Here is a 68,173-nt window from a genome sequence, read left to right as displayed (position 1 = left end):
AAATTTGAACCAGCATGGACGCATATATACTAATTAGTCAAGCTTTTGAGATAAGGTTCGGCTATCATTTCAAATTCAAAGTCAGTGCAAGCTAAGAGACGGCAATTTTGCAGAAATCCCTCTTTACCCTTTAGAGGGAGAAGAATCAATTCAAACAATTTGAATGTGAAACCTGTCAAAACAAAAATACAATGGATCCCAATGCCAAATTAAGGATGAAAACATTAATGGCTAGCCTCCTTTGAAGACCACCGGCAATTAACTAATGATATGGATGAACAATGATGATAAAAGATCTGACCAGCTGCTAGCAATGACAGTAAAGTTTGTAATGATTCGAAAGAAAAAAGAGACGGGCTACCAACCTGTAAATTGTAATGAAATCTCAAAACTAAACGACATAGACAGCAGAAAACGACATCAATTTGATCATATAGCCATTTGCGTGCACGTACTGATCATGGAAAGAGACAACAATCTCCATTCGGCCACCCCTTGTTTCACTTCCATTTGGAAATCTTTCACCAAAAAAGACTTTTATATATTTTTGTCAAGTCAATGAACGTAAAAAACTTGAAAACAAGTTATTTGCAGACAAAATTCTTGGCCCCTAGATTCAACCTCTGTTTGACTTTAATCAGCATTTGGTTAACAAACTAGATACAGATAATCGTTTATTTTTTCTTTTTAGAAAAAAATAATTTATTTTTAGTTCCCTACAATCAAAGTTCTTTTCAACTCACAAAGAAACTGCCGATTCTCCTCTTACATATATAATCTTAAAATTAATATTTGTCTGAACAGGTTATATATGAAGTGTTTAATTTTTTTATTCCCTGCATTATCTCTTACGAGTGGCATTTTGAGTTTCTTGCTTCAAAGGAAAGTTCTGAGAATCTATAGCATTCTTTTCCTGACGCAAGCTCTCTTGTTCCTGCACATGTACGACATACTTTTCTCCCCTATATATAATGTCCCAAGTTTATATTCTTTTCTTTAAGCATCCCTATTTTTCCTTTTTGTGTGTTAATTCTTTCTTCTAAATCACTTTGTTAATTTCTGACACCAAGCAGTGTATGGCTGGTTCAAGATTAGGCCAATGGCCGTGTCTTGTTGTTTGCATACTGATATTGTTCAAGGCAGAAGGAGCTAGCATTCCCATTACTATTGTCGAGACTGCTGTTTCAAGAGGAGCTGGTGAGCAGCTCATAAGCTTATTTGTTTTATGCTAATGAATATACAGTACGTGTTTTTAATCTTTTTTTTTTTTTCCCCTAATCTGTTGTCACTGTGATTTACTGTGCAGTTTGCTTAGATGGGAGTCCGCCAGGTTACCACTTTGACAAAGGATCTGGTTCTGGGATTGATAACTGGTTGGTTCACATGGAGGTTAGTTCTTATTGGCCTTATCTTCTTTCTTGCTAGCTATACTATGGAGTAGCCTGATGAATTTGATTAAATATGATAAATGGGATGTTAATAATGATAGTTGTATGAGTTTGATCTACTTGGTTACAACTTTTCTTCTTGTGAAATGGGGATCAACAGGGAGGAGGATGGTGTGAGAGTGTTGAGTCCTGTGTTTCTCGTAGGGACACTTTCAGGGGTTCTTCATCGAAAATGGAGAAGACAATGGGGTTCTCTGGCATACTGGGCAGCAAGCAAGCAGCTAATCCTGGTAGCTAGGATTCAACACTTACTGGTTTAGATCTTGTTATCAATCTGTATAGCAGCTTAATTAAGTAATTGGGTTCTGTTTGAATGTGTAGACTTCTATAACTGGAATAGAATCAAAGTCAGATACTGTGATGGTTCATCATTTACTGGTGATGTTGAAGCTGTGGATCCGGTAATAAGCTAGTTGACTTAGTTGCCATGAAACTTCAAAGATTTCTTCTACAGATGAAAATTCTAAATTATTGTATATGAACTGAAGTAGCATTTGATTTTCTGGACCAGGAAACCAAGCTTTACTTCAGGGGAGAGAGGGTATGGCAGGCTGTAATTGATGAACTATTGGCGAAAGGAATGCAAAATGCTCGAAATGTACGACTCCTTTCAATTACTACTACTGAGCCATATTTACTCGCGTCTCATCCCTTTATTCTCTTGGGATAACCTGTCGGGTCTTGTCAATGACAGGCTATTCTTTCCGGATGTTCTGCTGGTGGATTGGCTGCTATTTTGCATTGTGATAAATTCCAATCCCTCCTGCCTGCAACTGCTAGAGTAAAATGTGTTTCTGATGCTGGTTATTTTATTCACGGGTAATTAAGCTCATATACCAAGAACAGATCCAATCTCCCTTTGTTTAACTGCGAGAATCTTGTACATCAGTTTTTTTTTTTAATATAATTTTCTTGACAGGACGGACATTTCTGGAGGGTCTCGAATTGAATCCTTCTTCGGTCAAGTCGTTAAAACTCATGTAACTCTCTATTCTACCTATGATGATTGTTTCTATCTTATTCTGAGTTTCTGACCTTGCTGTAATGTGCATGTAATTGAATTCTTTCCCTTCTCTTGTTGTTGACTTGTGAATTTGATTTACTAGAGTTACCTTTTCATTCTGTTTCTCTATGTTTTCTGCAGGGATCAGCAAAGAATTTGCCTGCATCATGCACTTCAAAAATGAATCCGGAGTTGGTAATGAAGGCTATTCTAATATTGACCTGGTACCACTCTTCATCATTTCTTCTCCAGTCTCACAATTCCTTTCTTGTTATTGCAGTGTTTCTTCCCACAATATGTGGCGCAGACCATGCGAACACCACTTTTCATCATAAACTCAGCTTACGATTCCTGGCAGGTTAGCAAATTTCTGCTTCTCAGTAAAGATTTTTGTTCAATATCTCTTTTTTTGCAAACATTTTCTTATCGTTCAACTATATATCTTCCTCTTGTTGTTATATGTTTCTTGAAAGACGGCGGAAATGGCAAGGATTGTGGCTTCATGTATGCTAACTTGTTACTCGGTTAATCTGAATCATTGTGCACACCACAACCCACACAATGATTCCCAAAAGATCACACAACTGAGCAATTTTATGGAACACATATCTCTTCGTGTGTTATCTGATCTTCCATCCTTTCGTATTCGTTCAGATAAAAAACATTCTTGCACCAACAGCTGTTGATTCCAAAAAAGAATGGAAGGACTGCAAGCTTGATTTGAAAAAATGCTCAGCTAGTCAACTCCAGACCGTGCAAGGTGATCATTTCCAAAGCTTATGTCCCCTTATTAATCAATAACCAAATTTCAGAGTTTCGTCTTTCGAGAGCATTTCTTGGTTCTTGATGGGAAATTAAGTGAAGTCTATCAGCTTGGTTTTCCTTTGCGCCAACAGAAGTTTTATTTTGGATTTCATTTTCAGATTACAGGGCACAATTCTTAAAAGCAGTGAATACTGGACTTGGCAGTTCTTCAACAAGAGGATTGTGGATAGATTCTTGCTATGCTCACTGCCAATCTGGGTCGGTATCTACCTGGTTAAATGATAAATCTCCCGAAGTGGGCGATACGGTAATAACTGGCATATCTTCCTTTTATTAACCTTTTTTCCACCATTTATAACCTTACATTGATTGCTTCTGCATTCCTACTAATCCTTGTATCGGCTCTTTTTAATGCAGAAAATGGGAAAGGCTGTTGGAGATTGGTTCTACGACCGAAGTGCCATGGAAAAAATCGATTGCCCTTACCCTTGCAACCCTACTTGTGTCAGTGTTGATTCTGAATCGTAAGAGCAGTCAACTAATGCAGATTTATTGATAATAAGAAATATTACCAATCCCATGAGTCATGGTTATAAGCTACAACCAGCTAGAGTAAGAGTATTGCTTGTGATGTTGTTACCAAGCCTTCAAAATAAAGATCATTGCACAGAACATATCTGTGTTCTGTCATTGTTTATGTAGTACTTGTTCGATAATCATTATTATACGTGTAATTTGTTTCAAATGAAATTATATAAGACCTTGGAATCTACGATTAGCGGTCGATAGCTGGACAGTGAGCTTCATCTTTGCAAATTTTACTATTTTATTTTTGAATAAGTTTAACCTATTTAACTATTTAACAATATTAGCTTTACTTTTAAGATAAAGATCTAATTATATCTAAAAAAAACAACTTACTCTTAATAATCTTTTCAAAAATCCTATCTCATTACCTTTATCGTTCCCATCAAAGAAATATATTGTGTATTTGGTATTGTAGTAGTTATTGTGGTTGTGGTTTAAAAAAAATTATTTTATAAAAAATACTTTTAGTTGAGGGTAGTTTGAAAAAATAAGTGTTTGGTTAAAACTGCGGTTGAAATTAAGGTTGGAGAAAAAATAGTTTAACGTGTTTGGTTAATAATACTTTTGAAATTGAAGTTATAAAATAATTTAAAAAAATATATATTAATATTGATGGTTTTAAATTTAAATATTGTAGAATGAATTACTCCTATTACATCATGAAATAAAAAATATTTTATAAAAAATATTTTTATTATTCTATTAAACTATTTATAATTCCATTACGTACAAAATTCATCCGATAAGAACTATAGTTTTCATAAATTTTTTTAGCGTAAATAAAATATTATCAAGTATAAAATTGATATTACAGTGCAAGTGAATTTAATTCACTCTATACTAGTTTTTCAAGAAAAAAATATTGTTCACATTACAATATGAGTGAATTTAATTCACTTTAAACTAGTGTTTTTGAAAAAAACTATTAAAAAATTTAACACATAAAAAAAAAAAACATGAAAATTGCAAGAGAATTGCATTGTTCATGCAAACAGTGTAATTGAAACATTAATGAAAAAAAATGTACTCTGAATGTCCTTGAGAAACAGTAAAGAAAAAAAAAACCGTGAACAGTGTAAGAGAATTGTACGGTTTATGCGAACAGTGCAAACAGTGCCATGAATTGCACTTTTTACTAATGAATAGTGCAATTCAATTACACTGTTCAGTAAACAGTGCAATCAGCGTATGTGAAAAACATAAATTCGTTACTTTTCATTATCTGCATTCCAAACGTAAAAAATATGTGAGACCCATAAACAATTTTTTTTTTCATTACCAAACGGCTGCCAACTACATTTTCAATAAAACGCAACTGTAATTGCATAGTCTATACTAATTTTTCAAAAAAAAAATATTATTCATGTTACAATATGAGTGAATTTAATTCACTTTAAACTAGTGTTTTTGAAAAAAAATATTAAAAAATTTAACACAAAAAAAAAATGAAAATTACAAGAGAATTGCACTGTTCATGCAAACAATGTAATTGAAACATTAATGAAAAAAAATGTACTCTGAATGTCCTTGAGAAACAGTAAAGAAAAAAAAACATGAATAGTGCAAAAGAATTGTTTATGCGAACAGTGCAAACAGTGCCATGAATTGCACTTTTCACCAATGAACAGTGCAATCAGCGTGTGTGAAAAACATAAATTGGTTGCTTTTCATTATCTGCGTTCCAAACATAAAAAATATGTGAGACCCATACACAATATTTTTTTTTTCATTACCAAACGGCTACCAACTGCATTTTCAATAAAACGCAACTGCAATTGCATAATCAAACACCATCTAAAACTATTCTAGATACATATTATTTTTACCAAAAATAATAAGGTTAACGAATCCTATTTTATAAATAAAATGATCTGATTTAGACTATTTGTTAACAACTATACTTAGTTCAGACATGATAAGACTCGACATGCTTCATAAACATGTATAATTAAAGATGATAAAAGATAGTCCACCTCTATATTGTTGGATTTTATTTGGGTTTATTATTAGGGTTAATTTGTGATATTTTATTGGACATTTTATTTGATTTGCTATAAGATTAATTATTGGTTGTGTTTAGAGTTTTATTATTTATATATAGTTTTTCTTATGTTATGATCAGTTTTTGATGAATTAATAAAAATTACAGAGTTGCAACTTCTCATCCTCCTCTCTTTCCCTTATCTTCTTTAGCCCCCAGCTTCTTTTTCCTAACTCTTCTTCGTTCCTTTTTTCCCCTTCTTTACTTCTCTTCAAATTTTCGCATCATAGGAGAGCTAACGTTAATAATTAGCAGTGCAGGGCGTCTTCTTACTATGACAACCATTGTCTGCACCAAAGGGTATTTGAAAAAATATAACAACGGATTTTATGGAGGGAAGAATGCCATATTGGTTATTGTGGGTCGATTCTCAAAATATGCACATTTCTTAGTTATTACATATCTATTTACCGTTTAAGAAATTGCTTATTTACTCTTAGAAAATGTCTATAAATTCCATTAATTACCTTCTTCTATTATGATAGATAGAGATAAGGTTTTTACAAGTTTATTTTAGAAAGAAATGTTTAAACTTCTGAGGTGAGATTGTTGATAGGCACATTTTTCCATCATGATGGTCAAGTAAAAAGAGAAGCACTGTCTAGAAACCTACCTAAGATGTATGTCCATGCATTGCCCTAGTAAATGGCATAATTATTTAGGGTGGTATAACTCAAGTTACCATTCAATTATTGAAACAACACCCTTTCAGGCATTATATGGCTACCCTTCTAATATTGGAGTTGATTCTTTTGCAACAACTTTAGTATCAGCTTTGGAAAAAGCTATCCAACGAAGAGAGAGTATGAATTAATGGCTCAAGTCGCAGTTAGAATGCTCTTAGGAACATAATGAAACAAATGGCAGACAAGGGCAAGACAAAAAGAATCTTTAAGTTGGTGATTTGGTTTATTTGAAGTTGCAGCCGTACAAACATATAAGTTTAGCTTTGAGGAAGAACATGAAGCTTAATTTAAGGCTTTATAGGCCTTGTAAGGTTTTTAGCATTGAGGTTGCAATGGAGGTATAACAAAAGCTTAGCACGTGAAATATCAGTAGGTCAGGCTGTGAAAGTTTGTTAAAGTTATTGGTTAAATATGTTGGTAGTTATTAACTATAAGCAATAATTCAGAAACTTGTATATAAACTAAAATAATGAATGAGGAAGGCATGAATGAAGTAACAATTCTACTTTATTTCTTTCCGAGACTGATCTTGTTAGGCTGTAGCCTAACACAATTTTGTTATTAAAAAACGTTGGAGATTTTGCGTTTATCTAACTAGAGCTTGAACAGAGTGGAAGCGATCAAGACGGAATAAAAGTTGTTTGTCCATCATGGATTTATTTTAAAGACAGCAGCTTGTTCCTCGAGGAAAAAAAAAGCTGATAGCTTTACAGTGAAGCACAATCTGCTAGAAAAGGACAATAGATTGCATGAATGCACATCCCCAACAAGATTAATTTGATAGAGTTGAAACCACAGAAAGTGGAGCCAGTCCTTCCCCTGCAGTGGTTGGGAATAGCTTGTGCTCAGATTCTTATGGTAACAATACAACTGATCCAGATGTTTTTCGACTCTCCAGATCTGCATGTGCCTGTGCTGCCTGAGATAGAGGGTACGTGTGATTAACACGAACCCGCAACACGCCAGATGCAATGTTGGCAAATACCTCCCCTGCAGTTTCTAGCAGCTCATCCCGGGTTGCGGTGTATTGCATGAGGGAAGGCCTTGTCAAGAACAGTGATTTTGGGGCAAGCACTGACAGTGGGAATGGATCTGGCGTCCCAGATGACTGTCCAAAACTAACCATGTAGCCACGAGTCTTTAAGCATGCCAATGAGCCCTGCATATGACAGCCTACCAATAAGGACTCAACCAACAAAAGTCAAGAGTAGGAGTGTGCGCTTGGCCTTATATAAGCTTAAACCTAGCAGCCCAACTACGTAACTTATGCGTGTTCTATAGTTGTTCTGAATAGAACTGAATAAAAAAAATCAGGTTTTTCCAGGTCAGAGCTGTGATAGATCAGAGTTGAGGTCAGGTGCAGTTTTTAGACAGTTTTTAGTTTAGGATCAGGTGCAATCTGTAAGGGAAAAAAATGTCTCTCTATGGGTTCATGACAAGCCAAACCTGCTTATGTAAAGCACATAGAGGATGTAGAATCAACCTACAGCTGAAAGTATCAATTTGGGAAATAAAGGCATTGCCTTCATAGACAGCATAAATGGAAGAATAGAATAAGCATTACCTGAAAGGTATCTTTCCCCACGGAATCGTAGACAACATTGACACCATTTCCTGATGTTATCTCATTGACACGGGCAACAAAATCTTCCTCTTTATAAATTATAACATGGTGGCATCCATCGTCCTTGGCTTGTGCTGCCTTCTCCTTGGTTGAGACAGTACCTATGACAGTGGCACCAAGAGCATTTGCCCACTGACACAACAGAGAACCAACTCCACCAGCTGCAGCCTGAACAAGGATAGTGTGCCCTGGTTCAACCTGGAAGAAAAAATCTAACTCGGTTATTTTGGGTTTTTGAACCCAAAATATTTTACAACCTGATATACATGATAGGACAAGTTCGAAGGCTTGCTTAAGTTAGAAAGCAGCCAGATATACAACCACCTTGAAGCAACGATGGAGTAAGAACTGAGCAGTCATGCCTTTAAGCATCACAGATGCTGCTATTGAAGGACTAATAGAAGGCGGGACAGGCACGACCTTGTTTGCAGGAAGGATCTGCTCTTCAGTATATGAACCCATAGGACCACCAGCATAACCTACAACTTCTCCAACTTTCCTATCTGTAACACCAGGGCCCAGAGCTATCACTTCTCCAACAGCCTCCATACCTTCAATAGAGAAAAATTCTCAAATACATTCAGGAGATAGGACTTGTTATAGGCTTATAGCCCATCATTGGCTGGTATGAAGGAAAATAGATGAAGATGCATGTATACCTTCATACTGTCAAAAACTCTAGCAAAAACTGATGGAGAAAATATCCTAAACAAACCATATACCAAGATTCTAATTTTAAGACATTCCCCGTTTGTGCTCTCCCTCAAAATTAAAAAAGTTTTTTTCTTCACATATTAGCCAATCTACTAGAAATATGCCCACTGTTGTTGAATAATTACAGCCGTCACACGGTGATTCGAGAGAGTTAAAGTCAAACCTGGGGTGAAGGGCATTGTGGAAGCCTTGTAAACTCCTTTGCGGAAGTAGACATCAATGAAATTAAGCCCAATGGCCTTGTTCTTCACACGTATCTCACCCTGACCTGGCTCTCTTATCTCCACATCTTCCCACTTCAGGACCTATATATCATTGCCGTCATGAACATTCAATAAGCAAAAAATGGGTAATTAAAGAATAAGAAATTAGGCACGAAATGGTAGTCAATAAAGATGATTCTAGATATGCAACTCCAAAACACAATCTTATACATTACTCCCACGAAGATTTTTAACAGAAACTATAAAGAACTGAACTTTCAATGATTTCAAGTCCAATCTCACACATGGGCACACTTAAAAGGAAAGCATAGCAATTTGAACAGAACAAACTCAGGGGGCTTCTGTTTTTCCCAAATCATGATGTCTACAAAACCCATCACCAACTTAAAAAGATGAATCATTTCATTGATTCCAAAACAGATAAAATAATGCTTATCGAACCTTATCATCAGGGTCACCATAATTAGATCAATAGAACAAAACTTTATCAACCCATCACCATAATAAAACATTAGCACCCTATAAGATTACCTGTATAAAATACAAACAATAGTACAAGAGATCGAGAAAGAGACCTCAGGTCCACCAAGCTCATGAACCCTGATAGCTTTTACCATTTCGGTTGTCTTTGTTGCAGCTGCTCTTGCAGTGACTGTTACCTGGACAACTGGAGTTATATGGCTTTTTGTTGTTGAAAATGAAGCCAAATGAAAGAAGTGATTGATTTTGTTTTTGCTGCTCAGACGTCGAAGGTGATGACGACGACGACGACGACTACTTAAAGTTGGGTAACTTTGGATGATGTCCAAACTGTGGAAGCAACAAGTCACTGGTCTAAGGCTGAGCTAAGCCTATTTGATTATTCCACTTGCCAGTAGTTATCATTCCTCTCCATTAACCCTATGTTCTATAACATGAGTACGATTATTAAACTTGACTTTACGGCTTTAGATGTGATCCGGTCAATTTAACTAATTTGTTATTTGATTCATTAAGTTTTATTTTTATTTTATTTTATTTTATTTATTTTTATTTAAATTGCTTAACTCATTACTTGAGCTTTGAACTGGATCATGAAATTAGTTTGGATAGTGATACTCGATTTATTTTATTCAATTATTTTTATTGATATATCAGTTTTTTTTTTATAACACCAAATTATTTGAAGTATTTTTAGGTAACCATATGAAAAGAATATATAATCCTCACCACTTTTCAATTCCCTGTTAAATTTTGAATTTGAAGGCTATTTTGGTATCTAATATTATAGAATTTTAATTATAAGATGGAAGCATATTAGAAAGGGCTAAATTAATAACTACAAAAATAAATAGAGTAGAAATAAAATAATGGTCACTCCATGCAATCGACTTGATCTTGATCTTAATAAGTCTTGATTTGTTTTTCCAATTTTAAGAATATTTAATGTTTAACAAAATAAAACAAATACTTTCTAATCTTGAAACTATTTTAGAATATATTGAGTTTTTATTATAATATGTGAAATTTCAGCTAAGCATATCAAACTATAATATTTTAGAATAAATTTTGATTTCGAGGACATAATTGATTAGATTGATAGTTGAAGCCTCAATTTGCCCTAACCTCAATAATGAAGGAGCAAAAACTTCCTTTTAAGATATTTTCCTGCTCCAATAATTGAGGACTGCCACCATCCTTTCTTATCTGTGCACTTTCTTCAAAGTTTGAACAGTCTTGTTAGCATTTCGTATATAGACAGTAGACACTATGCCAACTGATGAAGTAAGCTGGTCATGCAATAGTTACTTCTTTGAGAGGGAAACCATAAAATATTTCTAAGTCAAGGAAGACCGCAGAATTTTGTCCTCCAAAAATCCAGATTGTGAATGATATTGCATTTGCTTTCAATGTTCATGATGCTGATATCTACAAGTCAAAGGAAGGCTATCTGCAAGACTGCAACCGTCCTCCTTCTTGTCTTCTCTCTTACAGACATTTGTGTGTAAACTTGGAAAGATTAAGCCATGGCAGCAGGGTTAGCCACAGCAGGTGAAGGGGGGCAGTACAATGGGAAGATGACTTGGTTCGTTATTTTGTCTTGTATGATGGCTTCCATGGGAGGAGTCATTTTCGGCTAGGACATTGGAATTTCAGGTCTGTCACGCTCTCCGATCAAGTCTTTTGAAATGATTTCTCCATTGCCAATTGCCTGCATATTTTCCTCTTCTGTTTGCTGTTCTAAACTATAAATTTGCTAGATTATGCTTTTTTGTAGACACTGTCATGCCAATTTCTCATGTAGATCATGATAGTGATCATGAAACTAAAGAAAATAAGCAGGCAGATTAAGTAATGTAAGTTCAAGTTTATGTGAAGGTGGAGTGACTTCGCATCCTCACTGTATATTGCTGGCCTTGCTGCTTCCTTCTTTGCATCATCGATCACCAGAGCGTTTGGGCGCAACTCGCAAGCCATCGATTCTTTTAGGTGGTGCTGCCTTCCTTGCACGTGCCGCCCTAGGTGGTGCGGCAATTAATGTGTACATGCTAAAATTCGGCCGAGTCTTGCTTGGAGTTGGTGTTTGTGTTGGTTTTGCTAACCAGGTAATCTACTTGAATCCTTTTCAAATTCTGAGTCTCTAGAGTCATTTGATAAAATTATGATATTAAATCTATTTTACAGTCAGTCCCACTCTATCTGTCTGAAATGGCTCCACCAAGATACAGAGGAGCAATCAACAATGGTTTCTAATTTAGTGTTGGCATCGGCGTACTCTCTGCTAACCTTATAAATTATGGAACTGAAAGGATCAGATAAGGCTGGGGCTGGCGAATCTCCCTATCCATGGCAGCAGTCCCGGCTGCAATTCTTTCTCTAGGTGCACTTTTCCTCCCAGAAACAGCAAACAGCCTCATTCAGCGGACTGATGACACTGAAAGGGCTAAGCTGATGCTACAACGGGTCAGGGGCACTGAAGATGTGGAAGCGGAGCTTAACGATCTCATCCAAGCTAACTCAACCTCAAAAACCAATGAGCACCCATTTAAGAATATCATCAGAAGAAAGTATAGGCCTCAGCTAGTAATGGCAATAGCATACCGTTTTTTCAGCAACAGGAATCAATGTCATTGCATTTTATGCTCCCGTACTTTTCAGGACAATCGGACAAGGCGAAAGCGCGTCCCTAATGTCTGCAGTTGTGATTGGGGTTGTAGGCACAAATGTTTGTGTCAGAAATAATGGTTGGAGGTGTTATTGCAGCCCAGCTTGGCGATCATGGCAGCATAAGCAAAGGGTATGCTTACTTTGTGTTGATTATGATGTGCAGCATATATGTTTCTGGGTTTTCTTGGTCATGGGGTCCATTGGGGTGGTTAGTCCCGAGTGAGAGATATTCCCACTGGAAATTCGTTCAGCAAGGCAAAGTATTGTGGTTGCAGTGAGCTTTCTCTTCACATTCATTGTCGCACAATCCTTTCTGACCATGCTTTGCCACTTCAAATCTGGGATTTTCTTCTTCTTTGGGGGATGGGTTGTCGTGATGACTGCCCTGGTGTCCTACTTTCTGCCAGAAACCAAGAATACGCCTCTTGAGAAGATGGATGGATAAAGCGTGGAGGGAGCACTGGTTTTGGAAGAGATTTGTGGAGGAAATGGATGAGCATAGTAGGACGGAAGCTGCCTGAAATACAAGGAACTAGCATTTTTATGTCCCCTCTGCAAAAACCTACAAAGCGTTGTGGTTGCAGTAGGCCATCTCTTCTCTCTTTCCTTGCTTCCTTTTCGCATAGAAGAGAAAACAAATTTCTTTAAGTGGGTTCACATGAACTCCACACATAAGCTGTCCTTGACCAAACAGGCCTAAAAAACGCACAGCCGCTGTTTGCCCCTGACAGGCCCTAAGAAAGGTCTTCCTTCTCTGTTTCTACATTATCTTGGAAATTCATACAAGTCTGCATCTCGTGAAAAGAAATGATTTGAAAAGGTTTATTATACACCTGCTATCTAATCCATGCTCTTCCGCGGATTGTAAATTTAAGAAAAAATATCGGATATAAGCTCTTTTAATGTGTTCTTTTACATTGAAAAAATAAAAAAAATTGAAGTATTTTTTTGAAATATTTTTTTACATAGAAAAAATTTCTTAAAAAACTATACTGTCTAATATTTTTTTTATCCTAAGGTAAAGTACAGAAGTATTTTTACTTCATGAAAGTTTATAAAAAGTCAAAAAAAAATTTGACCAACAGTTCGAAATTTTATTAACTTCAAGGTTAAAAACGTAGTTTTATCGTTGAAAGAAAAGGAAAAGGAAAAGACTTAGATAAACTCGTGTCCTCCATTGCGTGCGCTCTCTCTCTCTCAGACTGATTTGTGTGTGAACTTGGACTCACGGCAGTAGGATTAAGCATAACAAGGGAGCTCTACAATGGCAAGATGACATGGTTTGTTCTTTTGTCTTTTATGATGGCTGCCATGGGAGGAGTCACTTTCAGCTATGACAGTAGAATTTCAGGTCTTTTTTTCTCTGCAATATCAATCCTGAACAGGATCTTTCCTGCAAATTTTGCTCTTCTGCTCGTTTTTAGGTACTATAAACTAACCTTATTTCGCTACACAATGTGCCACATATAACTAGTGTAAATAAGTTCAATCAAATCTGAATTAAATCCCAAAGTGTGCTGTGAATCTGTAACATAAATGACATTACTAGCCAGTCTCCAATTTCTGCTTGGATTTTATGCGATGACCAAGAAAAGTAAAGCATGATATATACATTTCTAGACTCCAGATCTGTAACCTCAACATCCAAGTTTCCAACCTCACATGCTCCTATCAAGTCTATTTCAGATAACAACATCGTAAATAACTCTTACTTTGACTATCCTACACTGATGATGTTGGTGGTGATCTCTAGCAGTCAAGGACGGCTGCTCTTTTTATTCCCTATATACCATCCACAACTTGGGATATCTCTTCCTCTCTTTCAACTTGTGGAGGATTAAGCCATGGCTGTAGGATTAGCTGTATCAAGTGAAGATGGGCAGTATAATGGTAGGATTACCTCGTTTGTTATCCTGTCTTGTGTGGTAGCTTCCATGGGAGGACTTATTTTTGGTTATGACATTGGAATTTCAGGTCTGGTGCTCTAACCTTCTTTCTTTCTCTTTAGTTTTTTGAATTTGAACTTGAACTTGTATTCCCTCACTTGCAAGGAGGGTACGAATATTAAACTCCATAAATCATAACAAAAAAAAAAAGATTAATTTCCTTGATTGAGCTTAATTTTATCACCAATGCTACTGCTATTGTCAACGTTTTTGCTGTCAAGTAATTATTGCTATAAAAGAGATCGGTTTGATTATTAACTTAAGCAATTAAATTTAAAGGTGGAGTGACATCCATGGAACCTTTTCTCAAGAAATTCTTCCCAGAAGTGTACACTAGAATGAAGGAAGATACCAAGATTAGCAACTACTGCAAATTCGATAGCCAGATTTTGACCTCCTTTACATCATCACTCTATGTTGCTGGGCTTGTCGCTTCCTTCTTTGCCTCATCAATCACTCGACACTTCGGGCGCAAACCATCAATCCTTGCAGGAGGTTCTGCATTTCTTTCTGGTTCTGCCCTCAATGGGGCCGCGAATAATCTGTACATGCTAATATTTGGCCGTGTCCTTCTTGGAGTTGGAGTTGGTTTTGCAAACCAGGTAGTGTACCTTGAATCTTTTAGCGCACGTAGATTGCCATTTGATCACTTGACTGTTGTGTCTACTAATTTTCATGTGGTAAGGAATGGATACTCCATCTCTCTGAAATGGCATGTTGTTGTCCTGTTATTTTTCTGTAGTCAGTTCCCTTGTATCTCTCTGAAATGGCACCTCCAAGATATAGAGGGGCAATCAACAATGGCTTCCAACTCTGCGTCGGTATTGGGGTGCTCTCGGCTAACTTCATCAACTTTGGCACAGAGAAGATTGAAGGTGGTTGGGGTTGGCGAATCTCGCTAGCAGCGGCGGCAATCCCTGCCACATTCCTAACAATAGGTTCCCTTTTCCTACCAGAGACACCCAACAGCCTAATTCAACGCTTCAACGACGAACAAAAGGTCAAAACCATTCTACAACGCATCCGTGGCACAACCGATGTCGAAGCAGAATTTAATGATCTTATCAAAGCAAGCTTTGTTTCAAAATCCATTGAACATCCAATCAAGAAAATCATACAAAAAAAATATAGACCACAACTAGTCATGGCAATAGCAATACCATTTTTCCAACAAGTAACAGGTATCAATGTCATTTCATTCTACGCTCCAATCCTCTTCCGAACTATAGGTCTAAACGAGAGTGTGTCGCTCATCATGTCCGCGCTGATAGCTGGGGTCGTCGGCACTGCTTCAACGTTCCTATCGATGCTCGTAGTGGACAAACTTGGCAGAAGAGCAATGCTCATATGCGGCGGCGTACAAATGTTCGTGTCACAGATTATGATTGGAAGTATCATGGCAGCCCAACTAGGTGATCATGGCAGCATAGACAAAGGGTACGCTTATTTTGTTCTGGCTATGATATCCATATATGTATCTGGCTTTGCTTGGTCATGGGGTCCATTGGGATGGCTAGTTCCAAGTGAGATTTTTCCTTTGGAAATTCGATCGGTGGGGCAAAGCATTGTGGTGGCAGTGAATTTCGTCTTCACTTTCGTTGTTGCACAGACATTTCTGGCTATGCTTTGCCATTTCAAGTCAGGGATTTTCTTCTTTTTCGGTGGATGGGTGGCAGTGATGACTGCCTTCGTGTATTTGTTGTTGCCTGAGACTAAAAAAGTCCCGATGGAGGTAATGGATAGAGTGTGGAGGGAGCATTGGTTTTGGAAGAGAATTGTAGAGGAATTTCATGACTAGAGTGAGATGGAACCTGCTTGACTTCAACTCCACAAGATCATTTGTGCCTTGGCCTGTAGTTTTTGTCAAGAAATGGGAACATATCCATGCTTGAATGTGTGATCCTCTAGCCCACTTGGTTTGCAGAAATGGAAATGAGGAAAAGGCTTCTGCTTTCCGAGGGTGTCTGATACTGTGTTTAGAGTATATTTTGAAAGTGTTTGGTTTGAAAAATAGTGTATTGATATTTTTTTTTTGTTGCTTTCCGAGGGTGTCTGATACTGTGTTTGGAGTATATTTTAAAAGTGTGTTTGGCTTGAAAAATAGTGTATTGATATTTTTTTTAATGATTTTAATGTATTAGTATTAAAAATAAAATAAAAACTATTTTAATACATTTTCGGTGAAAACTATCCTTCCTCGCAATATCAAAAACACATTTATAGTGATAATAATAATTTTAAAAAAACTCTAAAAAAAAGTGAAAAGAAAATAAAGGCCATTAAATGTTATATATATATTTGTTGAAAGGGTCAATACAGGCGTGCTTTTGTTTTCCATAAACAAGAGAGAATTATAAATTAGTTTCTCTAATTTTACAAAGCAAATTAAATATTAATTTTTATCTATAAAACTAATTAATTAGCCCCCCCCGATTAGTGGTGACCATGCTTAATTTTATTCCAAAAAATGTTTTCTCTCTCCATAATATCTATCTTCTTCTTTTTATTACCGTCTCTATTTCTTAAAAAATATAAATTGAAAAGGGATATGAAAAGAAAAAAGGGACTGATTAAATAATTATTTAATATATATCGTTAAAGTAGGGGGCTGATTTATAATTTACTCTCATAAATAATAGAAAAGATAACGAAAGCAAAACACCATTGATGATAAAGAAGCTAATGAATCATTGCCTGAGCTTTTCCTTTCACTTTCTCTTTAGGCTGTTAGCTGACTCTTCTAAATTGTAAGGCTATTCAAATTCGGCAGTCCAAATATCACAGCTGCAGGCTGCAGCCGCCACCCTCGATAGATTATTAATTAAGTGATTTAATCCATCTACCAAAAAGAATAATATAATTCTAAGAAAAAAAAAGTCAATTATCTCTAGAAACAGAAAGAAAAATAGGTGCTTGGATCAAAATAATATAACACAAACAATGTGTAATTTTGTCCAATAGAATAATTATTTAACAATTTCATTTTAAAATTTTATTACTATGTTTTTTTAAATGGTATGTTGAAATGTAAGGTAAACAACCTTATCTATGTTGAAAGGTATAAAATTTAATGTGAAACTATTTTTTTCTACAATTTAAGAAAAAATAGATGAAAAAAAAAAGAGTTAAGTTCAATAAAAAAACTCAACAAACCAATTTTTGCTTTGTAATTTATTTAAAAAAAAATTTAAAAATCAAGAAACAAATATAAAATCAAATATGGATCATTTACTTGATTGTGTTTAATTATTTTATTTATTAAAATCAATTTGGAATAAAAATTGAGAAGCATATAAGATTTATTGAATAAAATAAAAGGAAAGGAAAAAACATATCATGCAAGGCTATATTAAAAATATTTTAAGAAGCAAAAAAAATTTATTTCTGTAAATAAATTTAATATAAATAAATTATATAAAATTACAAATGAATCATACTAATCTCTTTAAAATTTAAACATATCCAATCTAATTAAAAAATAATTACTATTTAAAAAAAAATATGCAAAGAAAAATCACAAAGAAGTGAAATAAAAACTTAAAAAATTATTTTAAAAATATATAAAAAAAATTAAATTAAAAATATCAAAACTATAAAAAACAATGAGGCTATGCCAACCCGAGCTAACACAGTAGACATATAATCTAGATGTTAAGAGATGAGTTAATCCGGATTTTCCTAATAAACTTATGTTCTAGATTATAATATCGAGATAATTCGATAGAAAAATAAACTAACAAAATTATAAAGTTATTTTTTAAAAACAAAATATCAAAAAACAATATATTAAAAAAATAAAACAAAAAAGATATGAATCTTTGACTTGGGTCTTCGGAGAAGCACCATAAATGACATAATCATGAAGTTCAATCCCTATAAAATAAAATATTAAAATATAAAATTAAAAAAATACAAATAAAAAATCTAAAATTAAAAATAACAATTAAAAAATAAAACATAAATTAAAGAGCTACAACAAATTTTCGTTTTGTTATTTAAATGGAAAATAACAAAACTATTAACAAAATGAAAACAAAAACCCAAAGAATGAGAACAAAAAAGAAAAAAATAATATGTTATCAACTTAAATTGTAAAGTGAAATTAAAAAAAATTAAATTTTTTAAAATATTTAATGAAAAAATAAAAAAAATTATAAGGATAAGGACTAAATTAAAAACACCAATACATGATTAGAAAAATTAAACATGTAGAATTTTTCAATGTATTTTTTATATTAACAAACTCATAAATATAAATCAAAAAAATTATGGATGCTTCCAATTAAATAAACCATGAATTATTGTATAAACAAATAAAAATATTCATTAATGATAAATAAAAATATAAGTGCAAAGATTGAGAGATAAATTAAGATGTTTAATATTGGAATATGAGTTATTTACTTGATTGTATTTAATAAATTTATTTATGAAAATCAATTTATAATATAAATTGATACATCTATAAAATTTATTTTTTAAAAAAATAAAAATAATATATAAGGTTGCACATATTCAAACAATTATAAAAACAAAATACTTAATTTAAATAAAATATATTAAAAAATTATAGATGATTCACACTAACTTCTTAACAAATTAAACAAATCTAATATAATTAAGAAATAATCACTAATTAAAAAACTAAAAATTAAGGCTAAGCTCATCATAGAAAAGATATGTAGTGTGCCTATAAATTTTTAAATTAAAAAAATAAAAAAGTTTTTTTTTTGAAAAAAAAACATAGTCTGAAATCTCAAAATTCAATTACTATGGTAGCAAAAAAAATAACAAAAAAAAATAGAGTTCGTTTTCCATCCAAAAAGTTCATTTTAACTTATTTTAGCCTAAAATATCCAGGTGATTTCAAGGGGGAAAGAACAAATAATTTTAATTTCTAAAACCTTTTAACATAAAAATCATAAGTTTTGGTTGCCTATTTTTTTTTTAAATGACAATATTTTCTCTTTAAATCGGAATATGGTGCCCCCTCTCTTTTATTTAGAAAGGACTAAAAAAGAAAAAGAAAATTTTGGTACCAAAATATTTTTAAAAAAAAAATAGAGATTACATACCTAATCAAAAAGTGGGGGAATGAAAATGAAATTTTTAAATAAATTGTATAATTGTCACCAATTTTATCTGTTTTTTTCACTTTAGTCTCATGTCTTTCAATTTAACCCTCACTAAGAAATGCAATTGGGTTTTAATTTATGATTAAAATTGCTCAATTATGAAAAAAAAAAATTGAGAATCAAATTAAATTTTTAAAAAATTTCACTACTGTAATCAAAATATGAAATGATAAACAATAATTAAGCTACAAGAAAAATGCCACACTATTTAACTTTTCTTATAATTGGTTGCATGATTGACAGTTGTGCTATTAATTAATGGTTCATCTACGCCGAAATGTCATTGTTGAAACTATAGTTTGAATAAAAAATTACTATTTTAACATTTTTGTTATCAAAATCATATTTTAAAACATTATATATTTTGAGAGTATGATAGGTATTATTTTTAAAATATTATTTATTTAAAAATATATTAAAATAATAATTTTTAAATTTTTTATTAGTATTAGCATTAGAAAAAATTAATTTTAAAAAAATAATTTTAATTTTTTTTAAAAAAATATGGTTTCATGCTCTGAAACAAACCTTTAAAATATGCTAGTTTGCAACAAAAACAATTACCGTGTTATTTGAGAGAAAAAAAAAAGTCATTATTTGGTACAAGAGTCGTTATAACGGTTAGAACAGATGAAGGTAAAGCCAAACAAGAATTATCCACAAGGCAGCAACCCATTTTTCATTTGGATCAAAGGCTGTTTGGAAATGTAAATAAAAATTGTTTTTTTAAAAATAGTTTTTATTTGAAAATATATTAAAATAATAATTTTTATTTTTAACAATTTATTTTTTTTTAAAAATTTATTTTTAATATTAACATTAAAAAATATATATAAAAAACAATCTAAAATTAAGAAAAAAAATTAAAACTTTTATATATATATATATATATAAAACAATCTAAAACTAAGAAAAAAATTAAAACTTTTTAAAAACAAATTATATCATGCCGCAATGTCAAGCATGTCCTTAATAGCCCCCCGCAACCGCCTCAGTCTCCAAAATAAACAAACACAACCAAACGCAAGCCACTTCTCTCTGTCTCTAACACCAAAAATATTATTATTTTTTCCAAAAAACAAATAGTTTAATCCACTGACTGTCAATTTCAATTTCAAAGTTTTAAACTTTTCAACTTGTCTCACGATTACTTCCATTTAACTATCAAAAAGCTAAATCGCTCTCGTTGATTCTGTTTTGTGCTACTTTCCCTTGACGTTGTGCCCTCAGAAACTATAAACAGGTACAAATATTCTCTCTCTATTCAATTTCTGGTTTTTATTTTGTTAAATTGTATTATCTGATGACTGATTCTTGTTTGGTTTTGTGTTTTTAAGGCGAAATTTTGATAAATTTATGTTCTTTATGCTAGTACTGTCGTGGATTAGATAGCTTGTTTGTTTGTTTCTTCCTTTTGTGTTCTTGTTTGGCTGGTGCACAAATTGGAGGGAAGGTGGGATTTGGAACTTTTTAGCTTAGATTAAAAGGCATGTGATCTGATGATGATTTTAGTTAACTGTTAAGCTAAATCAGAGATAAAAGTTTGTAACTTTTTGATAGCTGATTGATTCACTGATTGGTTTTAATTACAGAAAAGTTTGTGTTTTTAGACGAATTCTATTTATTTGAGGAGATGCTGATTGGAATCAAGCTGTCTGTCTGTTTGTTTATATATTTCTTTTCTTTTTTGTCGGCTTGAAATTTGTCAAGGCTTTAAGTAATATAAAGGTATCTGCTTCTTTGTTGGTTTTGCTTCAACAAGATTCAATCTTAAATAATTATTTTGGGATTTGCTACTAGGTACTGCGATTATAGAGATGCCTTCAGCTGTCTCGCCTCAGTGGCAGGAGAAGGCTACTGGTTTCTTTTCTACCTCTGGTGAGTTTATTAAAATTTCAACTGCTTGATGTAATTTTCTGTTTTAAATTTCGTTGATTAGGAATTTAATTTTTGTTTTTATGAAGGTGTGAAGCTTAAAGAAGCTGGACAATCGGCTGGAACATTTGTCGGAGAGGTTGCAAAGGATGCCAAAGGTAATGTTGCTGATGTAGCAGAAAAAGTTGGATCAGCAGTCAAAACTCGATGGGCAATTCTTAGGGAGCCATCGACTAGACATGCTATGCAGGAACGTCTTATAACTGCCGCTGCTACAACTGGTATGTTCTTCAGGAAGGGAATCTCAGAGACAAAGGACAAGGTTACTGTTGGGAAGACAAAAGTGGAAGAGGTATTCACACTTGCCTATTATTTTGGGTACTTTCTGTGGCTCAAAATGGGTGGTTATCTTGTGTTGTCAGGATTATACCGTGTATGTTGGGAAAGACTACTCTGAATTGTAATAGTAAACTTTCAAGACTTTGTGCTTCCCATTCACTTGGTTGCCCTTGGATTGGAATATTTTATCGTTGACAAAACTGATACTTCATAATTGATACTTCATAATATTCAATCCTCGATTACCCTAGTCTTTATTCCTAACAGCTAAAAATAGGTTCATCCCTTGTAAAGTTTGATAATCAACACCTTTGAAATGGTGAATCTCCTGCAGGTGGCAAAAAAGACTGCTCAGAAAAGTAAGACACTATTGACTGACATTGAACGATGGCAAAAGGTACAGGACTGTGAGGCTGCTTTCTCCTGTTTTGTCCAGTTTCATTCTTTTGTTTTTGCTTGCTGTCACATGCTTTGATGTTCTTACTTCTTTTTTCCATTCCCAGGGAGTTGCAAGCACTGATGGTGAGTTTCACACTATCATAATCTTTGAGAATATTGCTTATTGATTGTTATTCTGTCCCTTATTTTTCTTTTCATTTTCCTGAAAGTATTACAAAATTCTAAACTACATGTAACTTGATGGTTGTTGATAAAAATTTTATCTTCAGTATTTGGAGTTCCAATTGAGGTTACTGTTCAACGACAAGAATTCAGCAAGCTTGTTCCACATATATTGGTCAAATGTGCAGATAATCTCATATTATCAGGTAACTGATATAAAAATTAGACTAGATAAATTAGTAGTCATTTGGTATTGTGAAGCTCATTCCTTTTGAGCAGGGATTAATAATCTGTGATTTTGATTCAGGATTGAACTCAGTGGACTTGTTTAAAGCTGAAGGGGATAAAAAGGTTATTCAGCAATTAGTATCCTTGTACAACCAAGGTATCTATTGTTATGTGCTTGATGCTGACTACTGTTCTATTTAGTCTCAGTGGTCTTGTATTCTAATGCTTGTTGGTGTTTGTTTCAGACTCCAATGCATCATTGCCAGAGGGTCTAAATCCTACTGATGTGGCATTTCTGGCCAAATGCTATCTTGCAAGCCTTCCTGAACCCCTAACCACATTTGAACTTTATGATGAGATCAAAGGTGCCCGTTCTAGCATCCATGTAATGAAAAACATCCTGAAGAAACTTCCTGCTGTAAACTACATGACTCTGGAGTTCATCACTGCACTACTGCTCCGTGTTAGCCAGAAGTCACTTCTTAACAAGGTAAGAAACGGTGCAGATTGTGCACGTGTCCCTTGTTGATCCTGTTCATCTTCTCATTAAAGAGTTGTCATCATTTTCTCATTCAGTCCCCTTCATGGAAGACTGCATATGGTTTCTGTTGGTGTGTCCCTTTACTTAGATTTCTCACCTCTTTTCATTCTGAGTTTCAGAAGCATACATTTTGGATTTATCACTTCATCATGATACACTTTGTCTATGAACCTTTTAAGGTTAAAGACATGCGAGCTGCTGCATTTTACGTGTGCAGGCTGAACTTTTTCTTTTTTATAGCATCCTGATGGCTTGTTGCAACTTTTCTTGTTTCAATATGGGATTGCACAAGTGCATTTGTATGTGCATATGCTCATCCTCATGTGCATGTTGTATTTCTCTTATTGTTGATAGATTCCTTTCATGTTGATGAGAAGTTATGGCTGTTTGCCTATGTAGTACACTTTGAATATCACATTTTTCACAACCACTGGTATACAGATCTCAATGAGGCATTTCTTTGCTAGCTTTTGATCTCTCAAGTTAAATCTGAATGAATGTCCAGGCCATATCCTTCATTTTATTTCTCTAGTTACCTCGAGTTTATTGTGAGAAGAATGCCTTAGGCCATGATGGCAGTACTAACATATGATGAATAGAGGTCTTGGGCAAAATTATAAATGGGGTTTTTAAAAGTATTTAAGAAATATTTTTATTTTATTTTTTATGTATGTCTGACAAGTGGAGCCTTGAGCAATTTTCATTTCGTATTTGAGGCCTTTTGTTAAGTGGGAGCAATTTTCATTTCATAAAGCATAGTTGGCAAATATACCTTTTATTTCTTGGGGTCTTTTTGTTAAGTGAGGGCCTTGGGCCATTGCCCATGTTGCCGATATGATCTGGCCAGCTCTGATACCATGACCTTCATTTTCATTTTCCCTTGGTGGAATAACTCTTTAATTATGTGAACGCAATTGTTGGATTTTATTTTATTGTCCTTTTATTTTTTTTATGGAATTGAAATCTTAACCCCATCTCTTCCAATTGTGGGTCTTACCATTGAGGTTAGATTACCATTAGGTGAAAGTGATGGATATGGCACAAATATATGATAAGCATTGCCTACTGTTATTTACTTTCTACAGATGGATGCCCGGGCCATTGCCACGGAAATGGCCCCTGTTATTATGTGGCAGAAAGAAAGGAAGCCAGAAACTTACAGGTCATATTGGAATAATTTGTCAAGAAGTCCTTCCAAGAAGAATATGGATCCAGCTCCTACTTACAGTGCATGGGACATGCTTTCAGGTGAGAGTTTATCTTAAACAATATACTTAAACTACACATATGATGCGGAGCACGGCTTTTATATGTGACAGATAAAGTTAATCCAAGGGATAGGGAAAAGTAAAAAGTTAACTGCCTTAAATTGATGGGTTTCTTCTCTTATATGAAAACAGAAGAAAGCGAAGACATGGATGCATCCTCACTCATTCCCCTGGATGATGCAATGCCAACAGACTTCGGTGCTATTGATGTTGTTCAGTGTCTCATAGAACAGCACAATGCAATCTTTACTGATGCAAACGAAACTGTTTGGAGATGAATCAAGTGTCTCAGGCTGGAATCAACCAAGAATCCATCCTGTTAAACATAGCAATTGATTACTCGTGAAGACGGAATTCTGAATTTGACCTGGATAAGCCATTGCTCGATAGCAGATATTATGGTTTTAGCCAAATCTGAGACTGTTGGGCGTGGTTCTGTAAATTTTAGTGATTAGCAAGTTCCTATATTCTGATTTGTTTGTCTTTGGAAGTACTCAAATTTTGCCCCAGACATGATTGTTCTATGAAAATCAGAACAATAAGATGTGTAATGTTGTAATCATTGCTTGCTATAGGCACACTGTTTTCTTTTCATATTTTTCCAGGAAAAGTAACCAATCCCTTGATTATGTGTGGATGCAAGCAAAGCAACTATAAGTAACGAAGAAATCTTACCTCCAAGTGCCTTGCTTTATATATATATATATATATATAAGCGTGGGTTTTTCACTGTACGTGGATGCATCGTGGACTTAAAGATAATTTACTGTGGACTCATTGTACATGTATACAGTGTGAACTAAGATACAGTTCACAGTAGACTGAAGCCACTGTACATGGATGCGTTGTCGACTTAAAGATAATTCACTATAGACTTATTATACATGTATACATTGTAGACTTATACAGTTGTTTTGCTATTTATTAAAATGTATGGGGAGTTGGGGGAGGGGGGTTACTTTCCTGTGTTTATAGTCATAGTCAAGCATTGCGGTTGGAGTGGTTTATTTGACTTTTACCATTAAAATGAGAGTGATGTGGCAGCAAAGGGGACAATTAATTAGATCAGGTTATCAATTCTTGGCGTTTTGGTTGCTAGGGGTAGAGGTCACACTAGAGTTGCTGGGACTGGCTGACTCAACTCTGATGGGTCTGGTTGCTATAACAAGGCTCAATAGCTTTTATTATGATCCAATGATATTGGATCTTGCTGAACCCGTTTAAGTTGGGTCCTACCCCCAACAGGACCCAAGCAAGCTGCTATGGATGTCAAGTGGAGGAAAAGAAAAGGAAGAAGCTGCTTGACAGGTGATTTTAAGCAAAGCATCAACTTGGTATCAAATCCTAAGCTGATAAAGTTAATGCTTTAGGTCTAGCTTTGGTAGCCGGACCCAACACTGTTGGCTTTGACTGCTGTAGCAAGATCTAATACTATTGAATTTGGTCAATAGAACCCAATAACTTTCACCAGGACTCAATGACGTTGGGTCCAGCAAGCTGGTATGAATGTCCGGTTAAAGAAAAGGAAAAAGAAAAGCTGCTCGACAGGCGGTTGTTAAGCAAAGGATCAACTTGATATGAAATCCCAAGCTAATAAAATTAAAATGATTTTAAAAAATGCTTAAATACAACCTTGTCAAAGGTAGCGAACCTTCCTTCCATCCCTCTGCTCATTGCCTCACTCCTCACTTAACGCCTACTTCTGTTTCTAACTCAAACCACCATTATGCTTACCTTGTCAAAGGTCGCGAACCTTCCTTCCATCCCTCTGCTCATTACCTAACTCCTCACTTAAAACCATCGTTATGCTTTTTTTTGGTCTAGACACAGCAAGCAATGTTGTCTTCAATGGAGGAAAATCCTCACCCCTCAAAACCACAGCTTTCTCCATCACTGAATAACTCACTACTGTGATTATTTACATTATCAATTAACACAAATAATTATATTTTTATATGAATACTTTAAATTATATTTTTAAATCTTAAAAAAATGAATACTTTTCTTCGGTGGTAATAATTGCATTCTTTAAATTTAATAATAATAATTTTTCCAAATTTATTAATTATTATATGGAAATTAAAAAATATTATTTTAAAACAAAAAAAAATATAGGTCTCAATGCAAGAGAAAGAACTCGTAATAGACATAAAATCATTCATTCTGATTCAAAAAACTTTCAAGATGAAAGTTATTTTATAGAGGCTGTATTCATGCTTGTTCGGAATGCGAATCAAAGTATTCATTCTTATGCAAACGGGGATGAAAAGCAAGAGATAACATAAAAAGTCTAAAGACAATAAAATATTAATGAAATTTTAAAAATTTATTGTGAAATTCATCAACTTTAATATGACAAAATTAGAGGATAAAATTAAAAAAATTAAATTTTTTTCCATCTATTTTTAAAACTATGAGTCTGGTACACTTAACACACAACCATATAACTAAATAAGAGTAAGATCCAAGTTAATAATAGTAATAATTGATATAATAATAATAATAATTGATCTTGCCTTGAAATTAAAATCTAAGTTTTTTTATATAGCAATTTTTTTATTTTTTTATTTCAAATTAATATTTTTGTTATGTTTTTGTATTATTTTTTAAAAAAAAAATATATGTTGAGATTGTGTATAGATGCAAAGCCAAACCTGAGAAAAATATATAAAAGGAATATCTCAATTTGCTTGCCTTCGTGATTGCTTCCTTAACAGCATAAGCATTTCTCCTTCAATAGGTTGGCTTCCGAACTTACAAGCAACCACAGGTGCTTGGAACCGGCACTCCAAGAGGCACTCAAAATAGATTTATCTCAATTAACTTCATCTTTTGAAATAATTTTTTTCCTGTTTCATGTTGGCATGTTTTATTCTCCGTGTCAAATTTTTTTAAAAATTTTTATATTATTTTCTTTAAAAAAATTATATTAATATTATATTTAGCTGGGATATCAAACCCAAACAATTTTTTATTTTTTATTTTATTTCATTTTGTGTTTCGAAAATTCTTTGAAATTTTTTTGACACTTTTAAACTTTTATTTCTTTGCCAATAAATTTCAAAATTTTCATTTTCCCCTATGCTTCAAAATTTTTTTCCATGCTTTTATATTTTTTCCATAAATTTCAAATTTTTCATTTTCCCCTTTGCTTCAAATTTTTTTTCCATGTTTTTATATTTTTTCTAAAAAATTTCAAAAATTTTAATTTTTTACTTCTCTTTAAATTAATATCTGCTTCGCCAAACTCAAGCTAGTATTAAGACCACCCTACTAATAAGGCCTATCAATGCTGAGTCCTTCTAACAAACATGATCCAGTGATGCTGGATCCTAAGGTACCAAATTAGTGGGTACTTTTGCCAAAACTCAATCCTATGGATACCAAATTAGTGGGTCATTTTACCAAAACTCAAGTTTATAAGGTATGTCTTAACCACTAGATTTAATGATAGTGAGTGTGACTGTCCACTAGAGGTGAGTATAGTACCAAGCAGGATCCAATAAGGTTGGGCCCTGGTTTCACCAAGATTCATATACGTCCAAACTACCAGCAGGACCCACTCTTGTTGAGTTTGTTGGGCTCTATTTTCACCAAGACCCATTTACACTGCACCCTGTTATTAGTCCAAATTGTCAACAGGACCCACTGCTGCTAGGTCTAGTACATTGGATACTTGTTTAGGTTCTGCACAGTGCAGGACCCAATTAGGTGTTGGCCCTACATTAGAATACCTCTAAATATTAATTTTATTTTTGCTTTTTATTTCACAAAACTTTGTTATTCACCGATTACGAAACACATACAAAGAGGCTAGTTATACTCTAAAGTGTGTGGGACTTTTACCGGGCATTTATCATTATACAAAAAAAATTCCAGTTTGGTCCTTAAACTTTGTTTTTGAGCAATGAAGTTCCATTTAAGGAGCAACTAATTTTAAATTCTTATAAAATGATGGGATTGTAAAAGGGGGGACTGAAATGAAAAATATGGCAAACATGAGTGATGTACTATAAGTTTTGAAAATATTAACTTTAGTCCTCTAACTTAAACAATCACGTAAATTATATAATTTTTGTTTCTTGAAATTGTTCCAATTTTATTTTGGTATAAAGATTTACTTTTGTTATGTTTTGTGCTTGGTTGAGAGATGAGAGAGAGAAAGGTCCCAGGATTATAGCAGTAAAAAAAAAAACTTATTTTTGGCATCGATTTAGGCCATCAAAATGAGAGATTTTTTGTGTCAAATTGTTCTATTTGATGAAGAGAGTTCATATTAGGTGTTTTGTACCTTAAAAGTTTGTGGAAAAAAAAACAGATTTGAACTCGGATTCATTTTTTATTTTCTGATTGATTTTGGTTTTTTGAATTTTTTAGGTCATTAATGAGTTTTTTATGGTTTCTAGGGTGTTTATATAGGTGTTTTGGGTAAAAAATAGATTGCAGAACAAGTTTTTGGATCAAAAGAGCATAAGTTTTGATTTTCCGGTTATCATAATAATAAGAATCTAGACAAAATAGACGATGTGTTATTTGTTGCTGGTATGATTATTAGATCCAAGTATCTTAAATTTGATATAATTACCTAACCTAAGATGCTCGAATCCGGGACGGTTGTTATGAAAATATAATTTTAAAGGATATAATTAAAAAGAAATAAAGTGTCGTGACCATTTAAAAAACTAAAAACAAAAAAAAATAGACAAAACCTCTTTTTTTTAATTAAAAAATAGACAAAATTAAAGAAATTAATTAAGGTATATAAAAATTAATTGAAATGAAGGATCAAAGTTAATATAAAAATTAAATTTTAAGAAATGAAATTGAAAAATAAATATTCAAAACAAAATATACATAGCAATCAAAAAATTGAGAATCAAATTTGATATAATCAACAAATAATGATATTTCTAAATTTTTCACAATTTCTGAAAAATGTTTTCCGTCTAAATTTTTCAGAAAAAACACTTTTCTAAAAATCAAGCTAATTTTTTTTTTAACTGGAAAATGTTTTTCATTTACCAGCTTTCCTAACAGCAAACAAATACAAAAAAGTTTGGAAATTGATTTTTTAAAAACCATTTTCTAGAAAATAAACACATGAAAGTTTGGAAAGTGTACAAACACAAGAAAGTTTGGAAATTGATTTTCCGGAAATGATTTTCTTGAAAACAAACACAAAAAAGTTTGGAAAGTGTTTTTCTAAAAATCACTTTCCGAAAAACAAACACAGTTAAAAAAGAAAATATTTTCTTGAAAACTAAGCAAAAAAAATTTTTGATTGGAAAATAATATTTTTTATTGACTGAAAAGTATTTTTTGTTAATTAGAAACTATTTTCTTTTGTTGACTAAAAAGTATTTTTTGTTAACTAAAAATATTTTCTATTAACCAACTTTTTAATAACAAATAAATATAAAAAAATTTAAAATATAATTTTTCAAAAACTATTTTTTAAAAAACAAACATTTTCTAATAATAGCAAAAAATGTGAACTTTGAAAATCCAACCTAGTATACTTGCCTGACTTTTGATTCTTTAATTCGTAAGTGATAAGCCAGAAAAAAATCTGGGATAGTAAAGTTGATTGAGAATCTGTAAATATTTATTTCTGAATTTCCTTTTCCTTTTCCATATTCAAGTCTGTTTTAATGGAGATAAACAGAGAAGATTATAAATCAGACCCGAAAGTTGTGGAGTCAGGTAATGTCGGAGAAGCAACATCTTCAGCATCGTCATCGGTTTTGAAGTCGACCCTTTTGTTAGAAAATGTTGGGGATGTAGTTCTCACTCTCAATTCTGATGGGCTGTCTTTGGAATTTCTTGGTTCCTCGTATAATGTAAGTGAACCTACACTTGAAGTGGATTTGACAGTTTAATGTGGTTTTTTCTGATCTTTTTGTGATTGTAAAATGTAGTTTTGGTTGATGTAAGACTTGTTAGCTGAGAAAGATTGAATCTTTTTGTGCTAAATCCTTGGTTTTTCAATGATGGCTTGATTTGTTATAATGGATTTTTATGATCAAAGAATTGAACATCCTAACTTGTGTTGGTTTTTTTATTTTCACATTTGATTGAACAGGACGGATCAATAACTTCTGGAATTAAACCTGTTCAAAAATTTGTAAATGAGATCAGATTTTCTGATGTGTATGGTGTGGAGTTCATAAACTATGGTTTTATTAATGTTTCACGTCAATCCGAAGCTGAACAGTGTTTTCAGGGTCATGCCTCTCATGGATCTGAGGTTTGTTTTGGTTTTCTCCTTAACTTGTCTGATGTTTTTTTGTTAATAATATAGTAATTATATAGGTGATGTGCTTTGCTTGTTAAATGATGTTACAGATGTATCGCTTTACAGTGCACAGCTTCCAAAAGTCTCGAGGCCAGCCTTGTCTTTGGGTCCTTGCCGGGTACAGTTTTGGTCACAAGGATTTGCAGACATGTCAGACATGGGTTGATCGAATTAACGCTTCTCTGAACTTAGAAATAGGGAGACCAAAGAATCTTCTGGTTTGTGCTGCAATAGGTTCATTATTATGTCTTCTGTGCTTTTGGATATGTTTTTAATGGCTGAAGGCATAAACTAGTTGTAAAAATGTTTCCAGAATTTATTTCTTATTGACTAGGTTTTCATTCATCCAATGAGTGGCAAAGCCAGTGGACGTAGAACCTGGGAAATGGTGGCTCCCATATTCTCGCGTGCTAATGTAAAAACAAAGGTAATGCTAAACATATTTAATTATCTCTTGACTAAGCCGAAGGTGAGATGTTGAATCATGTGCATGTAATATCAGTTAATATGTGCTGGATATAATTTTTTTTTCCCATGATGCAAGTTAGGGTCGCAACAATCCGAACTACAGTCGGCTATCTAATGACTTTGCAAATTGGTATGCCCTGAGTTAACTTTCTGTTCAATGTCTTGATCAGGTGATTGTGACAGAGAGGGCAGGACATGCATTTGATGTGATGGCATCTGCTGCAAACAACGAACTTAAATCATATAATGGTGTTATAGCTGTTGTAAGCATCAAGATCCCTCTAATTCATTTATACTTGTGTTTTTTTTTTTTTTGGTAGTGCTAAGCAGCAAGTTATTTCCTAGTTATTGATTGTTGCTGATCACTTTGGTCCCAGGGCGGTGATGGTTTCTTCAATGAGATCCTCAATGGGTTTCTTTTATCTAGACATAAAGCTCCTCGGCCACCATCCCCTTCAGATATTGTTCATTCTGATCAGAGTAGTGGCAGTGGTTTGTTTCGCAATCCAAATGAGAGAGTTACTGAAGCTACTTGTCAAAATGAAGACCATTCTCCCCTTTTATCAAATTCAGTTTATAATGGAATGAGACAAGCCTATTTCAGTACGTGTTTACCATACATTCATGCTAGTAAATTTCTAGTTGCAATATCTGTTTATCTTGTGTATTACTGGATCTTCTGAATTACAGGAACAGAAGATGGTACTTGCAACATAGGTTAGTGAGCTCTAATCTTATAGACTTGGGTATTTAAATTGATAAAAATATAGCATGTTATAATTGTTTCTCGCATTTGAATAGCTACCAGAATAAGGAGCTGATAGGAGCACTTGCTTGGAGTGTTCATGTGTACACATACATGTAGTGATACCTGATATCTAACAACAGTTCTTGTGCTGCTGTTGCAACTGACAGGTCAAGATTTTGAGTTTCCCCTTCCAGGTGAACAGTTTAGATTTGGAATCATTCCTGCTGGCTCAACCGATGCTATTGTGATGTGGTAATTCCTTGTCTTATTTCCCTTAAAGTGTGAAATTTCTAAACTTATTTGATAGCATTTGCTTATGGAGTTCTTGTCATTTCCTAAGTTTGACATCTTTAAGAATTAGCATATGCAGTGTTGTTGAAAAGACTTAAATAAATCAACATAAAAAGTTTCAAAGTTGTGTTACAGAAAGCCTGATCAACATGCATTACATGAAATATGGTCCTAGCATACTGTCAAACTTGAAAAGGACAGTTGTGCTTAATCAGTTACTGATACAAATGACTGATTGACATAGGGTGGGAAGAGGAAAACAGTAGGAAACAGAAATTACAGTAGAATAATGGCTAAAATTTAGATAAAGTCGCATGCTAACAACACGGCCCTAGATTAATTGACTCTGATATCAGAAATCTAATAAAATAAATTCTAGAGAGCTCCTGTCACCAATCATGCTAAGAGAAGTCATCAGAAACAAGAGCATTAAATGGGAATGAAGAATGGAGATGACTGTTATTTGTGCTCTATTTTTGTGAGGGACCGGAGGAAGGAAAGCATCACTTCCAAGATTAGGGTTTGTGGATTTAACTTTAAATTAACTTGGTTAAATGTGCTTGGGTTGGTCAATTTATACTTACAGAAATCTTCAACATTCCTTAAAGTGTTAAATACGAATTTGTGAAATGACTATTGTTTTTATGCTGTTTGTATATAACATGCACTATTCTCTAGCACCTGTCTTTCTTTTAGTACTCTTTATATCCTACAGACTGCATTAGTGCTCTGCGGTTTGCTGTTGATGGGTCAGTAAAAGTTAAACGTGTATATCTGGTATCAGTGATACATTTGGTTATTTTTTCCCTACCATTGTAATGCACCTTTGTACTCGTATTGCATTTCTCTTTGCAGTACAACTGGAACTCGAGATCCTATAACATCTGCATTGAACATTGTCCTTGGAAAAAAGGTGTGCCTTGATATAGCTCAAGTTGTGAGATGGAAAACAACAACAGCGTCTGATATCGAACCTTATGTACGCTATGCAGCTTCTTTTGCTGGGTAGTTTTCTACTTCACTCACTATTACATGAGCATATTAAGTGTTAATGAATCATCATGCAATAGATTATGCTGCCTGCCTGTAACAAATAGCTTTCATTCTTTATGTTCACCATGCTTCCCAGATCAAGCAGAAACATAGGCTAGAGAGTATCATATCAGCAATTAATTCATTTTCTTCCTTCCTCTGACCATGAAAATAAATGTCCGAGACTCTCTACCATTAACTGCACATCTATTTTCACTCTTAAAAGTTTTTGATGGTTAAATTGTGATTGATCCTCATTCAAATACAGCTAACCATTTTCATCTATCTTGTATGTTTGCATTACATTTGTCTCTTTATGTAATTCCTTCCCTGTTCGCACCAGTTCTTAAAATTTTGGCCTAAAGAGTGATGAAAAACACCAGTGCTATTATTTTTGTAGTCGTTTAAGATGCTGCCTGGACAGTTTCTTGAAATTATCATTCCACTGTCATCAGGTATGGGTTTTATGGAGATGTCATTGCTGAAAGTGAAAAATATCGCTGGATGGGCCCCAAACGTTATGATTACGCTGGAACAAAAGTGTTTTTGAGACACAGGTAATTCTTTCCGTTGGCTCTTCTTTTTTTTCTTTTTTTTTGTTGTGTTCTATAAGGTGTTTTTTTATTCTGCTTTGAGTAGAGACAGCAGCTAAAGTTGGAAGGATCACTGTACTGATAAAGTTGATTGTACACATAATAATTTCTTTTTCTGTTTTATTTTTTTAGAAAATTACTCCATTAGGAAAAACAAAATTACTCTACATCCATGGGATGTTCTTTTTTTTCTTAAGCAAATACATGGGTTTGAAATGTGACATGGCACGGACCCTCAGATGCTTTGGTTTCTGCTTTAAACCCAATTTCATGCGAGCTATGCATGGTTGGGTTGGGTTTATTTGCAACTCAAAATAACCATTACTGAAATGGTGTGCCAATGTGCATGTCCTTTTTTGATACTCTAGGTCCATTTTCCTCCACTTTTTTCATACATGGGACACCTCAGCCTTTTGGAATTTTTTAATGTTTATACCAATAGATTTGATGTAAATAATTTGTTTACCTTTTCTGATTGGAATTATCTTTAAGGTGTTCAGCTCATATGAAGCAGAAGTAGCATACATAGAAACTGAATCCGAAAAAACAAATCCAACTGTTGAGAATGATCAACTGTTTAGTGGGCTAAGAAAAAGGCAGGGTCCTAAAAAATCAGAAAGAGTAGTTTGCCGCACAAACTGTGGTGTCTGCAGCACGAAATCAGATTATATGTCCAAGAGAAGTCCCTGTTCAACACCTTATTCATCTTTGGGTGAAACTAGATGGCAGAGATCTAAAGGTAAATTTCTTAGTGTTGGTGCTGCCATTATTTCCAACAGAAATGAAAGAGCACCCGATGGTTTGGTGGCCGATGCACATCTTTCAGATGGTTTTCTTCATCTTTTAATGATTAGAGACTGCCCTCATGCTTTATATTTATGGTAACGTGAAACCTCTCGGTCTCCAATATTTTTTCAAATATTTCTTTTATTTAATTTCATGTACCATATTGTTCAGCATGTAGCTCATTACAAAGAGGACAAACATGGCATCCTTTCTTCTTTTTTTATTATTAACATTCTGTTGAAGAAAAGGAAATCGTCTTGCATGTGAACAGAAAATATTGATTATTGAGTACTATGATGCACATGTCAAATCTGGCAAATATCTTCACCCCCTCAATTCTCCATTGTTTTCATTCATCGAGGAGTTAGAAAAAAGCTCTGGAAGAAAGAGGCCTTGATGCCATGTGTTTCAGCAATCAATGTATTTCACTAAAGCAAAGGTGTAACTGTAGATCATCTTGGTTCTCTTTTGTTGTGTTCCGCCCTCATACCCCCTGCAAGTTTCTTGTTCAGGCCCTGTGTCATTGTATCAAGTCATGCTTGGGTATATAAGCTGCTCAAAGAAGTTCCTATATAATGATTTTTAAATCATTCTCTCTGCCCTAAAATCATGTGTGCTTATTTTTCAGTTTGCATTTTTTTTTTCTTCATGGGGCTGTGTCAAATCCTTATGTCATTAATCACTATTGAGTCTGGAACATACAGGCACCTTACCCAGCTTGCAAAGAGAGGAGGACAGCCCCTCAATTTTGAATTTGTGGAGCATCACAAGGTATTATTCTTTGCTTTATTGCACCCGCTTTGTGTTTTGAAGAACCTTCTAATTATGCTCTTTGCTGTCTGCAGACGCCAGCTTTTACGTTTACTTCTTTTGGCAAGCAGAGTGTCTGGAATTTGGATGGTGAGCTCTTCCAAGCACACCAGCTTTCTGCACAAGTATTTCGAGGCCTTGTTAGCTTGTTTGCATCCGGCCCGGAAGTTTAGCAGGACACTATTCAGATGGCTCTCTTGCTACATAATTGACTTGCTGGACGACTTGAAGCGCATCCCAACCAGTCGGCCTGACAGCATAGCTTTGGAAATGTCTGGCATCAACTTAGGCCAGAGGTGGTGGTTTTTAGCCCACCATATTGTATCGCAGGTCAAAAAAAAAACTATAGGATTGCAATAGGATACAGGGAAATCTCCACGTAGCAAAGGAACCTGCAATAAAACAGGTAGGTGTGTATAGAGGTTGAATACCATGTAATAACCACAGTTCCACATGGTAATCTTATAATTAATTAAAAATTATATTGTATTTTATAAATTTGAACTTTAAATAATATTTATTTCAAGTATATTAATTTACGAAAGCTTAATTGTAGAAAAAGAGAGAGAGAGAGAAACTGTCTACATGAACTTTGAGAGGTGTAGTTTAATTTTAAAGATTGTCAATTTAAATTTTGTAAGTTTCAGGGCTACTGGCTGTTGAAGATCTATATATTTATATATTTATTAACTTTAAGTTTTGTAGAATTGGTTAAGATATCTATAAATATAATTAATCAAGATTTATGAAAGCTGATTTGAATATTCAAAGAAATAAAAAAAAGAAAAAATAAGAAAGAAACCATGTACATGCAGCAAGGGGCACACATCAATATTTTTTTGTTCCATCGCCGTTGGATTTTGTCCAAAGTAAATTTTTTATGTCAACGGCATAAACCCCAAAGGACACTCCAACGGTGACTTGACTTTTGGCATTTGGGGAGACTCCGAAGTCCCTGCACTTTGGAAGACTCACCGCCACCATCGAAGACTCCAAATATAAGACCATAACGTAGGAAGATGTCGCATTACTGTTTACAATTCCACCTCCAACAGCATTGAAAATGTCGACTCCTGGAGAGTAATCTCTCTTCTTCTTCTTCTTCTTCTTCTTCCCTTTCTTGAATTAAAGATTGCCTGTGTTCATAGATTTTATTTTGTTTTCTTAATTTAATTTCTGTGTAGATACTATCGGTCCTTACCACCTGTGAGCAAGACATATGGGGTGGCTTGCTTAATGACCACAGCGGCCTATTATCTTGGTCTTTACCAAGCCAGTTCTATAGCACTTTACTACGATGATGTAATCAAACGTTTTCAGGTAAAATGCTGTGCTTCAATTAAGTGATTATGTCCACTGATTATGCACTAATCGATGCTTGGAAGCTTGGCTAATTAATAATTTCTTTGTCAATAATATTATTTCCTTGTGATTATTTCAGGTCTGGAGGCTAATTACTAATTTTTTCTTTCTGGGGCCATTTTCATTTCCCTTTGCATTTCGGCTTATAATTATGTAAGAAAGTCTCGAGTTTGTTTTTGTTCCCCCCACCCCCAATTCGTGCTTCAAATTATTTTTCTTTCTATTTCTTTTACTTACACAGAGCAAGATATGGTGTTCAACTGGAGAGAGGACCATTTGACAAAAGAACAGCGGATTTTGTGTGGATGTTCTTCTTTGGGGCACTGTCACTTCTGGTATGTGAGAAAATGTGCTGTGATTAATATTAATACTACAGAAACCTTCCTTTACATGCAAGATTCCCTTCGTTAATTACTATATAAATAAAATAGCTAAATTACAAATTAGAATAAATCGGAGAAAGAATATAAAAAAAATGGTTTATGAATTTTTTAATTACATGAAAAATATTGATTTCAATATTTAATTTTTGACAGTTTTGTTATGAGGTTCTTTTTAATATTCTATCTCTATTTTTTTAAAACAAAAAAAAAGTGACTATTTTTTTCTAATTATTTATTATGGATATTTTGGTTATGACAAAGGATTTCTATTGAATTTTTTAGCTGTTCCTACAATTTTATAACACCTCAAAAGAGTTATTGTAATTTATTCCAAATTATAATAATTTAATCCTTGCGATCTTAGCAGTATAATAACTTCTTTTTTTTTTTTTTTGGTTTTACGAATCATGATTTTCTAAGAAGTATGAGGATACAATCCTTTGTTCACTTGCAATTTTCAATCGGATAGCCTTCTACGTTATTATTTCATAAGAAAAAAAGAGTAGATGCAACATATATAACAATCAATATTTTTTTAAAAAAAAAGAATATGATCGTGATTAATTTTTATTTATATTAATTAGGTGATGGCTGCTGTTCCCTTTCTGTGGTCTGGATTTATGGGAGTTTCTCTGGTTTTCATGATAGTCTACATCTGGGGACGTGAGTTTCCAAATGCTCAAGTCAGCATATATGGTCTGGTGTCCCTAAAGGTATCCCATGATTAATCACTAATCTTGTTTTACTGTCTTCGTTTGATTTTACGATGATCATGACTTCAAAAGCTGTTTGATTCTCATTGTTTAAACCTGCTTTTCATTGAAAAAATCTACTATTTATAGTTTTTTTTAACTTTTTTTTTTTTTTTAAATTGCAACCGTAAATGCTGTCAGAACACTAAACACAAACTTATACTAGTTAATACTCGTTGTTTGACACAGGGATTCTATCTACCCTGGGCAATGCTAGCTTTGGATTTGATTTTTGGCAATCCTCTAATGCCTGATATTCTTGGAATGCTTGCTGGACATCTCTATTACTTCCTTACCGTGCTTCATCCACTCTCTGGTGGAAAATTCATTTTCAAGACCCCTTTTTGGGTGTATCCTTCTTCGCTTTTCCTTCCTTGATCGTCTAATATATATATATCTTCAATATTTCAAGAATATTCATCACTTTTTACTCTATCCACTTGAGTTTAATCACATATACGTACTGATCGGTGGCAATCACGTTAATTTTATTTTATTTTTTTTAATTTGAGGTCCTTAATGTAGTTTACAGTCACAAACTGGTAGCGTTCTGGGGCGAGGGGACACAAGTAAATGCCCCAGTGCAGCGTGATCCATCTGCAGGGACTGCTTTTCGTGGAAGGAGCTATCGTCTCAATGGCAACCGGAATAACTCTGCTGGGCAAGCACAAGAAAACCCTCGAACACAGCAGCCTGATTCAAACAAGGGAGTGGCTTTTCAAGGAAGAGGCTATCGTCTCGGTGGCCAGTAGCTAGCTTGCTTCTTGTTTTTTCTGGCCCTTCAAATTACTCTACAATTATCAAGACTTCATGGCACCACACAACCTGGTCTCCCTCTGGGATGTTATCGAAGAAGAAGAAGACAGGTTTCTCTTCGCAGTTTCTTTTGGTATTTCATGCCAGTCAGGCAGTTTGTAACTAAGACAAATGAGATCCTATCTATTGACAAATTGCGTATCCTTGAATTGCTCTCCCATCACTGTTACAGAACCATGTACACATGAGACTGTAAGACTCCTCCATCTTTCTATGGATTGCTTCTTTAACCTCTTTCTCCGTCGAAGTGCCTATGGTAATGGTTCATACTTGATTACCCGAGGTTCATGCAGAACACCTGCGGCAGGACCCGTCATCATGACTCCGTAGATATAGAGTATTTGTATTGTAACGCTACGGGGGTGTTATTTTTGCTATTTTTTATATTAAAAGTTGTTGAGTCTGTGTAAATAATAAAAAAAATATTTAAAATAATATGAAAAAAATATTTTTTTAAAATTAAAAATATTTTAAAATATATTTAACAACAAACTTACAAATATATCCAAATTTCTAAAAAGAAACAATGAAATGTTACTTTTGATAAGTTAATTCATTTGCATCTATTTATTAAATTTTTAAATGACTTTTGCATGTCACTCCAAAATATTTTATACACCAAACTTTCATTCATTTTTGGTTCATAAATGAATAGTTATTCATCTAAACTTTTTTATTATTATACAATATGTTAAAAAGAGATTAATATTCCTATTATTATTTACATAGATACAAATTACTATAAATTGTATCCTACTGGATAGTTGAAAAGACTGCAATAAGATGGTGGAATTATCTTTTCATCAAGATGCATGTAGCATTAAAAAAATGGTTAGGGAAAAATGTTCAGCTCCAGTTTTAGTGAAACTGCAAGTCTCAACCTGTAGGTACTTAGCGTTGGGGTTGACAAGCCCTGGACATCTATGTGCCATGTGGGGCTACAAACATATAGCGCTGAGGTTGTTTTGAGTGTTAAGGCCAGATCCACATGAATAACTGTAGATCCAGGCAAGCAAGTCTGAATGCCTGTTTAGAATGCCTTAGCCTTATATCATATGTTAGAATCCAATATCATTATATTTGGTGTCAGGACTCATTGCTTATGGGTCTTGTGTTGGGACTCATTTCACTTGAGTTCTACAATGAAATCCAAATCTTTTGGATATTTTGTTATATCATGATTCTTGAATCTTGAGAAATCCAAATCTTTTGGATATTTTGTTATACCATGATTCTTGAATCTTGTGTTTATAAATATTATTATTTTTATTATAATTCTAAATATTAATATAAAAAATATTATAAAAAATAATAATATAAAAATATATTATTATTTTTTATTATAATTTTCTTGAATGCTCCATACACAGTACTAATTGGCTTTGGGTCCTTTGCTAGGACCCTAGTCTCTTGATTCCTATATCAAGACCCATTTCACTTGGGTTTTTTTGTTGGGACTTAAACCTTTCAGGTTTCGTGTCAAGACCCAATCATTTTGGGTCATCTATTGTAACTCAATTCTATTGGATCCTTTGTTATGATCCAATGTTGTTGGGTCTTGAGTTTCTAAATATAATTATTTGTGTTATCAATACTATTATATTTATTATAATGGAATCTATTTATATTAAAAATAATGTTATTTTTATTATAAATATTATTATTTTATTATAATTAATATTATTAATAAAATAATTGATAAATTTGAAAAAAAATTATTGATATTATTATTATCATCATTAATAAATTTTTAAAAATATTATTATTACTATTGAAGAAAAACCACCATGTTTTTAAAAGCTTAAAAAAGATAAGAATTTAAATAGACAAATTAAATATTATTATCAATAATATAAATATTATTGTTGGGTATGGTGTTGTAGCTAGACTCGATATTTTTGGATCCTATATTATAGTCAAATCCAATATTCTTAAATTTTATATTTTTTGATCATATAGTTTAATATAAAACAATTGATTGATCCTATTACTATTACTATTAAATTTATCAATTAAATGAACCATGGTAGTTCAAGAATCTCCTCTTAAATATTATTATCAATAATATAAATATTATTGTTGGGTATGGTGTTGTAGTTAGACTCGACGTTTTTGGATCCTATATTACAATCAAATCCAATACTCTTAAATTTTATATTTTTTTTTATATTTTTTGATCTTATAGTTTAATATAAAACAATTGATTGATCAATTAAATGAACCATGGTAGTTCAAGAATCTCCTCCTCCATCCTTTAAGTTCTTTTTAATCAAATTTATAATCTAAATAGTAAATAATTTAATACACGAGAAAAATAAAAGTGAAATTCATTTGATTTGTTTTTGGAAACAAATTATGAAGAATACCAAAGGTTTGAATAATTCAATTCATTTGATTTGTTAATGCAATTTGCATTGATATTTTTTTTATAAAATATAAAAAAATAAATTAAAATTCCGTTTAGGTTATTTAAGGATAGTTTAAGAGTTTTTTTTATAAAAAAATAAAAATAGTTTATAAAAAACTTAATTAGAATTTTTCTTTATGATACTTCAAGTATTGTTTAGATGTTTTTTTTAAAACAATAAAAATAATTTATAAAAAAATAAATTAGAATTTTTGTGCAGGTTACTTCAAAGATAGTTTAAATGTGTTTTCTTATAAAAATAAAAATAATTTATAAAAAACCAATAATTAGAATTTATGTTCAACATACTTTAAAGGTAGTTTAAACTTTTTTTATGTAAAAAATAAAAAAAATAAAACTTATGTTTATGATACTTCTAGATAATTAATATGTTTTTTTGTAAAACAAATACAAAAAAATTATAAAAATAATTAATCAAGATTAATGTTTAGGATATTTTAAGGGTAGTTTAAATATTTTTAATAAAAATAAAAAATCAATTAAGATTCCTATTTAAAATACTTAAAGTATAGTTTACATATTTTTTATAAAAAAATAATGAAGCATCGCCATAAACCCAATGTTTTAGGTTTGGAATTGCCATCAAACCTAAGATCTTTGGTCTGGAATAACCACTAAACTCAAAGTTGTTAGGTTTATCTTGGTTATCAGATCCCAAGACTTAAGGATATTGGATTTAACTTTGCTATCAAATCAAAAGCTATTGAGATTCAACGCACTTAAAATAATTTTTATATTTTTAATTTTTTTATAATTTAAAAAATATTATTGAATCGCTGAGAAGTGCAAGCCAATATGCTAGTATATATAGAACAATTATGCATGTATTATTTACTTTTACTATTTTTTCTCTAAATACACACTAAATAAATTGATTTTTTAAAAGAGGTCCATGGATTAACTATTCAATTTTGACCAAGTTAGACCCGAGTGGATTTAGATCACAAAATCAACCATTTTTTTTTATTTTTTGTAACTTAGATGGATTCGAGTTTTGAATCAGTTGTTCAAAATCTATTATCTAGACTGGTCCAAGTTTTAAAACAACCCAAAATTGCCAAAGGCAAGATAAAGATCAAAGGTACTCTTTTTAGGTAAAGCTACTATCAAAGTCAAGGGCACCAGAAGGAAGCGGTTAGGAAATTGCATTTCCCTCTAGAGAGATCACCAGGCTAACTGGTAAAGTTCTTACTGTTGAAGGATTGAAAATCAATTTCAAAACTAAGAAGGAAGGGAGATTATTTAGGGGGTGTTTGGCTAGGTTGTTGAACAAACGTTTTTAATTTTATTTTTATTTTTTAAAAAAGATATTTTTTAATTATTTTAATGTAATAATATCAAAAATAAATTTTAAAAAATAAAAAATATTTTAATATATATTTTTTTAAAAAATAATCTTTATTACCTTCTTCAACACACCCAAATAATAAAGGGCCATTGTCTCTCAATCAAGCGAGATCATCAAGTGGATATTCCCATGTCACGTCAAATGACAACACGTAAGAATCAAAGTACTTAGACTAATAATTAATTAGTTAGATTAGCATTAATTATTCTTAATTTAGTAGTTTTTTTAATTTAAAAAAAACCCTTTTTTTCTTGATTAAATTTATTAAACAACTTTTTTTATACAAAAATTTATCCATTTACTTTCTTGTTTTTTCTTTATTCTATTTTTTAAAAATAAAATGAACAAAATAACTTGGAAAAGAATATAAAACTAATTAAAAGAATAGATTACAAACAAAAATTGGGCCATGGCTGAGAGTAAAGAGAAAAATGAATTTTGTTATTTTTTTTTTAATAATCAAGGAGTTTTCCGGTCAATGTTATTATGTTGATACTTGTAGGGTTAATTGAAACTTAGTTCTTGTAGTTTGTTAAAATTAAATAATTAGTTCTTGTACTACATGAAATAATTTTTTAAAAAAATACCTTGACTCGACTTGATCATCCTCAATTTAATTACTATTTTTTTTTCTTCTAAAAAAGTCTTATTTCCCAGTCAAATTCCCTCAACTACTCACTTCTCCTTTCTTTATTCTATTAATTAGAAAGAGATCATGAAATTAATAAAAATACTAAATTAAAATGTGAAATTGGAATTTTTTATGAATTGTTAAATGATCCATGACAACGATGGATGGTCCATGATCATTGTTAAACAAGGTTTTGTGGGAGGTTGTGGTGCTTCATTTGAATCATCACACCAACAATTATTTAAAATTGAAAACATTATTTCAATATATTATTATATATTTTAGGTTTAGTCTTCAATCTATTCTAATGTTTTAGAGAACACATAAAAAAACATTTAAACCATTTTATTAATCCATTCTCCATTCTATCATTTTAATAGATATTTCCATACAAATTGATATGAAAATATCATCACTTGAAAAATCCAAACCCCCACCTAATTTATTAAAAAGATAAATTATTATATAATGTTAAAATTTATTTTTTTCACAATTATTTTTTAATAAATTAAATGAAATTTGATTTTCTGTTCCATTTGTATAAAAATACCCACCACAAGGATATGTTGGAAAAAGAACGATGATACATGGACAAATTAAAAGCAATTAGATTTATAAGAATATATTGAAGACTATACCTAAAATATAGAAGGACATATTAAAGTTTTTTTTTTTAAATAAAGTCAAAACTTATTGAGAAATTACTTTCTCTTCACTGGAACTAGTTTTTTTTTTTTTTTATGAAATCATCATCTTCATCCAAGTTCTTTGTTAATACTATTTTAATTTTTAGGATCTTTCTTTAAATTAAAGAAAAATCCAAAATTATAATAAAAAAAATCCATTTGCAAGTAAACTATTAGCTCAAGACAATAGTTAATGGAATCAATTAGAGATATAGAATATTCCTTATTTAAATTCTATCACTGCCATCTTCAATCCACCATGTACGTGCGTGGTTGCTAGAGATCTCGAGTTGCTGGACTCTTACTTATGGTTTGGTCTTTGAAAGTGATGATAAAAAAAAATAAAATCCATGTTACAATGGACATTCTTTTTATAATCTAGGATTTATTTTTTTTAAATAAATTATTTATTTATTTTAAATTAATTTTTTTAGTATTTTCAGATTATTTTAATGTATTAATGTCAAAAATAATTTTTTAAAAATAAAAAATATTATTTTAATCTATTTTTAAACAAAAAATATGTAATAGAATAACACTTTTAAATATTCTTTTAAAACTAAATAAATAAAGAAAAAAAAGCTGAAGAAGAAGAAGACTCTTGACGAGGTCAGTTCTCGTGTTTTTCATTGACAAGTAAAAGATACCCTATCTATCCTGCATTAAAAGACTCTCATCCACCAAATTCATGAACCTCGTGCGTGCGTGCCATCATCTTCCTCGAGTTGACTCGCCGGATAACTCAATTCTGGTGGGCCAAATTCTCCTTTTTTGCAGAATTAGATCCTTATACTTTATATAAATCTTTTAATTTATCTTTCCATTTAAATTATCATTTTTTAGCATATATTTGTTTTATATACTCCTATTCAAATGGACGAACACATTTTTTACATGAGAAACTCAAACATAATCTAATTTATTAAAAGTAACAGTGAAAAAAACAATTTAATTTTCTTTTTCAAAATTATTTATTTTTAAATAAACCAAGAACATGTTTGATATTACCTTAAACCACACAATTAACAACATTAGCACACCAAACATTAAAGAAGAAAAAAGCCTCCAAGTAGGGTTTGCTTGTTTGAAGGTGAAGCTATTTATTAAAAGTATAAATCAGAAAACTAAGAAAAATGGGAGAAATAGTTATTCAAGAACAACAATTTAAAATTGAAGTTAAAATATAAAAACAAAAAGAAATAGATTAATTTCAGTACGGGAAACGCGTTGATGTAGATTGAGCTTTGCTTTCTTGTGATTCATGAATCATATTTTGTCTGGTTCATTAATTATATAATGGCCTGGAGGACAGATTTTTAGAGTGAGTTCGTGGTTGTGTTTTTAAGTTTTTTTTTAAAAAATTATATATCAAAAAAATATTTTTAAAATTTTATTTTGATATTAACATCTTAAAACAAATTAAAAATATATAAAATTTATTTTTTTTTTAAATAAATTTTTTTAAAACTCGATTATAACAATTCCAATACTCATACAATTCTAGTGAAGTTTTGAAGTTTTTTGCATGGAGCCCCACTAAGGGTGCAAGAAATCTCACCTTGCATGTTAGGTTTGAAGAGTATTTAGTGAGCCCACAATTAATTATGATATGTATAAATTAAGTCAAACATTCTAGGTAAAAAAAAGCCAAGTTCATAGCAATTAAATTATAGAGTCTAAAACAATTGAATTACAGTAAAATTCCAGGGAGTTTCCCAGCAACCTCTTTCTTCTCGTGTTGAAAGTAGTTGCAATAGACACGTGATTATTCAAAGCGTGAGAAGATTCACAGTGGTGACAGCAAGCACAAGTGTTCATCCTTCTAGAAAAATCTTTTAAAAAATTCCTTGATTGCGTTCAAGATGGGTCCTCTCCTCTTCAGAAGAAACAGTAATGTTGGTTAATGATGGATTAATCATCAGTTACCCAAAGGCAAAGGATTCACTGCACATCTCGACAATCGATTTGATTTCTCCTATATAAGACAGTCAAAGTTAAACAATCTTTTGTCTACAATAAAAAAACAGAAGCATCAAACAAATTGATCTTTTACAACTTGTGATTATTTGTATTGTCAAAGGTCTACTTCAAAAAAACTGTTCATAGAACGAAGAACGAGAGTCATTCTCAGGGATATAAGTAAATGCTTCGCGGCCAAGTTGCCCCTGATTTTACAATAAAAAAAAAAAAAACAAGAAGGTGTAATTGTTATGGGGCAGCCTAGGTTGTTTGAGGTCACCTACTCTCTCCTAAGCTAATAAAGGTTTGGTCTTTTTCAAAATTCTTCTACTTCAGGTACATGCTGCCTCCAAGACCGAAGTTTGAATTGTTTTGTTAGAGAGATTGAAATGGTGGGTTTCTCTTTATTTCTCAAAAAAGTCAAGAAAAATCAAAGCTTGCCTTAAACTGTCGGTATGCACGCATGCATGTAAGTTTCTTGCGGATTCTTGTTTTGACAGTTCCTCTAGTAATTTGCTTGTGTATATGTTTCTGGGTTTTTGAGAGTTTTTCTTTTTGTTTGGAGTCTGAAAGAAGAAACTCTTCATGTGTAAGTGTTTGATTTCTGAGAGATTTTTGCAGGTCCTTGTTTCTCTGGTTGTTGTTATGACTCCTGAGATGAAATTTCTCTTATTTGATGTGTGAGGATTATTCATGGAATTTAGGTTTGGAGATTTTACAATGGCACTGTTAATTTCAAGGGAGCTGAATTAAGACAAGATGTGGAGGGGACAAATAACTTACTGACATATAGGACCAAGGAGGAAGCACCAGCAATTCTGATGCATGTTATCCCCCTTGTGTCTTATCTGAATTAACTTTCTTGGTTTTCACTTTCTAGATTCTTATAATCTGATTCTGAATAGATCTGTTTATGGTTTCTTTGGAATAAAAGGAAGTAGAATTGCAGTGTTAGATCTCTTACATTGAATCCCTTTTTGGCGTTTGTTGTTATTAAAAGGATGACGCTTTAATTTCTGATTCCAACAAAAAAGAAGTGATTGCCTTTTTCCTTGCGTCTTTCAAATACTATTGGCTTGTGAAGATCTCCTACTGTTCTTGGATTTTGACCTGCTTGTGGGGCTAACACGAGTTGTTGCGGTCATTCATTTGCTGGCACAGATGATTATGATGGAGCAAAGTGAGATAATTGAAGAGGAACATGTTCTTGGTTTGCCTCCTTCACCTCCTCTAACTGTCGGGATAGCTATAGATGGAAAAAGAAGCAGCAAGTACTTGGTGCTATGGGCATTGGAGAAGTTCATGCCTCAGGGAAAGGTTGCATTCAAGTTACTACATGTTTGCCCAAAGATCACAGCAGTCCCTACGCCAAGTAAGCAGCTCCTCTCTAAAATTACTTGCAGAAATGCCTGCTAACTAATTGTTGTTTGATGCTAGTTTCTTCACCAAAATGCTTGTAGATCTGGTTTATGAAAGATTATTGTGTTGGTGTTGAAATATAGGGGAAGACAATGCCGGTGTTGCATTTGATGGTTATTTTCAAAAGGAGAACACAATTTAACAGATTTGAAAAAATAATGCTTTCAATCATCAAGAAGCTTGATAATTAATGAAAACTAAACTCTCTTCTCTTGCCATCTGATTTTGTATACCTTCCAGTGGGGAATTTTATTCCTATATCACAAGTACGAGATGATGTAGCAGCAGCTTATAAGAAGGAAAAGGAGTGGCAGACACTCCAAATGCTTCTCCCTTTCAAGAGTATTTGTACCAGGAAAAAGGTCAAGTCTTGTTCCTTGCAAGACTGTTTGTAGTCAAATAAAGTTCATGAAGTGATCCTGGGAATTCTGACCTTAAAATGCACTTCAATTTCAACACAGGTACAAGTAGATATTGTGTTAATTGAATTGGATGATGTGGCGAAGGCAATTGCGGAGGAGGTTGCCAGGTGCAATATCAATAAACTTGTTATAGGAGCAGCTTCTCATCGCATGTTTACAAGGTATGCCCATGGTTTCAGAAGTGACATTAAGTTATCAGATGTTCGTTATCTAAACATGAATGCTTGAAAGACTAATAAATCAATGCATATTCTAGGATATCAAGAATACCCATTAGCTTTTGGATCACTGGTGACTTGATTAGGGAAAATGATCCAGGCCTCAGATGCTCTAATATAGCTTTTTATTTTTTTTCACATGCACTGGTTACTTATTAGCATGATAATCTTTTCAGGAAACATAAGGGAAATAATCTGTCCTCAAGAATCTCGGTTTGCGCTCCAAATACTTGCACAGTCTATGCTGTTTCAAAAGGAAAACTGCTATCTATTCGTCCATCTGATTTAGAGACAAGTGGAAGCTTTAGAGATGGTGGCAGTATCACCAGTCGTACTACTAACTCCTCATCAAGTTCTAATTCGAGCTCTCAAACAGGTAATCTACGGTTGTAATGAAGATTTGAGGTCCATCCACTTATGACCACAAGCATGAATGAGTAATTTGTGGAGAATAACTGATATATGAGTTCGTCTCATGGACTTAGCACTGCCCTTGCCTTGTGGTTTCTACTGTCCATGCCTAGGACTGTCCACGCTGCAAAATTTGCCCAGAAAATTGTGTAGAAACAAGTTTTTAATCCATCTCTTCCTCTGTTTCTTGAATATGCAGGTTCCAACTCAGTTTCTCCATTCTCTCATTTCCAATCTCCATCCCTGCCAGTTCAGCGATTTCAAGCTCTTTCATCTATAAACCATGGCTTTCTTTATACCAGAACAAATTCCTGTGAGACAAATCCGTCAAGAAGCCTGTCTCTGGATTTTGAAGAAAAGGTTATAGGGAGTTCTTGTCCAAGTATTTCAGAAATAGAACACCCAGTCACTCAGAGTTCTAGCTTCAAAAGCTTGTCAACTGATCACCCGTCATGGAGATCTGATCAAGCTCCAACCTCAGATGTGCTTACAGATTGTTCCTCATTTGACAGCCAGGTAGTTTTGCATTTTTTTTTTCCTCATTTGACAGCCAGGTAGTTTTGCATATTTTTTTTTTTGTTTTGGTCTTCTGGTGCTTGCAAGACATTTATTTGAGGTGTTCTTTGGCATCATTTATTTGCAAAATCCTCACCTGCTAGTAGTGAAATCTTCTATTTAAAATAGCTTTGACATTCTATCATAATTATACAGAACTGTGTGTAAATATAAAGGTTCAACTTCTTCATGCAAGCTTATTGAAATCTGTACAGCACCATAAATTTCTTGAAAATCTGCAGCACTTGAATAGTCTCTGCCAAATATATGTTGTTCTTAAAGAACTGATGTTTCAGGAGAATGTGCTATATTCATTAGGAAAGCTCACGTGTTGATCATAAAAAATAGTACTCTTTTGAAGCAACAGTTCAGTTGTATGCCAGTGCTTCAGCAATGACAATATGGTTGTAGACTTGTAGCCTTTGGTGTGGTACTCGGAAGTGAATGTGAGATCTAAATGCCCCACCCCACCTTATGTTTTCCTTTGCAATCTTTCATGCAGGCAAATATCAACTTTGAGCTAGAAAAGCTGAGGATTGAACTAAGACATGCTCGAGGAATATATGCAGTAGCTCAAAGTGAGACATTAGATGCTTCTCGAAAGGTTAGTATGAGAAAATGTATTGGTTTCTTTCTGTGATGATTCTGCTAGCCAATTGCTGATGTAATTTCAGCAACGTCTACCAAATTTAGCGAGTGTAAATGGGTGACCGCTAATTTTTTTTGGCTGTTCATATTATTTCTCTTCTACTACAGTCTTCCTGACAAAATGACTGCTACAGTATTAACAATATCTTCAGAAGCTATCAGAATTCTAAAGAAAAACTCATTGAGCTCTTTTCAAAGAATTGACCTTGGATATAGTCTAATCAATAATGACTTCCTATAAAAATTCCACTAAGATCTGTTCTGTTTCTACAGTTGCAAATCAATTCTATCTTCTTCTTTTTTTAATTTATTTATTTAGATTAATGAGCTTCAGCTACTATTTTTCTCAGTTGAATGATCTTACTAAACATCGGTTGGAAGAAGCAACAAGACTCCAGGAAATAAAACATAAAGAGGAAAAAGCCAGGGAACTGGCAAGGCAAGAGAGGGGAAGATGTGAAGTTGCAATCCGGAAAGCTGAATGTCTAAGGGAGTGTGCCAAAAGAGAAGCTTCACAAAGGAATGAAGCAGAAATTAAAGCCATGCACGACGCCAAAGAAAAGGAAAAGCTTGAGAAAGCTATTGCTGGTTCTGTGCAGCAATACCAGGAGATCACATGGGAAGAGATTGTTTCTGGTACCTTATCGTTCTCAGAAGAGCTCAAGATTGGAATGGGAGCATACGGAACTGTTTATAAATGCAATTTGCACCATACAACCACAGCAGTGAAAGTTCTTCATTCAAAAGAGGACAAAAATTCTAAGCAATTCCAGCAGGAGGTATGCAAGTTGTTGAAATTAATTAAAACTGTAAACTTCACAAATACTCGAACAAATCTACATTTTAAAATGTTTCATTCATAAGCATTTTAGTGACAACCATCTTTCTTTTTTTCCCTAAAAGTTTAGTCAATGTATTGTGGAGGCATTTCCACCTCGTCACCTGCAAAACAAGGCAATTTGTTTTGCCAAATGGCATGCACAAACATCTTTTAGTTTCAGCTTCCCTGTTATACGCTTGGGAATTCACTCTCTATGATTGTACTTGACTGATAATTCAAGTAAATACTTACTGTGCTTCCTATTGATTTCAGCTTGAGATCTTGAGTAAAATTCACCATCCACACTTACTCATGCTTCTTGGCGCTTGTCCTGATCATGGTTGCCTTGTTTATGAGTATATGAAGAATGGGAGCTTGGAGGATAGACTGCAGAGGGTGAACAATACACCCCCTATCCCATGGTTTGAGAGGTATCGAATTGCTTGGGAAATAGCCTCGGCGCTTGTTTTTCTTCACAGCTCCAAGCCAAAGCCAATTATTCACCGTGATCTGAAACCAGCCAACATCTTACTTGATCATAACTTTGTGAGCAAGATTGGTGATGTTGGCCTTTCAACAATGCTTTGTTCAGATGTTTCTTCTTTATCCACCATGTACAAAAACACAGGACCTGTTGGGACGTTATGCTACATAGATCCCGAGTATCAAAGAAATGGGGTGATTTCTCCAAAATCCGATGCTTATGCTTTTGGGATGATAATTTTGCAGTTGCTGACTGCAAAACCAGCTATAGCATTAGCACATGTGATGGAAACTGCAATGGAGGAGGGTCATTTGGTGGAGATTTTGGATTCAGAGGCCGGGAACTGGCCATTGGAAGAGACAAAAGAATTGGCTACATTGGGACTAAGCTGTACAGAGATACGACAGAAAGACCGACCTGATCTGAAAGATGTAGTACTTCCTGCTTTGGAGAGATTGAATGAGGTTGCTCGAAGGGCCCGAGATTCAGTTTCCAGTCTACAATTGACACCTCCTAAGCACTTAATCTGCCCAATACTTAAGGTATATGTTCCCACATGCTTATTATTCAAGTAAAAACAGAGGAGATTGACACGGGAAACTGTGTGCAGAATGGCTAGTCTTATGTTGTTTCTTTTACAGGATTTAATGGATGATCCCTGCGTTGCGGCTGACGGTTACACTTACAACCGCAAAGCAATACAGAAGTGGCTTGAAGAGAATGACAAGTCACCAATGACGAATTTGCCATTGCCAAATAAGGATCTCTTACCCAGTTACACGCTTCTATCTGCTATAATGGAGTGGAAGTCCAAAACCCAATCGGACACCCTCCACATTCATTCTTCAGGTTAACACAGAATGATTGCTTTTAGAATCCCTTTTAAAAAACCATTTGTTTCCCATGTAAATGTCATCGGTAGAGCTTCTGATATAGAGTAATGTAAGTATATAGATAAGTTGCCACAGTTGCACGTAAAATTCAGACTGCAATGACAATGTGTGCAGTTATTTGAGTTGTCTCGATAGTAGTTTGCTGAAAGCTATTAATAAGGATATTGAAAGTGTAATATTATTTGATTATTTCACTTTGGCCATAGCAACAATTAATGGATCATATGCCAATCTTGTTTCATTATATCCAAGCTTAAATATTTACACGAATGCAAAATAAAGCAGTTCAAAATACAGTTATTTTAGGGATTTTTGAGCTAAAAAAGAAAAATAAAATGATCAATCTTAATATTTGATTTAAAAAAAAATAGAAAAAAAGTTAAACACCATAAATGAAAATATTCTACTAAATTAAATGGGAAATAATAATAACCAAGAAAAAGAATTTCATTAAAAATCCTCTTGCATCACATAAATGATCAATCTTGTGGTATGATGGGTTGATCGGAGAAATTCACTATTCGGATTGAATTTCTACTAGTTGAACTGGAAATTAACTTTATAAAATCCATTTGGCTCAACTAGGTTTTTAGTGATCTAGTGGACCTAATCGAGTCTGCATCAACACCAAGAAAAAGAAATCAACGGGTTAACTTGGTAACACAGTGACCCATGCTTTTTCTGAGTCCATTATGGATTGAGTTTGACAACTATGATAATTGGTTCGGCTTTCCCACTCTAAATTGAAAACTGGGTTATGTGTTCAATTGTCGACTGACCCCATAGAACCCTCTCCGGGAACAATGTAAATCAATATGATATTTGTTAAAAATGGTCAATCGATAAGGGTTCTTGAATGTAATCGGTGAAGGATGCGGTTCGACATTGATACCAAGCTCTTGTAAATGCCTCAACAATCATCGTTCTCAAAATCTAGCTCACTTCTGTACAGCCGTTGATGGAACTTATTTTGCATCTCACACCAAATTTGGACAGGATTTGGAGGAAGATTCGGGCACCACCGCTTTAATGACGATCCAGGGATGGTTGGGAATGCCGGTGGGGCTGCGATGCTAACAAAAGCATCATTTTGATTCCAGGGAATTCCTTCTTCTTGTGTTCATCTTCCAACCATTTAGCTTCGGCTGCCTCTCCACACCAAGAATGACCTCTCTCTTAAAACATCTTTGCACCCAAACACATCACAATCAGCTTGCTTTTCTCTTATTGCCATGAGCTTTCTTGTTGAATGTACGAAGTAAAAACTCTATATGCTTTATAATTGATAGGCCTTCCACACCATCTAGGCTTGATGGTCCATTTAATTGAGTTTAGTGTGCCCCACCACAATTATGGGGTCCAGGCGTAACGCCTGCACCCATTTAATTAGGGGTGTTGTATGTGTCAGCATCTAATTTTATAGGGTAATGTAAAATTAATTGGATCCATATAGAATTTTTCCTCAACTCTATACGGGTCTTTTAAAGTTTTTTTATTGGTAAAATATGTGTTATTTTTGGTAAAATATAATTTAAAATATTATAAAAATAAAATTATATTTTAGCTCCTCTTCCCTATAAAAAAAATAATTAATAGATTATAAGTATATCATAAATTCTTCAAATTTAAGATTCATCACCTCTTAATTCTTAATATTTTTATAGTATATCTCTTTAAAATATTATTATATTTTTTTTTATAAATTATTGATTTTATTATTAAAAAGTTATGCCTTTTAAATTAGACTTTTTGTGAATATTAGCTATTAGTCGTTATCATTTATCATGTATCACATATTATTACCAGCCATCTATATTTTTTATATCAAACTGTTATATATCTTAGCCAAAAAAAACACAACAAATTACTTAAATTAAAAAATTAATTAATTATTTAATATATCAATTTTATTCTTCAACACTTTAGATTTTGGACCATCACTAACAACTAAGAAGCAAGAATATGTTTGATTTGTGTTAAAATTTAATTTTATATTATAAAAAAATATTAAATTAATTATTTTTATAATATAAAACATGATTTTTACCGTTTTACTAAACCAAACTTAAATTATAAACCATTTTTTATAGTTTTGAAAAAAACATATTTAGTTTTGAAAACAAATTAATTAGTCTGTTAATTAGTAATGACAAATTTTTTTTCAAAAAAATATCTTCTTTTCTTATATATTTTTTTTCATATTATTTTCATATTTTATTTTTTTTATGTTTCTTAAAAAATGAAAAAAAAAAAAAGAATGAGAAGAATGAAAAGGATTAAGTTATGAATGGATCCACAATCAGAGGATTAAATACATAGTTTATGAAACTATAAAGAATAATCAATTGTTTATAATAAACTATAGATATTGGTTTGGAAATGTGGATGCAACTGCAGCCGGGAGAAGCTCTCCGACAATATTAAATTCTCCATTAAATAGGTCCCGTGTTTTTCGTATTCTACCCAATCACACACTGCCACGTAAGCAACACCACATCACATGAAACCCAAACCCACTGGCTTCCCCAACCTTTCCCTCCATATCCAACAGCCAAGAAAACAACATAAAAAACCTTCCAAAACTGCAAAAACCCGAATATTCAAAAGCCAACAAAGCTGTCTTCCCACCTCACGCCACCGACCAACCAAAATTCTGAGAGATTACTGTTCCTGTTGGGTTTCCTTTTGCTCCACAGCTTTCTCTCTCTTACCTTCTATCCAAAAAGAAGCAATCTTTTTCCTTACCTCGAAACAAAACCTTAATAAAAGAAAAAGGAAAAGACATCAACTTTATGTTTCAGAAGCTAAACCCAAAACAGACCATCAATTCAATTCCTCAAAAGACTCAGACTTTTCACTGTTTATAAATCCAATTCTATTTCACAAAACAGCCCTTCAAATTGTCTTTTCTTGATTTGATCAAATCCAGCAATGATTTTACCAAGACTTTTCCTTTTTGGTTTCTTTTTTTCTCTTGTTTTATGCAATGAGCAATTCAATTCTCACATTCTTCCAAGACCCTTGATTTTAGAAACAACCCAGTTGAGGGAAGCTGACAATGAAGTCAAATTGCAATGTACAAGCTGGAGATTTGGTGTTGAAGCTAATAATTTGAATCCATGGAAAACAGTTCCCCTGGAGTGTGGAGAGTATGTGAAAGATTACATGCTTGGAAGAGCTTATAGTTTGGATTTAGAAAGGGTGTCTAATGAAGCTGGGGTTTATGCAAAGAGTTTGAAATTGAGTGGTGATGGGAAAGATATTTGGGTTTTTGATGTTGATGAGACTTTGCTCTCTCATCTGCCTTATTATGCTGATCATGGTTACGGGTAAGTTTCCTTTTATTTTTCTTTTCATTTTGGGTTTTGGATTTTTGCTTTAGTGTTGTTGAGTACTTGTTTGGATGTTGAGAAAGTTGTATGAACATGAATGACTTGGGTTTTTGGATAGTTTTATGGAATTCTTTTTGAATCCCGTTTGGTTGGTGCGATTTGGATAGTGTAGGACTTGAGAAAGCAATAAATCTAAAAAAATGAATGAGGTCTAATCGATATAATTAGTGTTTGGATACCTAATATGGTAGAGCACTTGATTTTTAAGAAATTTTCTTTCGATTTATTGGTGGCACCTTAGGATCCAGACTAGGTGTAACTAGTAAGGGTCAGGTTGACTGGATTAGTAGCTTTTTTAGTCATCGTGTTTTGATTCTCTGTTGTGGGGTCTTTTCTTGCAACAGATAGCTAACTAATGTAGAGTTTTCTAAGAAAGTAGTGGTGTGCTTTTGCAGCTTGGAGAGATTTGATCCAGCGGAGTTTAATAAGTGGGTTGACAAGGCTATCGCACCTGCTCTTGAGCCTAGTTTGAAGCTCTATAAGGAGGTCATGGGTCTGGGCTTCAAGGTTTTCTTGCTGACTGGACGCAGCGAGATGCAAAGGAGCGTGACAGAGGAGAACTTGATCAATGCAGGGTTTCAGAATTGGGATAAGCTTATTTTGAGGTGAGTATGGAGGCCTTTTGTGACTGCCAAAATGGTAACTTTGATTGGTATGCATGTGTTGTAAGTGTGAATGGATATGGATGTTGCCTCAATTTGCCGCCTTCTGCCAGTTTGTTCATATGTTACCGTATTTCGACTGGTACACCGATGCATAAGTATATGTGGATTAATTGGTTATGGAAGGATTGAATCTTTCCAAGGGAGGCCATGTTAGCAGTCCATTATATGTTGGAGGAGAAATCTCGCAACATATCCAAGGATAATAATGAAAAATGCTTCTCTTTTTGCTAGAACACTCAAGTGATACCCTTACAAGAGAGGTATCTTGCAATGTGTTTTAAAAGATCTGGACTGCAGGCTTGTCTGAAAACAAGAAACCACTTTTGAAGCAAACCAACAAGCCTAAAATTGTGAATTTTATGATCCAGGCTGCCTTTTTGTCATTTCTAGGGCTAATGTAGTTCACTAACTGGTAAAGGCGCCAAATTCTGTGGGATAATCTTAGGCTAATGAACTGGCAACTTTATTGATGAACAGTGAGCTACATAGCAGAGACTCCCATTGCAATTATTATCCATGTGAGCTTCATCAGTGTTTTGTTTTCTGCTAGGAACTTGAAATAATGATTGTGTATGTGCATGATTTTTTCATGTTTAATCATCAACGACAAACAGAGAAGGATGAAGAACCTTCGATGACTCATCATAGAGATTTCCGTACTGATAGCTTGACATTTTCATGTTAATTCTCCTCCCTTCCTGTTCTTCGTTTAAATCATGAGACGCGTTGAAATTTCTATCACGAAGAACAAGCATGCACTACTTTTTTAGCGTCGGCTCTGTAATAACTCGAGTAAATTACTGTGCTTTTGCCTATAGCCTATTGAAGTCTTCTTCTTTGTGTTCATCAGGGGATCCGAGGATCATGGGAAATTGGCAACAATATTCAAGTCGGATAAGAGAAGTGAGATGGTGAAAGAGGGATATAGGATTCTCGGAAACTCCGGAGATCAATGGAGTGATTTATTGGGATCCTTCATGTCAAATCGCTCCTTCAAGCTTCCGAATCCTATGTATTATATTCCTTGACATGGCCAAAATTCTTCTAAAATCATTGTGCCCAGTATAAGTACCTGTATAACATGCAAGAATCTGATGCTGTGAATTGTAATGACTTTTAAATTCTCTTTTACCGTCTTATTTATGATGCCAAGCGAATGTTCATGGCACTATTGTTACGGATAAGCCTCTTAGCCATAACATATAAGAACAAACTCGGGAGTCGGCCCAGGCCATAAATATAATCCTATGTATTATTATAAGCCTCTTTCAATTCTAGTGTTAACGATCTTAAAAATATTTACGTTACTGCTAATATATGTTTAAGCTTGTCGATAACTAAGATCAGCAATGCTTAATTATAGGAGAACATGCTCGTTCATCATTGTTTCTAATCTAGCTCCTCTTTTTTTTCTTTTTTCTTCTAGCTATTTATATTTTGATTTTTTTCTAATAATATAGTGCAATATTTATTTATTTATTTATTTATTTATTTTATCTCATGGATTCTTTCCATCAAAGACCTGTAGTAGCAAGATGTAATCAAATGGTGAAGAGGGAGGTCGGGTTCCATGGTAATATGAAGTACTCCTTTTCTATATTTTCTGTAATTAATCATATTTTATATAGAGTTTTTCAAGTTCTTAAGAATTATAAGTTAATATTTGCAACCCTTTTCTATGCTCAAGGGAATACAAGGAGGAATTTTCGGATGATGATGGTATAACTAGTTAGTGCTTGTTTAAGAATGTAATAATGATTAATTTTTTAAGATATTTTATATTTAAAAGTAAATTAAAATAATAATTTTTTTTTATTTTTTTAAAAATATTTTTAACACCAATATATTTTATAAAATTATGATTCGATGCTAACATGCCATGTCAGCGCATAGACCCACCCTACCCTTTAGTAAGATAACTAAGAGTAAACATTATTAACAATATTTTAAGATCGGGTTTAAGGTATTGGCAAGCTCAAATCATTTATTTTTATTAATTTTTTGGTATTTAATTTGTTAGATTTGAATGCATCAATAGAGTTATTAAAAGATTGATCGAGTCATACAAATTTTTTTATGTTAATATTTTGTTCAATTTAATTATAAATCTGATTGAAATAAAGCTTCAAGTCCTATATTTCTTGTATCAAATTATATAAGATTCAATGACTATGGTTTTTTTAGAAGTAATCATTTTGCTATTTAGTTCAGTTTTTACCTATAAAAAAAATACACCAAAATTTTATAAAATATATATATATAAAAAAATAAAACCGAACCAAAACTGGTTCCAACCTACCAGTTTCAGTTCAGTTTCAGTTATTTTATATTAAAAATAGGAAATTATATTGTTTTTTTGAGGGTTTTTTGAACTTTTTGATAGGCTCTTTTCTGTTCGGTTCGATTTGGTTTATTTTTTAACTAAACCGGTTTGGTTTGGTTTTTTTATTTTAGGCTTTTGAAATCAAACCTATTTTTTAAAAATATTCTAATCAATTTTTTTATGATTTATTTTTTTTAACTATTATTTTTCTAGTTTTTTCTATTTAATTAATTTATCGGTTCTTTTGCTGAACTCTAGTTTTTTCATAATCTCCTTGCCCTTTGAGATCACTACTTCAATGATAATAAAATGCTGAGGCCACCAAATGCATGATTCCACACAGTAGTTGTTGTATAATAACTATATATAATTATGATAGGCTAAACCTTTTACTAGTCAATGAAAATATTATTTTTTCTTTCAAGAAAGGATAGTTATCCCCAAGCAGATTCACAGCTTCCACTAATTGCTAGTGACTACAAGTGGAAATGCATTATACTTGCAACCTGCCTTTTGTTCTACAAATTTATCATGGCTTGGTTGAAAACAAATATGTCTTCCTCAACGTGATCTGGGTCTCGCCTTGCAACAAAGCTTAAGTCATAGTTATGGAGAATTAACGTGAATTAACTTGAATTAATAAAAAATAAAAAAAATATTATTTTAATTGTATGAATAATAAGAAAACTTGGATTTTTAATTAAATCAAGTTAAGTTTTTAATTTTTTCTTTAACTTGAACTAATCTAAATCATATATATATGTCGAGTCTCTAATTCAGATGGAGTTTTATAAAAATAAATTTAATTTTTGATGGTGGACTGGTGGCCTCGGGTGGCATGTTCTATTCTTTAATATTTTGAGGGTGATCACACGACATTATTGATTAAATAAATAAATTAGAGAACACGTAAAGTTGATTATTACTTGTTTTTTGGAGATGGAATTGAGTTCGTTGGTATGTCCAATTGTCCATATAAAATATAATGTGCTTTCCGAACTACACTAACAGCCATTTCCTTCTATTTAGTGATATCACTTTCTTTCCACGAATCCAATTATTAAATCCCCAAAAATCAATTATTTTCTTAATAAAAAATCCTCTCTTTTCCCCCCTTAAATTATCGTAGGAAAATGGATGTATTTATTCCAATTATCACCTCCTCTCAATTGTGTTCACAAACAAAACTAATTTTCCCAATTGGGTCCTCTATTTGTTGAACATTATCTCTCTATTTAATGTTTTTGACTCTAAGATCATAAAAAAAAAAAAAATACTTGGAGATAGCTTGGGGATAAATATTTACTTTTTCCAAATTTGTTTTTCTCCTTTTGTTGGCATATAGCTTTTCTAGATGGATTCCAACTAAAAACCAATATTTTAGACAAATCCATACAAAAAAAAATAAAAAAATCAACATCCACATAGACTTGCATGTCCTATCACATTTACACCTAACAAAAACATCTTTTTAAGCTAATGAAAACCATACCTTGCAATAACTCTTTTTGTCATTTAGGATCAACACAAGCACGATCGGTGAGGTTTTAGCTCACAATTTCCGTCGGATACATAGAAGAGATGTCTGCTTACTATATTTTAATCATGTTTTCCACCAAATGAAAATGACAATTTTATTTTTAAAAGAATGAATCTCGCATGATTAGATGAGATTTCTCAATCAATTAATGTAAAATATGCTAAGAACAAGAGGGTAAAACATAATTTCTAGATCCCAGAAACTGAATTGAAATAATTAGATTTAGAGTTGATCTAAAATATTATAAGATAAATCTCGCATGCTTGTTATAAGATAAATAGCCAAATTAGATGAGATTTCTCAATCAATTAATGTGGAATATGCTAAGAGCAAGAGGGTGAAACATAATTTTTAGATCTAATTAAAAAAAAATCAGAGTTGATCTAAAATATTATATCTAATTTTTAATTAATTTTAGGAGTTAAACTTTTTAAATTCAATACTCCACTATCAAAGCTTGACTTATGTTTTTTAATTTAATTATGAGATTTCAATTCTCACGCTGTATAGAAATAAAATCTTCATGAATTTTTATTGTAATATAACGGTTCATATTTGATGGTATCTCTTGATTTATGATTTAAAGTAGAGGGCCAGAGAGAGAGAGAGAATTTGTTAAAAAGAACTGTGTGGGCCCAAATGTAGGTCCCACAAATTTGATGACCAAGGCCATCAAATTAGAACTTCAGTGTTTTTCTGTGGGGCCTACCTAACCACCAAACTCATCAATCTCTACCGTTGATTTACATTCTTTTCCTCAACTAACTCTCCTAGATTGTTTACGAGGTGTGAAACGTTCTTTCTTTTATCTTAATCATAAATGTAATTAATATATATATATATATATATCATGGTTTAATTGAAATATTTTTTTTTTAAATCTTGATTAAGAAAAAAATATGGTTTATAAAAAAATTAAAATTTATTAAACTGCAATGACAAAAACGTTGTATTTATACTTTATTTTTCTCCAACGTGTAGGGACATGATTGGTTTACTTGTTTTTAAGAAGCTCTACGATGTATAGCACGAGGGTATGATTTCGATGATTTCGATGCCATGATGAAATCTGAGTTTAATCGGATGGTGAGAAATCATGTTACGTTGATGTTTATGTTTGTATAGGATGATTGCCTTCGAGATCCCACCTCGGCCAGAAAAGTCCATGAGGAGTTGGAGAGTCTTTAAATCATACGGTCATGGAGCTTTCTGTTAGATACATGATCCCATCGCATTATCTGAAATAAATGTAGAAAAGAAATAAATAAATATCTTGCGAATATTTGCTAGTTTTCTTTCTTTTCTTTATCCCCAGCAAGGACAGAGATGATTCTTGGAGAGTATTCTACCACAAGTCATAAACTGGCTGCATCAAGAGCATCGTTCCACTACAAGTCAAGCCAATGACCTTCAATCAAGGAACCTCCCAGCTTTACCGCTAGGTATGTTTTTGTTCTCTTCTCAGTCTTTTTTAGATTAACGTGGGTGTTCGGGCCAGCTTGTGCGTACCACGATTAATCTTACAGATCCTAAAATTAACGACTATGTAAAACTCCAATAGCCATCATATAAGCAACCGTTCTCTTCTCAGTCTTCATTCCTCTTGTTATTTAATTATTTTTTGTGCTCGTCAAGAGAAAGATTTCTTGGTTAGATCTCGATTTACGCAATATATATATATATATATATATATATATATGATATTTGGGATTACGGTTTGATCATGGTTTTGAAAATCTTTAATTTTTTAACTTTAAATTAAATATTTTTATATTTTTGGATAGTTTTGAAGTGTGAATATTAAAAATAAATTTTAAATAATAATAAAAAATATTATTTTAATATATTTATAAATAAAAAACACTCTAAAAATTGATTTTTATACTTTCAGACAGTCAATTAAGCTTTTATTTCAACATGTATCCTAGCCTATAGGACGCATTATTGTTGAGGATTTTAGATGCTCTCATGTATAAATCTTTCATGTTTCCATCATCAAACGTCCCGTTTAATAATATTTTAATTGGAATGTGTATTTTAATTTTATTTTATGTTTTTGTTTTCATCTCTTTAAATGTGTTTCTGTCTCTTCTATTTTTATTTTTCTATTCAAAGATTGCTTCGAAAGCTTATGTTTTTTTTTATATATATATATATATTTTAATATCAATACAATGTGATGATTATCAAAACAACTTAATTCCTTATTTTATTTAAACTCAATGGTTTTAGTGATCATTTACATTGTTCATACGTGATTTGAACTAGAATTAAATAAATATAAAAATTGAGGGACCAAATTAAACAGGTAGATAAGAAATAAAAATAAATAGGCTGGCACAATAGGAGAGAAAATAAAAAGGAAAGAAAGAATCTGATGCTGAAAACTAATATGAGTTCTGATTACATAAACATGAAGGAAAGACAACTGGCACACAATCTTCTGATGACCTGTCATAGATGCCACGTGTTAGAAAACAATCAGACGAGATGTGATTATACACTATCTGTACATTTGACTAGTTTAGAAATTATATTTATAAATTGTTGGAAAAAAAACTATTTAGACTTTTCCATGAAAAAAAAAAGGAAATAAAATAGAAAAATGAAATTAAAGCCGGTCATTATGAAATGAAAAATCCATACACAATGGTATAATTGAAAGGGCAGACCTTCACCGCTACAACACAGAATAAAACATCACATGGCTAGCTTAGATCTGGCTGACTCTATCTCATTAGATTTACTTCTGGAACAGCAGTGCTTACATCTCCACCATTTCTCTTCCTCCTCAAGTACTTGTACAGATACAGTACACAAGTGCCTCTTTTAATCTTGATCCAAGGGCAAAGCCGAAACCCATTTTCATTCTAGTTTCGCCCTTTTCTTCTCTTTCTCTAACTTTTTTCACATAATAAATCTTGGGTTCCGCACTTCCACAGCAAAGTTCAATTCTATCTTCATCTTCTTGTCCTCTCTTTCATTCTCTCTGCTTCCCAGATCTTGTTTCTCTGCTCTTTAACATATACTTGCTAGTTTTATCACAATGTCTCATACCAGGCAGGGGCTAAAACTTGTGGCGGGGCTAGCTTTAGCTATTTTCTTGTTCGTTGTTTTAGCTGTAGCTTTTTTTTACTTTAAAAGAAAGGCAGAAAGAAAGGAGTGTAATGACATAGAAAACACTGAGGAGAAGCATGGAGATCATGGGGCTGAGACGACAGAGGACCTTGTGACTTTTCCAGGTGGTCAAGACTTGACAATAAGTGACATTCTTGATGCACCAGGAGAAGTTATAGGGAAATCCAACTACGGTACTTTGTACAAGGCCTTGTTGCAGAGGAGTAACTGTGTGAGGTTGCTCAGGTTCTTGAGGCCAATTTGTACAGCAAGGGTTGAAGATTTTGGTGATGTGGTCCAGTTGCTGGGTTGCATTAGACATCCCAATTTAGTGCCTCTTTTGGGGTTCTATGCAGGGCCTAGAGGTGAAAAGCTCCTTGTTCATCCATTTCTCAGGCGTGGCAACCTGTCTGATTTCATTAGAGGTAAGTTTTTGTGTGTTCTTCTGCAAGTTTTATTTAGAAAAATACATGGACTTGATAGTCTGTTATTGGAATTTGCAATTTCTGTTTTATATTCATTACTCCATAGTTCCAGTCTTTTAGTTTTCTGCTGAAATGTTCTCTTGATTCAGCACCATCAAATTCCATTTACATCTTGTTAAAAATATTTAGGATACATTGTAGATCTCTTCTTTTACCATCAAATGCTCGCCATTTTTTCAGCTTGCACAACCATATTTTTTCTAGCTGTTTCAAGTAAAATCCTGTCATTTTCGTGCTCTTGGCCTGCAAAATGTTTAGCTTCAATGGACCAGCTCTGTGTTTTTTTTGGCAGATGGGAAGTCTGAGTTTCGCAAATGGACCGTCATTTATAAGATATCTATTGGAATAGCCAAAGGATTGGATCATCTTCACGATGGATTGCAGAAGCCAGTAATTCATGGGAATCTCAAGTCAAAGAATATATTGTTGGATCGCAATTTCCATCCGTGTATCTCCGACTTTGGCCTACATCTCCTCTTGAATCTTACTGCTGGCCAGGAAATGCTTGAATCTTCTGCAGCTGAGGGATATAAAGCTCCTGAACTTATCAAAATGAAAGAGGTCACTGTGGAGACTGATATATATAGTCTTGGAATAATTCTGCTTGAATTACTCTCAGGGAAGGAACCGATCAATGAGAATCCAACCGCTAATGAGGATTTTTATCTGCCAACGTTCATGCGAAATGCAGTCCTTGATCGGAGAATTGCTGATTTATACCATCCAGACATACTTCTTAGCAATGGCGATGATAATGAAAGACCTGTAACTGAAGAATGTGTACTCAAATACTTTCAGCTGGCTATGGCTTGTTGTTCTCCTTCGCCTTCTCTTCGACCAAACATCAAGCAAGTCCTTTGGAAACTTGAAGAAATTGGAAGACATTAAGCAGGTCATTGTGCAGTTGATTTCGGGCTAAAATTTTTACATTTTCATTTCTTTCAAGATCTTGTTCAATGGTTATGACAAAGTTGATGACAAGGATGATATCGTCGTAACGTGCGTGGGAAAAGTTGAAATGGCTGTCCACCTCAAGCAAAAAAGTCGACAATTTCAGCTACAGCACATAACAGGAAGTGGGATATTGTGAATTGCGGTGCTATCTTTTATGGTGGAGAAAGTTTGAAGCAGGAATTCTAACTTGAAGCAAAGTCTTGCACATTCCTGCCATCAGACAAGAAATGTGGAATTGGTGATTGGCTTTGTCGGATTCCGAGACTACTTTGTTGCTCAAAAGCACCAGCATCACAAGATTATGAATCTGATATGGTCCCCCGCTTTGTTATGTGGATGCATATATGTTTACGAGAAAGGGCCACTTATCAACAGCAAAAGTGTCATGCTTATTTCCACTACCCCAGCCATTGTACCTGCAAACCTCTCCAGAATCCAATGGTAAGTTCATCTTAAACTTGCAATGCAGCGAGGCACCTTTACATTTCTGTGGAGAGGTAGCTAAACATTTACTCTCTGCCCTATTCCTTGGACAAGAAACAGTGGCAGCACATGAAAGATACTGATGCTTTGGGCTAGTTAGATGCTTACTCTTGCTCTACTACTTGATTAACGCAGTATTGCTCACATGGTTACATGTACACTAGACCAAAATTGACGTGGGAAATTTGTATAGAAAATCAATTATCATTTCACGTTTCTTTTTCTGTGCCTCTCGTTTGATAGCATTTCCTGTTAGCTGGCATTGAATTGTGGTGGGTAGCTTTTGAATTTTGATTGGTCTAAACCATGAGAAATTGAGAGATCACTTTCTGGTTGAGTCAGGCAATAACTCAACTTTAATTTCATAATGCAATTTCAACTACTTGATAATAATGGCACTTTTGGTCAATGGCCGTCTGTGCTTTCCCACATCATCTATCGCTCTTGGGCCATTGGACCGGTTCTTTAACATGGTGCGGCACTTCCTCAGCAGTAGGTTGAGCAGTCTAGCGTCACCATCCCAAAATGCCACCTGGACTTCTGATGATCCATCATCTTCGTCAATAAATACAGGCGAAACAAATCCATTTTCAGGGCCATTTCCGGTTAGCAATGTACAGGAAGAAAATAACATGTCTACTCTAAAATTTGCCCATCACGAAAAGAGTAAGTGCGCTTGCTGGTCACCTTTTCCCTTTTCTTTGTCTTTGGGCCATTCCTCTCTCTGTCCTTTCCTTCTCGTCTTCTTTATTGGGTTTAGTTTGGCAAATATTTAGAAACTGAAATGAAAAGGGAAAGGAAAATTGTCCAGCGCGTGAAGAAAGGTACCTTTGTCCGATAGTAGCCTTTCTTGCTGGCGTTGGCCGGCTCCATCTCGATGAGTTGCACCTCCTCATTGGTCGGTGAGGCTTTGATAGCACTTGGACGACATCTCTCTCTCCCCTTTCTTTCTTGGATTCCGCTCGAGCTTTCTTCTCTCTCTTTCTCTCTCTCTTTTGTTTTTTTCTTGGGCTCGGTTAGGCATTTTATTTTGACCACTTGAATCATTAAAAATTTACCAGAGCTCAAAAAATCAAAACAAGAAATAAAATGTGAAAATGGAATTCAAATTCATCACGTCAGAATCAAACATGGCCAAAACAACTGGACTTCGCTAACAGAAACAACGTCAAACACAGGAAAGACTCTCAACATACTGATAAACATTGAACATTACAAAGTTATTGTCCTTGAAGTCATAGGGTATCACTCTGCCTGGTATGTGCAGCAGCCCTGAAAATGAGTCCTCGTCACTTTCTCCCCTAACAAAAGCCAGTATCTCAAAAGCATAACTAGTCAACTCCAAAAACTCCAGAGATAAGCTCATAATCATCTCTGGAAATGCACCAGCAATTGCATCAAGATCGATGTGGTGCTTCACAAACCATCCGGAGTTGTCTGCCCTCATCTCATAAACATCAAGCTGTGTGTTAGCTTGAGGGGGAGGGCCATGAATCTCAACAAGAAGCAAGCGCCCCCGAGATTCTCCGAAATACCTAACATTTTTCTGTTCCATACCATCATCGATTTGAGGAATCGGAGGCATTGGCATTTGCTTAAGCTGTTCTCCGTCAACATCGAAACATAAAGAAGAACCACTTGAAATATTGAGCCAGTGAATAACTCCATTACAGAAGACACTACCCTCGAATAGCATACTGTCTTCTGTTGTGAAAGGACCACCAGAAACCCTCCATGGACCGTTGTTTGATGAATACATCTCTATCTGATAATGATGCTGTCAGGTGATTCTTTAACAAGCCATTTTGGAGCTGATTCTCAAGCAAGTTTATAGTTGTTTTCTTGGTCTTTATATTAAGCAGCTTTGGGTTGCTCTCTTGGAATAGACCACATGGAGATGAAGGCGATAAAGCAGGCATGTTTCTCAATTTTTTAAGAGGAGATTTATCATGATTTTCAGTATTTTATATATATATATATATATAGAGAGAGAGAGAGAGAGAGAGAGAGATCAAATTTGGACCCATAATCATATTAAAGTGTGGTAGGGTCATATTAAAAAATATTTTTTATTTAAAAATGTGTTAAAATAATTTTTTTATTTTTTAATATTATTATATTAAAAATAATTCAAAAATACTAAAAAAATTAATTTTAAATAAAAAAACATTTGTCAGGTTTTTGGCAAACAACGTTTTGACCGCAATTGCCAAACATATACTAAACACAACTTTTAATATTTTACAAATTATAAACCATTTATTTTTTTTAAAATTCAAGTGAACTGGGCTAAATTTTTTATAAATATTATAAATATTGTGAAATTTGGTTTAAAATTATAGATATCCACGTAATTAAGCTTTCATTGCTAATTTTCAAGGATTTATCTTTAAAGATGGACCTATAGCTATAGCATGTACTACACCTTTAATATTAGGACTAATTATCATAAATTACACCATCATTAAATTCTGTTTATCTTCCCCTTCCCATAAAGCAAAAAATAAAAAATAGCTCTTTTATGTTGTATAGAAATTTAATAAGAAATCCACTAAAATTGAGACATTTCTAAATAAAATAAAATAAATCAATCTACATACTATTAAATATAAAGATAAAGAAATATATAGTATACGGTAGGTTTTAAAAATTTTAACTTATCACTTGGTTTATAATATTTATTTTTTTAATTTTTTTATTTATTATTGTCAATAATATTTATATTATTTAATTCCAAGATGTTAAATCAAGTCAGATAATATAATCATTATGGTGTAAAGGAATGTCTTGGGTGGAAAACTTCCACAAAATATGCTGCTTTGCAGCCAGTCTTCAAGAGTCAAAAGGAATAAAAACAAAATAACGAAAAAGGTGAGACAATCAAATAAAAATAAAGAAAATTGTACACTCAACATGCAATTCTTTTTCATATTTTTTGTTTATATTGGAGCCCCTTTTCTTCTCGCTTATCACAAAATAATTTAACGGTAAACACTAAATTTCAAAAAAAAAAACTTAAATAGACAAAAACTTAAATAATTCTACCATGAAGTTGATTAAAAGTCGGTTACATAATCAAATCAGAGATGATTAGTTAAATAATTGTTTGGTTACTTATATTGAAAAATTGTTTTTTGAAAGTGTTGATAATAAAAAGATCTTACAACGTTTTTAATATATGAAATCTCACAAGAATTTTTTTTTTATGCAGTGTCTTTTTATAAAACATGTGAAATTTTGAGCTTTATACAAGAAACTTATAATTTTTGAACTTTTTGGATCTTAATTAATTTAGTTATATATTTAGATTATTTTGTCCCTACTAATGTTTGATCCTGGATTTGTCCCTGCTAGTCTTCAATAAAATTACATGATTGAGTTTTTGTTTTTGGAATATGCAAATCCATATAGCAATTATATGTTGATACACGGTAGAAGAATAAACAATGAACTACCTAACTATTTTAGTTTTTTATATATATATTAAAAGCTCATGGTGTCAATGAACTACCTAACTATTTTAGTTTTTTTTTTATATATTAAAAGTATATTAGATGTTGTGATAATGATTGTTTTTTAAAATGTTTTTTATTTAAAAATATATTAAAATAATATTTTTTAATTTTATTTTTTACAATAGTCCATTTAACAATCTGAAAACACAAAAAATAATTTGAAGTAAGGAAAAAATTAAAAAAATTCAAATTTTTTCAAAAAAACTTTTAAAAATAAAAACAAACAGACTCTAAAAATAATAGACTAAACATAAAAAATATATTTTAAATTTGAAAAAAGATTTATTCAAAATAGATGAAATAGTAAT

The 68,173-nt window shown here is 33.0% G+C and overlaps 9 protein-coding genes and 1 pseudogene across 16 annotated transcripts; 9 read left to right on the top strand and 1 right to left on the bottom strand.

Annotated features, from left to right (window-relative positions):
• Positions 1–575: 575 nt before the first annotated feature.
• LOC105128478 (protein notum homolog) lies at positions 576–3,988 on the top strand. Of its 2 annotated transcripts, XM_011030174.1 has the most exons (13): positions 576–942; positions 1,074–1,197; positions 1,307–1,389; positions 1,549–1,678; positions 1,770–1,849; positions 1,960–2,046; positions 2,143–2,267; positions 2,368–2,428; positions 2,593–2,646; positions 2,732–2,809; positions 3,106–3,211; positions 3,375–3,523; positions 3,634–3,988. In XM_011030174.1, the coding sequence occupies exons 2-13, from the start codon at positions 1,077–1,079 to the stop codon at positions 3,742–3,744; spliced, it is 1,185 nt and encodes a 394-aa protein (XP_011028476.1). In that variant the 5' UTR covers positions 576–942; positions 1,074–1,076; the 3' UTR covers positions 3,745–3,988. The 2 variants fall into 2 exon arrangements, with proteins under 2 accessions (XP_011028476.1, XP_011028477.1); XM_011030175.1 differs by lacking the exon at positions 576–942 and having other exon boundaries at positions 984–1,197.
• Positions 3,989–7,151: 3,163 nt separating this feature from the next.
• Positions 7,152–9,948, bottom strand: LOC105128477 (GroES-like zinc-binding alcohol dehydrogenase family protein). Of its 2 annotated transcripts, none has more exons than XM_011030172.1 (5): positions 9,669–9,948; positions 9,033–9,174; positions 8,480–8,706; positions 8,096–8,353; positions 7,152–7,690 (listed from the first exon to the last, which is right to left on the bottom strand). In XM_011030172.1, exons 1-5 carry the CDS (start codon positions 9,708–9,710, stop codon positions 7,385–7,387), a joined length of 975 nt encoding a protein of 324 aa, XP_011028474.1. In that variant the 5' UTR covers positions 9,711–9,948; the 3' UTR covers positions 7,152–7,384. The 2 variants fall into 2 exon arrangements, with proteins under 2 accessions (XP_011028474.1, XP_011028475.1); XM_011030173.1 differs by lacking the exon at positions 9,669–9,948 and adding an exon at positions 9,535–9,604.
• Positions 9,949–11,137: 1,189 nt separating this feature from the next.
• LOC105128475 (hexose carrier protein HEX6-like) lies at positions 11,138–13,771 on the top strand (annotated as a pseudogene).
• On the top strand, positions 11,151–16,152 carry LOC105128476 (hexose carrier protein HEX6-like). 2 transcript variants are annotated; one of them, XM_011030171.1, is made up of 3 exons: positions 11,151–11,229; positions 14,466–14,788; positions 14,929–16,152. In XM_011030171.1, exons 2-3 carry the CDS (start codon positions 14,480–14,482, stop codon positions 15,982–15,984), a joined length of 1,365 nt encoding a protein of 454 aa, XP_011028473.1. In that variant the 5' UTR covers positions 11,151–11,229; positions 14,466–14,479; the 3' UTR covers positions 15,985–16,152. The 2 variants fall into 2 exon arrangements, with proteins under 2 accessions (XP_011028473.1, XP_011028472.1); XM_011030170.1 differs by lacking the exon at positions 11,151–11,229 and adding an exon at positions 13,869–14,214.
• A 4,185-nt stretch (positions 16,153–20,337) lies between these two features.
• Positions 20,338–24,734, top strand: LOC105128474 (small G protein family protein / RhoGAP family protein). The gene is made up of 10 exons (XM_011030168.1): positions 20,338–20,564; positions 21,122–21,199; positions 21,286–21,548; positions 21,870–21,932; positions 22,039–22,057; positions 22,204–22,302; positions 22,404–22,481; positions 22,570–22,814; positions 23,951–24,113; positions 24,266–24,734. The coding sequence occupies exons 2-10, from the start codon at positions 21,139–21,141 to the stop codon at positions 24,409–24,411; spliced, it is 1,137 nt and encodes a 378-aa protein (XP_011028470.1). The 5' UTR covers positions 20,338–20,564; positions 21,122–21,138; the 3' UTR covers positions 24,412–24,734.
• A 4,878-nt stretch (positions 24,735–29,612) lies between these two features.
• Positions 29,613–35,660, top strand: ACD5 (Diacylglycerol kinase family protein). Of its 3 annotated transcripts, XM_011030167.1 has the most exons (14): positions 29,613–29,973; positions 30,216–30,380; positions 30,479–30,646; positions 30,763–30,855; positions 31,067–31,159; positions 31,274–31,499; positions 31,587–31,613; positions 31,812–31,896; positions 32,791–32,940; positions 33,423–33,524; positions 34,061–34,299; positions 34,387–34,441; positions 35,051–35,117; positions 35,192–35,648. In XM_011030167.1, the coding sequence occupies exons 1-14, from the start codon at positions 29,785–29,787 to the stop codon at positions 35,327–35,329; spliced, it is 1,797 nt and encodes a 598-aa protein (XP_011028469.1). In that variant the 5' UTR covers positions 29,613–29,784; the 3' UTR covers positions 35,330–35,648. The 3 variants fall into 3 exon arrangements, with proteins under 3 accessions (XP_011028469.1, XP_011028467.1, XP_011028468.1); XM_011030165.1 differs by lacking the exon at positions 34,387–34,441 and having other exon boundaries at positions 35,192–35,660; XM_011030166.1 differs by having other exon boundaries at positions 34,061–34,441.
• Positions 35,661–36,008: 348 nt separating this feature from the next.
• Positions 36,009–38,673, top strand: LOC105128471 (derlin-1-like). Of its 2 annotated transcripts, XR_842870.1 has the most exons (8): positions 36,009–36,236; positions 36,341–36,476; positions 36,598–36,671; positions 36,760–36,853; positions 37,486–37,614; positions 37,843–38,003; positions 38,186–38,455; positions 38,512–38,673. XR_842870.1 is itself a non-coding variant. In XM_011030164.1 (7 exons), exons 1-7 carry the CDS (start codon positions 36,220–36,222, stop codon positions 38,403–38,405), a joined length of 831 nt encoding a protein of 276 aa, XP_011028466.1. In that variant the 5' UTR covers positions 36,009–36,219; the 3' UTR covers positions 38,406–38,673. The 2 variants fall into 2 exon arrangements, 1 of the variants encoding a protein (XP_011028466.1); XM_011030164.1 differs by having other exon boundaries at positions 38,186–38,673.
• A 6,555-nt stretch (positions 38,674–45,228) lies between these two features.
• On the top strand, positions 45,229–51,635 carry LOC105128470 (U-box domain-containing protein 35-like). Of its 2 annotated transcripts, XM_011030163.1 has the most exons (11): positions 45,229–45,990; positions 46,226–46,344; positions 46,683–46,893; positions 47,181–47,302; positions 47,402–47,523; positions 47,757–47,956; positions 48,191–48,507; positions 49,049–49,150; positions 49,545–49,973; positions 50,288–51,040; positions 51,140–51,635. In XM_011030163.1, the coding sequence occupies exons 3-11, from the start codon at positions 46,683–46,685 to the stop codon at positions 51,350–51,352; spliced, it is 2,469 nt and encodes an 822-aa protein (XP_011028465.1). In that variant the 5' UTR covers positions 45,229–45,990; positions 46,226–46,344; the 3' UTR covers positions 51,353–51,635. The 2 variants fall into 2 exon arrangements, with proteins under 2 accessions (XP_011028465.1, XP_011028464.1); XM_011030162.1 differs by lacking the exon at positions 46,226–46,344.
• Positions 51,636–53,917: 2,282 nt separating this feature from the next.
• LOC105128469 (HAD superfamily, subfamily IIIB acid phosphatase) lies at positions 53,918–56,629 on the top strand. Its single transcript, XM_011030161.1, has 3 exons — positions 53,918–54,720; positions 55,179–55,388; positions 56,299–56,629. The coding sequence occupies exons 1-3, from the start codon at positions 54,323–54,325 to the stop codon at positions 56,474–56,476; spliced, it is 786 nt and encodes a 261-aa protein (XP_011028463.1). The 5' UTR covers positions 53,918–54,322; the 3' UTR covers positions 56,477–56,629.
• A 5,312-nt stretch (positions 56,630–61,941) lies between these two features.
• On the top strand, positions 61,942–64,580 carry LOC105128468 (putative kinase-like protein TMKL1). The gene is made up of 2 exons (XM_011030160.1): positions 61,942–62,853; positions 63,206–64,580. Exons 1-2 carry the CDS (start codon positions 62,358–62,360, stop codon positions 63,799–63,801), a joined length of 1,092 nt encoding a protein of 363 aa, XP_011028462.1. The 5' UTR covers positions 61,942–62,357; the 3' UTR covers positions 63,802–64,580.
• Positions 64,581–68,173: the final 3,593 nt, after the last annotated feature.

This window comes from Populus euphratica, unplaced genomic scaffold, assembly GCF_000495115.2.
Source record: "Populus euphratica unplaced genomic scaffold, PopEup_1.0 scaffold14.1, whole genome shotgun sequence".
NCBI classification, from domain to species: domain Eukaryota; kingdom Viridiplantae; phylum Streptophyta; class Magnoliopsida; order Malpighiales; family Salicaceae; genus Populus; species Populus euphratica.
The sequence above is the reverse complement of the archived record's forward strand: the minus strand, read 5'-3'. Positions and strand labels throughout refer to the sequence as shown.

What these genes read in the sequence shown, in the direction of transcription:
- LOC105128471 (XM_011030164.1), top strand. An exon ending in ATGTAATCAAACGTTTTCAG is followed by an intron (nt 36,477 to 36,597) that starts GTAAAATGCTGT and finishes TGATTATTTCAG; the next exon opens with GTCTGGAGGCTAATTACTAA. An exon ending in TTGGGGCACTGTCACTTCTG is followed by an intron (nt 36,854 to 37,485) that starts GTATGTGAGAAA and finishes TATATTAATTAG; the next exon opens with GTGATGGCTGCTGTTCCCTT.
- LOC105128468 (XM_011030160.1), top strand. Translation starts at nt 62,358, where the DNA reads ATGTCTCATACCAGGCAGGGGCTAAAACTTGTGGCGGGGCTAGCTTTA. An exon ending in CCTGTCTGATTTCATTAGAG is followed by an intron (nt 62,854 to 63,205) that starts GTAAGTTTTTGT and finishes TTTTTTTGGCAG; the next exon opens with ATGGGAAGTCTGAGTTTCGC.
- LOC105128470 (XM_011030162.1), top strand. An exon ending in CACAGCAGTCCCTACGCCAA is followed by an intron (nt 46,894 to 47,180) that starts GTAAGCAGCTCC and finishes TATACCTTCCAG; the next exon opens with TGGGGAATTTTATTCCTATA. An exon ending in TAATCTGCCCAATACTTAAG is followed by an intron (nt 51,041 to 51,139) that starts GTATATGTTCCC and finishes TTTCTTTTACAG; the next exon opens with GATTTAATGGATGATCCCTG.
- LOC105128476 (XM_011030170.1), top strand. Translation starts at nt 14,085, where the DNA reads ATGGCTGTAGGATTAGCTGTATCAAGTGAAGATGGGCAGTATAATGGT. An exon ending in TTATGACATTGGAATTTCAG is followed by an intron (nt 14,215 to 14,465) that starts GTCTGGTGCTCT and finishes TTAAATTTAAAG; the next exon opens with GTGGAGTGACATCCATGGAA. An exon ending in GAGTTGGTTTTGCAAACCAG is followed by an intron (nt 14,789 to 14,928) that starts GTAGTGTACCTT and finishes ATTTTTCTGTAG; the next exon opens with TCAGTTCCCTTGTATCTCTC.
- LOC105128478 (XM_011030174.1), top strand. Translation starts at nt 1,077, where the DNA reads ATGGCTGGTTCAAGATTAGGCCAATGGCCGTGTCTTGTTGTTTGCATA. An exon ending in GAATGCAAAATGCTCGAAAT is followed by an intron (nt 2,047 to 2,142) that starts GTACGACTCCTT and finishes TGTCAATGACAG; the next exon opens with GCTATTCTTTCCGGATGTTC. An exon ending in TCAACTCCAGACCGTGCAAG is followed by an intron (nt 3,212 to 3,374) that starts GTGATCATTTCC and finishes TTTCATTTTCAG; the next exon opens with ATTACAGGGCACAATTCTTA.
- ACD5 (XM_011030165.1), top strand. Translation starts at nt 29,785, where the DNA reads ATGGAGATAAACAGAGAAGATTATAAATCAGACCCGAAAGTTGTGGAG. An exon ending in GGAGACCAAAGAATCTTCTG is followed by an intron (nt 30,647 to 30,762) that starts GTTTGTGCTGCA and finishes CTTATTGACTAG; the next exon opens with GTTTTCATTCATCCAATGAG. An exon ending in AGATGGTACTTGCAACATAG is followed by an intron (nt 31,614 to 31,811) that starts GTTAGTGAGCTC and finishes TGCAACTGACAG; the next exon opens with GTCAAGATTTTGAGTTTCCC.
- LOC105128469 (XM_011030161.1), top strand. Translation starts at nt 54,323, where the DNA reads ATGATTTTACCAAGACTTTTCCTTTTTGGTTTCTTTTTTTCTCTTGTT. An exon ending in TATGCTGATCATGGTTACGG is followed by an intron (nt 54,721 to 55,178) that starts GTAAGTTTCCTT and finishes GTGCTTTTGCAG; the next exon opens with CTTGGAGAGATTTGATCCAG. An exon ending in TGGGATAAGCTTATTTTGAG is followed by an intron (nt 55,389 to 56,298) that starts GTGAGTATGGAG and finishes TGTGTTCATCAG; the next exon opens with GGGATCCGAGGATCATGGGA.
- LOC105128474 (XM_011030168.1), top strand. Translation starts at nt 21,139, where the DNA reads ATGCCTTCAGCTGTCTCGCCTCAGTGGCAGGAGAAGGCTACTGGTTTC. An exon ending in TGGTTTCTTTTCTACCTCTG is followed by an intron (nt 21,200 to 21,285) that starts GTGAGTTTATTA and finishes GTTTTTATGAAG; the next exon opens with GTGTGAAGCTTAAAGAAGCT. An exon ending in AGATAATCTCATATTATCAG is followed by an intron (nt 22,303 to 22,403) that starts GTAACTGATATA and finishes ATTTTGATTCAG; the next exon opens with GATTGAACTCAGTGGACTTG.
- LOC105128477 (XM_011030172.1), bottom strand. Translation starts at nt 9,710, where the DNA reads ATGGTAAAAGCTATCAGGGTTCATGAGCTTGGTGGACCTGAG. An exon ending in TACTCCATCGTTGCTTCAAG is followed by an intron (nt 8,354 to 8,479) that starts GTGGTTGTATAT and finishes TTTTTCTTCCAG; the next exon opens with GTTGAACCAGGGCACACTAT. An exon ending in TGGGGAAAGATACCTTTCAG is followed by an intron (nt 7,691 to 8,095) that starts GTAATGCTTATT and finishes TGTCATATGCAG; the next exon opens with GGCTCATTGGCATGCTTAAA.